The sequence below is a fragment of the Periplaneta americana genome, chromosome 2 (assembly GCF_040183065.1).
Source record: "Periplaneta americana isolate PAMFEO1 chromosome 2, P.americana_PAMFEO1_priV1, whole genome shotgun sequence".
Taxonomy (NCBI): Eukaryota; Metazoa; Arthropoda; class Insecta; order Blattodea; family Blattidae; genus Periplaneta; species Periplaneta americana.
Window position 1 is genome coordinate 185,320,281 of NC_091118.1, and position 72,089 is coordinate 185,392,369.

Genomic DNA, 72,089 nt, shown 5'->3' on the forward strand with positions numbered 1-72,089 from the left:
GGTAAAAAGGCACTTTTAATAAACCTTCTATTACACAGTCATTTTCAACACAAACCTCTCCAGAAACTTGTTCTGCCATATTTTTCACAATATCACTTAATTGGGAAATTAAAAACTTAATAATTCACAATTAATATAACTCTTAGACACTCGAACAAATCACAAATTTAAAATACTGCACTGCAAGAACACAATTACATTCATGAGCTAGCATGCTAAGCATATTGTTGCTTCGCGCCTGCGAAGAAACCGATCATGAGAGCGGCAACTCACCTGGCCTTACACTGCACGATGGAAACAGAAGAGAGCGGGGGGATGGACAGTTGTGCGACCGGACAGCGTGAGCGGTACGGTCACAGGCTACCTCACGTAGCAAGTGGTTTCTCCAGTGATGCCGCCTTGACAACTTGTTCCTTTTCGAGAGCAGAGAGCGCATATAAATCTAACAATTACTTTAATTTTAATTACTGTGGTAAAACTAATAATACAAAATTATTACATTATGTTATATTATAAACTTTTTCTTTTGTAATTTCCTTGGGCTACCGCCGGTAGCCCCGGTAGTCCGCAAAATACGCCCCTGGATCGATGTCGCGCTGTCCTTGGTGATATCTACGATGTCAGCCGTCATTATGTCTAACAGCTTCTAAGCGTGATGTTTCCACCAGTGTTCTGTTGTTTCTTCCAAACATGTGGAACATTTCTACATTTTAATATGTTTTTCTTCCTGCATAATTTATAGCTATTACTTCAAAGTTTTTTACTGCGGAAATACCAGTATGACTCCGAAGTTTTTCACTTGCTCAGAATCACATAGCCACCTATATTTAGAATACCAAGTACTTTCAAATTTTCTAGTCACATTTCTGTCTTCTGGGACAAATTTAATTGAGGACTTTTATTTATTTTTGACTTAACTTCAACTTCTGCTCAAATGTTAAAGACAACAAAGAATTGCTTTTAAGAAAACTAAACAGAATCAAAATTAGTCACATTTTTTTTATGCCGATCGTCACCTGATCTCTTTTCATGCTTGATAGAGATAGTTAAAAACTGTAGCACAAGAAACAACATTCACAGGAAGGAAACACTGTCGTATCATTGTGCTGTATCAACCAGGGTAGACTCGTCTAGCCAAAAGTGAGCAGGCTGTATCATATTCTGTGTGTGAGCGAAGAAGGTGGTCCTGGGCGTGCACGTTTTTAAAGTGCAGCCACACCGAGTACTCTGGTGCAGATACGAGAGACTGAAGCAGACGGGAGAGACAAATTGTGTTCTGTCTACCCCACATGCAGTATCCATCATGGTTGCAGGAAACATTTCTAACGTGTCTAAAATAGATTATGCGAAACTTTATTAACTTTATCAGAAGTTAAAAGAAATCTGTCTAAAAATTCAAAACGAATATATAAGAGAATTATAATATTTATAGATACCTATAGTATGAATTATTTCGCGACATTTGGGCAGACGGTGTCTACCTTGTCTTCCCTGATGCTACGCCACTGATGAAGACGATGATGAAAGTTAAATTATAGGAGATATTGACAATTTATAGAGTGAAATTTCTATTAATTATGTTTTGATGTATTTATTGATTAATTTTGATGTATTTATTGATTAATCCTGTGATTGTGTGACGCAATTTCTTGGAGCGGGTAGCCTTAATCCGCCATCTGAGTACTAGAGTTTCCAGGACGAACTCCAAACCCAAGACCAAGATGGCCATCACAATGGCGAGAGATAAGGCGAGGAGCACTGGGTACACGTCATCAAATTCCACTTGCGGGAGTTGAATTTTTGTGGTTTTTGTTGCAGTCACTGACCCTCCTACTAGTCGATAAAGGATTCCAGAAGAGCGAAGTTGGTTGATGCTGGAACATAATATATTTTAATCAGTGCCAACAGTGAAAATACTTTTCATATTTCGAAGTTTGTACGAGGGTCATACTGAAAGTCATGAGCAACCCACTGTTCAGACAAACCAGGTACATCATCTTAATCTACAGACTTTGATGTCACTTTTCAACATAGACTCCATTTCTTTGCACACATTTTTCCTGCCGTTCTATAAGTTTGAAAATTCACTTGAGCACTGTAGAAGTCCGTTTCATCTTCCCGAAGACACTGACGCACTGCTTTCCGGATGTCCTCCAGCGTCTCATAGCATTGACCTCACAGCTGCTCCTTTACAGAACTGAAAATATTGTAGCCGGAGGTTGCCAAGTCGGAACTGTAGGGAGATAGTGGAAGAGTTTCCCACCCAAATGTTCTGATTTTCTCCATGGTGACACGATCAGAGGCCACGCATTATATGTTGCAGGATGGTCTTCTTTCCAGGGCGTTTCTCGCGCAATGCATGACGGAGTTTCAAAACTGTCTGAATATAGCGGACAGCATTTATGGTCTGTCCAGATTCAAGAAATTCAACCAAAATGCATCCCAGAACTCATGAACTCTTTCCTTGTTGCATTCCATGGAGGCAGTTTGAGGGCGACCGCTATGAGACTCATCTTGGATGCTCGTGTTCCTATCTTCGAAATGTTTTATCCATCTCCTAACACTGCTGGCGCCCATGCACACAACTTCGTATACACGCTGAAATATGAGGTGAATTTCAGCAGCAGATTTTTTTTTTTCTTTAACAAGGAATTTAATGACAGCACACTGTCGAAACGAACTATCGTTGTCGATCTTTTGCAAACATTGCCTGTGGTCACATGATAGAAGTTAATGACGTCACAGTATGTCAATACATAGTGTAAAGTCTGTAGATTATGATGTTATAATCGGTTTTGTTACATTGTTGAAATTGAAATTATAGCAATGTGTTGCTCATGCCTTTCAGTACGCCCCTCTGTAGCTTTGTAACATGTTTCATTGCACAGACACTCTTATACATAAATGATATTTATTACTCGTATATTAAATGCACTGAAAAAAAGGTAACATTTTGTTTTCTACACTGAACACAAAAGTACGTTACCATCAGTTTAAGTTTGTATGAACGATTGGATATTGCGTGACCGTCCAGCCATCCTAACTCAATGGTTCACTAATAAAAACTGTACAACATGTTAAAAATGCCTTTGTAAGTTTCATTGCAAATATAAGGAATCTCGCACTCTGTGTAGGCTAGAACCTACGCACAAAGATTTTCACGGTAGAGAGATTATCTGAAAAAGAGTGACTGTGGAAAGGTAGAAAGACGATTTGCAAAAAAATTTCCTAATGTTATCATTCCACATAGTAACAGCAGCAAAAGATTGTTCTTAAATCTAAATCTAAACATTTCACTGACACAATCAGAAGAATAACACACAATTCTAATGTCAACACAACTGTTCCTACAAAGAGACTAAATTGGACTCCCAAGTGTGAGGGGAGATGATTTGCCGCATGTTGCATGGCCTTGATGCTGGTCGCCTAAATATATATTAGTCAAAGCCCGAAAACTAGTTGGAACCTCATAAGTGATATGAATAAGGCATACTCATGAGGCAACTAAGCCAGGAGATAATGAGGTAGGTGGCCAGTTCCTTTCCCTCCTCAATTGCAAACATTGGTGACTAGTTACATACCACACTAATCAGACTTAAGATGTAAGCAACAATTTATTGTTCTTCCTCTGATACATATCGTCAATTATGATGTCTATTGCCTGGTAAAAGATGTATCAGCCAGAACCTAAATGAGAGGTATACGAGTCACAGATATGTTTAATATCGATATTTAAGTATTTGATTTTAAATTTTGAATTTGAAGTATAATTTTCTAAAATATTATTTTGATTAAAAAGTGTTTTTTCTCTATTTTCGTAATGATTAGATTGCGTTAGTTTTATACAATACCCTATAGATAGCTTATCTTTAAATCTTAAACTTTTGTTCTGATATGACGTACATATAATTATGCAAAAAAGTAATTATTTCCTTGATGCAAATTTCTGGGTACGTATAGCATGTAACATTTCATTTATACTTCATAGTATGCAAGAAAAAGTGCGAAAGACTGATTAATATAGATTTTAATATAAGCGTTTTTTTATTTCCATACAAGGCAATTTTGTTTCTAAGTATCTAGGCCTACTGCTTGATATTTAATAAAAATTATTATATTTCATGTGCATCACTTTTATATGAATTAACTTCAAATACCAGATATAAACAAAATTCATCCAAAAGTTTAGAAAGAATCTATGTACACAGGTGGACTGATAGAAGGACGGACAGACAGTTCTAAAAACTGTCTTTGATATCATGGATGCTAAAACGTTTATTTGAAATCTACGAGTATGATTTTGCAGCTTTACGATTCTTTTCCTCTACACTTCATGACAAATTAAAATCGTTATATTTCATTGAGAAATGAATGAATTAAACCACAGACAAATAAAATAATAAACCAAAGAATATGTAGATGTATTGAAATAAACCAATAAATTGATTGTATATAATTATTGAGACTGATAAGATAAAAATAAAAGATGATCCTTTGTTAGTATATTTTATTCCAAGTAGTGTTTCGAATTGTACTGAATGAATAAATGAGTGAGTGAGTGAACGAATGAATGAATGAAATAATTAAATAAATAAGTTAAATAATAAAATAAAATAAAATAAATAAATAAATAAATAAATAAATAAAATAATTAAATAAATTAAATAATTAAATAAATTAAATAATTAGATAATTAAATAAATTAAATAATTACATAAATAAAATAAATAAATAAATAAATAATTTAATTACATAAATAAATAAATAAAATAAATAAAAACAAAAATAAAATAAAGAAAATAAAGAAATAATTAAATAAATAAATTAATTAATAATTAAATAAATAAATTGAATAAATAAATAAAATACATAAATAAAATAAAATAATAATTCAATTAAATAAATTAATAATTAAAGAAATTAATTAATAATTAAAGAATTAATACATTAATAATTATTTAAATTAATTGAATAAACAAATTAAATACACAAATAAATAAAATAAACAAAATAAATAAATAAATTGAATAAATAAATAAATAAAATAATGAAATAAATAAAATAATTATATAAATTAAATAATGAAATAAATAAATAAAATAATTAAATAATTAAATAAATTAATTAAATAATTAAATATAAAAAATTATATAATTATATATATTATATAATTAAATATAACTAAATAAATAAATTAAATAATTAAATAAATAAATAATTAAATAAATAAATTAAATAATTTAATTAAATAAATAAATAAAATAAATAAAATAAATTGAGCAAATTAAATAATCAAATAAGTAAATTAAATAGTTAAATAAATAAATAAATTAATAATTAAATAAAGAAATAAATAATTAAATAAAGAAATAAATAATTAAATAAATACATAAATTAATTAATAAGTAAATAAATAAATTAATCAATAATTAAATAAATAAATTGATTAATAATTAAATAAATAAATAAAATAAACAAATAAATTAAATAGACAAATAAATTAAATAAACAAATAAAATAAATAAATAAATAAAATAAATAAATACACAAACAGGGGATAATAGAAATATGACAAAATATAAACTGAATCGTTTACTATAGCCTTCAAGCTTTGGTAGCTATACTATAATAAAGCAATGGGGTCTGTAGTGAGCCAATTACTCTGTAAAATAATTAATCTTTCCCTTTGTCACTTACTAGTAGTTGGCGATCCCTCTGTAAGGGCTGTTCTTCACAAACCCGAAAGCTGCAGTAGCTTTGAACATATCTGCTGGAATAGCCACAAGACTGCAGTTCACTTGCTGCAAGAAAGGCCATGCGGTAATGCCAGAGCAGAGGTAGGTCCTAGTTTTTAAGGCGCACACTCTGAGAAGCCCTTGCTCTGCGCTGGAAGGCAGGAATGTCTCATGCTGCTCCAGCTTTCTATGGTACACTTCCTGAATTAGAGGGCTTTTCGAGTTCTATAACAGACAATTGGTTTACCATTTCTAAGAAAATATTTAAATTGGAATTTTTCTATTGTTGTTGAAATATATTTAAAAATAAGTCTCAAAGGTTGATCCGAACTTTCAACTGAAGACGTACGTAGCTTCAACAGCGTCTGCTTTATATTTTATTAGCAACAGATAAAGTTAAATCCAGACTTCTCAAGATAGCCTATCTTTGGAATAAATACTGCATTACACTTATTCCATTCTGGACTACGTAATCATAACAATTATTTATTTTGCTCCAACTGGAGTTCAATTTTAACTGTTGTTTTAGATCTGTTATAGTGTTCCATACAATAGATTGCGACGTCTGCTAGCTATATTTTCATAGTTCACAGTTGTTGTGTAAAACAAGCTAAAAAATTTACATTTTTTTCTGCATGATTTTCAATGTAGATATCGTTCACACAAACATACCATATTTGTGCGATTATAATACGCACTTTTTTTTTGACAAAATCGCCTGAAAACTGGGATGCGTATTATGTTCGATGGCGTATTATACTCGTATTTGCACGCAAACGCTCAGACTCGAACAAATTTAACTTAACGCCCAATTTATGCCATGAGATGTAGTAGTAGGGAGCTGCTGACGGAAACAGTCATTACGTTCTCGTCTTTTGCGCACTTTTCATTCGTAATTTCATGTCCATTTTGTACAATAATAATTATTAATACGAATATTATTTTTAACCACGGTAATGAGTATTGGCTTATTCACTTCTTTCTTTCATTCTGAGATTTTATGTATAACACTTTTTACAATTGCATGTCTTTAAATAAACCAAAAGAATTTATCAATAATGAAGTTACTGAAGAAAGAGTGGCATGACGTTAGTCATTGTCATGCCACTCAATATTCTGACACCAGTTCCAGACCTGTTCTGTTACTGTAAGTGAGAATGAATGCTATGTATAGCTAGAGGTAACCTGTCTTGATAATACCGTTTAATCTTGAGCGGTTTTTAGCACAGGCGTGTATTATATTCGCCAGTAATTTTTTGTTCTGGATTTTTAGGATAAAAATAATGTCCGTATTATATTCGAGTAAATACGGTATATGGGTGCGGGTACTTCTTCATGGACATAAATTCCGTGAGAATGTCTATATAATCAATTTCGTGAGAAGGTCTATTATACTCATATTATCATCTTCTGATTTCTGATTATAAGGCCCTATGTAAGATACAGTGATTATAAGTTGCATAAGCGACATTAGTATTGTACAAACCGTAAAAAAATTGTATTCTCCAGACTTTTCCAACACATCCAATTCGTAATTTGACTTCAAGAGCCCCTGGAAATCAGCAAAAGGCAGTTTGAGCTTCTGGATGGTAAGAAAAGAAGTGAGAGTAGCCGAATATGCGCCCACAAGCACTACGGAGGTGAGACATGACGTCACCAGTATCATTCGTCTTGGAGTCGAAAATGGAGTCGTCTCCAGGCCTGCGAAAGAATTGGTTGATTGGAAACAAGAATAAAAAAAGATCGGGATTTAATGTTAGTTTATGACTACTTCTCATAATAATCGTTTTAGTGATAAAAAATTAAACAATAAAGTGTAATATACAACAGACAGTTACCACGGTATCTAGCCTTAGAATCTGCAAGCATCTTGTCTAATAACAGCAGAATATTATTATTCGCCACAGGGAAACGGTAGTGTTATTATTATCATAGTAGTTAGACCATGAACTAATGTAACTTGTGACCACGCCCAACAACGCCACTCCCCCTCGCTATGGGCATGAGGGCGCCGAAGTTGCGTATAAAATTAGTTGCGCCGCGCGGCCTGGCTTAGTAATATCTCGGCATCGCAAGCAGCTACAGATCTTCACCTGTGTGAACACTCGTTTCATTTTCAATCGCGTATAACGAGTGAAAGGTTAACTTGCAAGTAATATGTTTATCAACAGTAATCTCACTAGAGGTTTTGATTTTATCGATAAATCTGCGAATGGAACACGAGCAGATTTATCTAGAGAAAATCAAAACTCGAGTGGGATTTAATTGACTATTACACGATTAGAAGAAAGTATATAAAGATTATAAGTAACAAAGTACTCCAATACAATAAAATATTAATTGACTTACGAAAATAAACCTGTCTTCAAATGTATTATTGCACCATTACGCTAGATGGCAGTTGTGCCAACTATGGAATCTTCATTGAACTCTGTAGACGGTTACTAGTCAAGAAAGCTTTGTTGATTCAGTTTCATTTTTATTAAGACAGTTGCATTCCACTTCAATTATTCGAATCCCAGTAATCAATGTCACTTGACAGATGATTTTCAATAAATCTTAATATTAAACAATCTCTGATACGTGACTATCCATAATATCATATAGCAAAAGCTATAACATAACCTAACTAATTAATATACACAAGTGTTAGAAAAGTTTTAATTAACGACGACGACATAAAAAAATAAACATGAATAATTTTAAAAGGAATAATTATTGAATGTACAATTTTCAAATTTGAATATGGTTGGTGGTTCAATTGATATTATATTGGACGTGTGCGTAATAGAAGTGGAACTCGTTGATTTAGGCCTACGTGGTGTATTCAACTTATTCAGGATTTCAGAATGAATAATTTTAAAAGGAATAATTATTAAATGTACAATTTTCAAATTTGAATGTGGTTGGTGGTTCAATTGATGTTATATTGGACGTGTGCGTAATAGAAGTGGAACTCGTTGATTTAGGCCTACATGGTGTATTCAACCTATTCAGGATTTCCGAATGGTGCTCTTCATTTATTTGTAAATCGGATTTCAGAAGATGCATAGGTATGATCAGTGATTTTTATTAATTCTTGTTCTTGAATGCCAATGCGAGTGATATTTGAAACTGCTGTGCATCGACTGGAGTGGTTTGTAATTTTATATATATATATATATATTTTTTTGACGTCCAAACCAGCGCAGTTTCAAATGTTGGCAAACAAAGAAACAAATGCTAGGGACGCGATAAAATTAAACAAATGCTAGGGACGCGATAAAATTAAACAAATGCTAGGGACGCGATAAAATTATGCGATAAGCAGCCATGATTGGTTGAAATACGTCCTTTCGTACCGTTTTATTGGTCAAAAGTAGTATGACGTAGTAAGAGTGTAATAGTCAATTTAAAAATAATTAATTTCCTGGTTTGAAACCGCGAACTAAGGATAAAGTTGCAAGTAAGTAACCACTAGACCACCGAGGACAACAATCTGATTGCATTCCATACGAGAATGTTTTAGGCAAAAGAAGTACCTACCCTGCTGGGTTATGATTGCTATGACGCAAAAGAAGGCGTCATACAGTGTGTAGGTGGACTCCCAGGGGGTGCGAGAGACGCTGAGACTCACGGCCATGAGGACCATCATGACGAGCACTGCTCCCCAGAGCTTCCCTGTGAAAGGACGGATATGTCCCCGCCAGTCACTCTGCACCGCTCGAGGTTCCTGCACAAACATGAAGAATCTGCGCACAGTCATGGAGTAGAGTAGCCATTACGGAATAAGTGGGCATTGATAGATTTTGTAGGTGTAGAACATGGTTGTCTACTTATATCGTCAGCAGAAAATGCCTTTTTCTACAAGGGTTCGAAAGTTTTATCATATCTTTAAGAAACCTTTTGTAAACATTAAGCTAATTTGTACAAATAAACAAACATATACAGAGCGGTCTATGAAATTATCTACGGCATTCGGCGGCAAAGGGCCCCAATATTTCATTTAAAAAATATAATTTTTCCAATAGAAACACTTATCATTTTTGAAGCAATACATTACCATAATTATGTTTTTCTGTGTTCTCTGTGCTGAATTTCTTTCGGTTGTCCCTGAGTAGCCGCTTGTACATAAAGAAACTTCTTTCTACGTCGCAGGAAGTTTTTGGTGCAACTTAATGCTTACAACACTAAGCAAGTTCGTAGTGTTCTCTCCTCGATTAACAGCCAGCAACGATTAATTGGTTTTGTAGCCAGGATTCCGTCCCAAAACTGCCTGCATCTTTGTCTTGTAGGCTATGCCTTGGAAGTGTAATGTTAAACAACGGAGAACACCTTAATAAGTGGCACTCCACATTTCTCAAATTTTGTGATGCAGGCGGGAAAATGGCTGAAATTTGCGCAGAGAAAGGCCAAAACGCTGACACCCCTTCATGATGAATTGATTTTTTTTACGTTCTAATTTATTGCACCTGCGGTTCGTCCAATCTTTTAAGTACGTATAAATAAAAAATAAAAACTGATAAAAATGTAAAAAACTGTACGTAATTGCAAAGCCGCAATTATAGCAATAATGGACACATACGTTTTCACAACGTTGAGGTCTGATATAACCTCTGCAGTTGCGAGCGTCATTAAATAAACCATAATTTAAAAATGTTTACATACATACATACATAAAGTGCTAGGAAACTTACTGTGTTTATACAGGCGGCCGTTGGTCGCGCAGGTCTCCCGTTTTGTATGTCCTTTTTCTGGCTGCTCTCACCATGAATAACGAGATCGGTAAAGTAGGATCGCTCTTTGGATCCCCAGACAAAGACAAAGACAGAGGCTACCGCACGCTGAGCGGTTGTCTTTTGAAGTAAGACGGTCCCCCCAACCTTTTCTGTCCACTCGGGGGATGGGGTAATCTCTGTTTCCGCTTTCTGAGGCAAACATAAATGTTGCCAATTCTCCCCTGAATGCTAACACTAACTGCAGTCTTTTTTAATATGTTCAAACAATTCACAAGTGTTTTTGTTCGCTGTTTGAAAGTCTTCTGTAATTTTATTATTATTCTTATTCTTATTATTATTATTATTATTATTATTATTATTATTATTATTATTATCAGCTGGCTACAGACTGAAAGGTCCGGGGTTCGATCCCAGGTGGTGACAGGATTTTTTCTCGTTGCCAAACTTTCAGAACGGCCCCGAGGTTCACTCAGCCTCCTATAAAATTGAGTACCGGGTCTTTCCCGGGGGTAAAAGGCGGTCAGAGCGTGGTGCCGACCACACCACCTCATTCTAGTGCCGAGGTCATGGAAAGCATGGGGCTCTACCTCCATGCCCCCACAAGTGCGTTCATGGCATGTTACGGGGATACCTTTACCTTTATTATTATTATTATTATTATTATTATTATTATTATTATTATTATTATTATTATTATTTATTTATTTTTTTCGTGGAGTATATTGTAAATTACTTAGTTTTTTACAACCCCAAGATAGCAATGATAGATGAACAGCAATTTTAAAGACATAATTAACTTTATTAGGACAATAATATAACCCTGCCCAACCCCATACCCATCAAGGGAGTTATGTTGCAGGATATCAAATCAGCCATGCAGTAAGAAACATGCAGTGGAGTTGCTCGCAGCCTCATATGGACACGTTGTGTTACGATTTCCTCCGTACCACTGTGTTCTAAATCCTTTGGGAATGTTAAATGTTATGTTTTATTTAACGACGCTCGCAACTGCCGATGTTATATCAGCGTCGCCGATGTGCCGGAATTTTATCCCGCAGGAGTTCTTTTACATGCCAGTAAATCTACTAACATGAGCCTGTCGCATTTAAGCACACAAACGCCACCGAACTAGCCCGGGATCGAACCCTCAACCTCGGGCATAGAAGGTCAGCGCTATACCAACTGCGCCAACCAGGTCGACCTTTGGAAATGATCTGGCATCAACTGAAGTCTTATGTTAGGAAAAACAATATTATCCCGACTTGAGTCTAGTGTGTTAACTTCTGCGTGATGGAGCTGCAACAATTGGTCCTCATAATTGGTCCTCCTGTGTTCAACATACAATTAAAACGGAAGGGAATTATATGAAGCACGACAGGGACAGTAACCAAGAGAGATTTGTGATTCATTTAGGACAGAGTGACGACGAATAGAGGTAAGAGAAGAAAAATGTCATATTTTATTACATAACATTTCAGATTTCGCTGCGAATTTAGACACGAAACACAAATTGACAATATTCTTTCGGTGTTAGTAGATTATTATTATTATTATTATTATTATTATTATTATTATTGATATAGTATAAGTATGAAAATATATTAGTTTGAAGAAGTTGACCGTACAATGATTATATAACGGATCTTTATACACACAGTAACTCAAAATTAACCATTCATTAATTCGTGATTGATTGAATGAAAGTACAATTTGTTGTATAGAAATAAATATACGATTGTTTCATACCCACGTGGCGAAGTCAATGTAAAATGTGACAACTGCGCGCCTAGAAATTTACGCACGCGTCCCTTAATGACCGGGCTGGACCGTGTAGCTAAGTTCTTCTAGCAACAAAAGAGACCGACTGGGGATCCTTTGAAACATCCTACAAGTTCCTAGCTCTGGTGATAACGAAATGGTTTTTGCGAGATGAGGCCAAGAATTTGCCACAGATTACCTGATATTCGTCTTATGGTTGGGGAAAATCTCGGGACAAATCCAACCATCGGCCCGAGCAGGAATCGAACCCACGTCCGAGCGCAGCGCCTGATCAGTAGGCAAACGAGCAGCCGCTGAGCTACGCCGGTGGCACACATATGTAGGATTAGTTTACAATAAAAGCAAAGAATGACATTGTGTCACTTCTAACCTTGAATGTTGTACAGTTATCTGTGTTGCAACTTTAGAAATGGAAGTAAATTGTACTAAATTGCAGAACTATCTTTATGCGATGTCACATGTATTTATGCATGTCGGGAAATTATCAACAGTTGTTGATACAACCGCGTGACATTATTTACAGCCTTCCTGTGACACATTAATTTCTTCAGCGACAAAGCACAGGCGTCAGGTAACGAAACTTCCAAGGGAAGGTCTCAAAGTGGAAATGTGACAATTTGATGAAAGGCATACCACGTTGTAATGTTTTAAGAGTATGTTCGAATACACCCAGGTTAAAGTGCCCATACACGTACGAGTCTGGCCTGCAAACCTGGCTCGGCGAGCGTGACTCGGGAGCTGGGCTCGGATATATTTCACCACAGACGCTTGAGCGAACTCCTGGATTTTGCTCGTACATTTCAGCATCCAGAATGGGTTCTCGAAGCAAGTTGCAGCAGCTGTGATAATACTAGATGAATTCGATGTGTTATTATAAAGGTCTAATTTTTCATGGGTTTGTAGAACAGTCATTGAACGTTGCGGCTTACAACAGATTAGACATGCTTTTCCCTTGTCAAGACAAATTCCTACAGCATCTCAACACTGAGTAAAAAGTAGTGCTGTCGATCGATCAAAATATTAAATCGATTAACGATTTGAATTTAACCGATTAATCGAGCTTTGATCGATTTGAAACAGTTTTAATATACTGTAAAGGTAAGCGTTCACTACATCGTATCGCACTCCTCGTAGAAAACGCACGCAACGGATATTTTAAATGCAGTGCGTTCACTGTAACGGCTCCACCTCATCGCCTCATCGGATTCCCCTATCAGCTGTTTAAAACATGACGTCGTACGATATTGATATTACTGAAAACAGAGGAGTTGAGGTTAGGTCTATTAATTACGTCTGTTAGCGAATAAGAATTTGTAATTGCTTCATGCGTCTTAATTGAAGAGGAAGAAACGAAAGAAATATTGGTTACATAATATATTTGCAAGAAACGACTTGATTACTGTAATGGGAACGCCTCAAATTATATAATTCTTCGCAATTTTCTACACGCGAAATAAGTTTTCCGTCTGCCATTTTGGCGCGACACTGAACATGGCACAACATAATAGTAACAGTTAACCAATTAAAATTGATTTATTAAAGAAGGCCATGATCGCACGCATCGGAAAAGTTGCCCATCCGAGAAACGTGGACGGATTTGCCTCGAGGCGATGCTTCCGATACGATGTAGTGAACGCGGTTACATAACAATTACAGCAAAGATTGTCTTTTTCCGATCCGTGCGATTCGTCCGATGCCTGCGATACGATGTAGTGAACGCTTACCTTAAGACACAATTATAGTTAAATTTAATTTGTGTTTGGTAATAAGCATAAGTATAAAATGTAGTATAGACTACAGTATTATACAGTATGTATGCATACTGTATCGTTGTATTACAAAACAATACTATTTTAGTTATTTACTAACATATTTATTATGTAGGCTTATAATTTATTGTGTCAATCTCCGGGGATTTTTGAGACAAGCACAAATAAAAAAGTATGAAGACTTACCTAGTTAATACTGCTTCATCAATGATTTTAAATATGTGAGTGCATTCACATACTCCGAATTAAGTGCTACTCTACAGTACGTTTAGTAACAATGTTTCCTGCATCCCTAAATACGAATTTTTTTTTCTGTCAAGCACTTCTCCACGATCGTTCAATTTAAATCCAAACGTTTCACCGAGTTTACGTCTCAAATTCTTATAGGCCTATAACACAACGGATTGTCACTTTTTTTCACAGACCACAGAAATCTGATTTTTTCTTTAGCAAACTAAACACACAAGCTTCAACTAGAAACTCAGTAAAGAATCTGCAACAAAACAGCAGACTGGCCCCTACTGTAATCGGGTTACAAAAGTTTAGAAAGAGAAAATAGTTACTCCCTCACTTGCACACAGTGTAGTCATGAGGGGGGCGGATTTCAGAAAAGTATGTATTTCATATGCTAGGAAGACGAGTTGAGAAACTGTGTTTCAACTTTCAATAGGAGTAGACCAGGTCACTGTCCTCACATCTTAATCTCTTTCTGAAGTGTTTGTGCAAAGATTTGCCTTATGCTACCTATTACCTGCTTTGCAGTTACAAAATAACGGCATTATCGTGTTTGAAGTAAGCAATTTCTGAGAGACGAATATTGTCGGAATTTTTACTCTGAGTTTGCATTAACACAATACTAATTAATATCAAGTACAACCAATTAATTGTAATCGACTTAATTATTCGATTAAATATTTTTTATCGATTAATCTTACAATAGAAATTAATCGATTAAATCCTACAACCACTAGTAACAAGGAGTTTCAAAACTTGACCCTTATGCTCTAAAATGCAATTCAAGGAAAAAATATTTAAACAATACTGATTTGAGAGGTCCGTTATGTAAAAGAATTTATGATCTTTACCAAACTAAATAGCTATGAAGGGTTTACTAGAACGCTTTTGTATACATTTTATTATTATTGAAGGATGCTTTTTTGGATCGAAATTAAAAGAAAGAAGAAATATGTACTTTCACAGAAAGATATTTTGAAAGGAATATAAGTAAACACATCCATTATAAAAGTTCTAATTTTTTTTGTTAAAAAGGAGTTTTAAACTTGACCCTTATACCCTAAAATACAACTCAAAGAGGAATTGTGTTTATAACAACATTACTGATTTAGGAGACCTGCCCTGTAAAAGAATTGTGTTCCTTTTTACCAAACTAAATCGCTGTGAAGGATTTAGGCCTACTATAACGCTTTTCTATACATTTTATTGCTGAAGGATACTTTGGATCGAAAGTAAAAGGATGAAAAAATATATACTTTCAAAGAAAGGTATTTTGAAAGGAGTACAAATAAACACACCTATTATAAAAGTTCTGGACTCATTTCGCTGGAATTATCACCTTCATCTTACTCAGACGCTAGATAACCATAGCAGTTGATAAAGCGTCGTAAAATAACCAATTAAAAATAGAAATGATTTGATGGAGATCACTGGCCAAAAACAACAGTTTCTTATGTAACTTGCTTACTTTGAAAGATGTATAGGTGTTGTGAAGTCCATAACATCAGACCTCTCTGACGTCATCATGAAGGCGTTGATAGCAACATCGACTTGATGTTTCTGCAGCAAGGCCACCATTCCATTCCAATCGCCGTTGTTGTTGATCGAGCCCCACGCCATGTCGACGGGGGGCGTGATGTTAGTCCTGTGAACGTGATAATACTTAGGCCTACGTTGTAATTATACTTCAAGAAAAGAGACATCGAAGTGAGCGAAATATTCTGGGTAAAACTATTTCATAAATTACTCTTTTTAATTACAAATGCTATTATAGTGGATAAGAAACAACTGACCTGTAATTCTCTCCATCAGGAAGAAGGTTCTTTACTTGCCATAAATCTACGACACGTAATCACCCTTTTTTACTTTTCTAAAGAATCCCATTCCTGTCTACACCTCTGGAGTAACGGTCAGCGCGTCTGGCCGCCAAACCAGCTGGCCCGGATTCGAATCCCGGTCGGGGCAAGTTACCTGGTTGAGGTTTTTCCGGGGTTTTCCCGCAACCCAATACGAGCAAATGCTGGGTAACTTTCGGTGCTGGACCCCGGACTCATTTCACCGGCATTGTCACCTTCATATCATTCAGACGCTAAATAATCTAAATGTTGATACAGGTCGTAAAATAACCCATAAAAATAAAATAAAAACCCCATTCCTAAGTTTCTCCTCGTTCTTGTAAGTCCGTTGTTCTTGTTAAGTTTTGGGTCTACGAATTTCGAATCTAATAAGTATGGTAACCATAAGGCCAACGATGACCACTATAGTGGTGAAAGTTATGATGATAACGCTCATAGTAATGATGAAGTTGATGATGATGATGATGATGATGATGATGAAGAAGATCAGACGTCTCCAAAAGCCTACTCGCGAGTAAGCCCCTTAACGGAACCGAAGGCAGTATACCTTATTTTATTTCAAGGAGTGCAGTTCGGTGATTCCTTTGAACACCCATTTACAGATTTATGACTTTCTACACAACAGCTCTGACAATTCCATCCTGTCCCCTAATCCCAACATTGCACAGTTGTCACAATCCTGATGACCTTCGAAATTATGCAGTGAAACTGACGGGATTCTTGGAATTCGGAAACGATGCGGCAACTCTGCCTCCACGTGGATTTGACGGGCTCCTGTCAATTCTTCTGAACGAGGGTTGTGATTGGTTACTAACAAGAGAAGACAAGATTTCCGTCATAGTAAGGAAGACATTTATTTATGACAACCAATTAGTAGGGGGCAGTAGAAGGTCTGTCGGCAAAGTCCTTTCTATGAAACTGCACTCCATGAAAAAAAATAAAGTATACGTAAAGAGCGCGCTCCGCCTCACCCATCCCCACCTGTACTGTACTCAATGTTTATGCGTAAACGAAGAGCAGTGGCGGACTGCCATCATCATTGTGTTGGTCGGAGTGTTCCACCGTTTCACAATATCTTCTAATCATGGACATAGTGCATTCAAGGATGAATAGGAAGAGAAATTTTTTGTGTTAGTGGGGAGAATGTGAAATGCGTAATTTGTTCGAAAATTCTTAAGCGTGTGTTAAAATTCAACATGAAACGACAATACTCGACTCTTCACAAAGAATATCATACAATTACAGGCATGTTGGACATGTGAAAATAATTTATTTTGGGACTATCTGTATAACTGTTGCTTATACATAATAATCAGTATATAACAATACCTTTACACTTAGTTCCGCATGACAGACATGTTTTTCGTTTCATTTTGGGTGAAATGCGTAGGCCCACAAATATTTTGATAAATATAAAACAAGAAAATACAAACACAAATCACACACGTGTCCTCAGTCTTAAACAGAAAAAGCTTCTTGCTAGCTATGTTCTAGCTTGGGATATTGGAAAATCAATGAAGTCCTTTACAGAAGCATCATTTGTAAAATAGTGCATACAGAACGTTACTAAAATACTGTGTCCAGAACAAAGTCAAAGTTTAAGAAAATTAAATTGTTTCCAACTACAGTTCAGAGAAGGAATTTCAAGATTGTAAATGTAATTAAATCTGAAGTCGAAACCACAGTTAACCAGTTTGTAGCTGACTCACATGCATTGGACGAAAGCACAGATAGAAATGACAAAGCTCACCTAGCCATTTTCATCCGAAGAGCTAATGAACATTTTAGTGTGTCTGAATGTCTTCTAGATGTAATTACAAAATACAACTGGAGAAGATATTTTCCAGGCACTGAAAGGCACCATAGAACAGAAGAGATTGAATTTGCAATGGCTTGTGTCAATAGCAACAGACGGGGCTCCAGCTTCATAGTATGTCAAAATAATATACAAACGTATGATATTTCTTATTCTTTTGATGTTATTATTTGTAAACATAAGCAGACCGTTGCCGCGATCCCCCACTGATCGCTACCATCTGTTGAGGTATACCTTATTTTATTTCAAGGAGTGCAGTTCGGTGGCTCCTTTGAACACCCACTTACAGATTCATGACTTCCTACACAAACAACTCTGACAATTCCGTCCTGTCCCCTCGTCCCAACATTGCACAGTTGCCACAATCCTGGTGACCCTCGAAATTATGCAGTGAAACTGGCGGGATTCTTGGAATTCGGAGAAGATGCGACAACTCTGCCTCCACGTGGATTTGACGGGGATCTGTCAATTCTTCTGAACGAGGGTTGTGATTGGTTACTAACAGGAGAAGACAAGATTTCCGTCACAGTAAGGAAGACATTTATTTATGACACTCAATTAGTAGGGGGCAGTAGAAGGTCTGTCGGCAAAGTATTTTCTATGAAACTGTACTCCATGAAATAAAATAAGGTATACGAGTCTTTCCCCTCTTTTCTAGCTTAAAACACACTGTGTTCGGCGGGCAGCATCGAGAGCACAAATGACGACACGCTTTTTGGAGACCTCTGATGAAGATGATGATGATGATGATGACGACGACGATGTTATGTAAGAATAACGATCTATTTCATTCAAGAATTAAGTTTGAAAGTACAAGTACCTACTTACTTGAAGTCCATAAGCTCTTCAAGCAGTTGCCACATGTCTCCAATATAACCAGATATTCGGCAGCTTCCATCTTTCTCTTTGTTATATGGCTGCGAAGGAAAAAAATCATTAAAATGATTTATTCCGAGTTTTTTTTCTATCTCATATTCCACTATTTTTATATTACATTGGTTACTTCAAAAGCATTATTTTGTAAATTACAACAATATGAGCAATTAGCTTAGCTCAGGCGGTAGTGCGTTCGTCTGCTGATCAGGAGTTGTGCTCGGGCGTGGGTTCGATTCCCGCTTGGGCTGATTACCCGGTTGGCTTTTTTTTTTTTTTTCGAGGTTTTCCCCAACCGTAAGACGAATGTCAGATAATCTATGGCGAATCCTCAGAGCTCATTTCGCCAAATATCATCTCGCTATTCCATCTACGCTAAATAATCTAGTAGTTGATATAGCGCCGTTAAAATAACCAACTAAAAAAATAGGATGTTTAAATGTCGGAAAAATTATTTTGATATCTTTACGAGGTCATATTAAGTATGCGATTTTTCATCAATTGATCTTAAATTGTGCATATTTCCTCACTTGTAAAGATCATTATCGGCCTTTAACCAGTTGCTTGTAGTAGGTATAATACATTTAATGCGAGTTTTTTAAAGGTTTATTATTTTAGTTATAAATAATTTATATTTCAGGAAGGATTTCTGTCCGTCCCATCCGTACAGATATAGTATCAGCTTACTTAATACCCTAAGAGTGAAACCTAACCATTTTTCCCCTATTACTATGGATAACAGTGATTTTCTGGATGTCAGGTTTTGCCAGACAAAATACATTTTAATATTAGATTACATTAATCTAATAATAATTAACAATGTAATGTGCTAGAGGTCCAGGAAGAAAATATAGAACTACTTTATCACAAATTATTAAGCCATTTAGAAAATATCTCCCAACATAAAGATGAGATGTGGTAGAGTCTGTGTGATGTATCTTGTCTCACTGTGAAAAGAAAGAGAAAGGAGATATGTCTTACTTCGTCTGTGTTGTTATGGCGATGGGGGAATGGAGCGATGCCGTCCATCCATCCAGTGGCAGAAGGGACTAGTTGATACATTCTGAAGTGCAAAATAAAATAACAAAATATTTCTCTTCGTACTGTGTAGTTCCGTCACTGAGCTTGTCTTTCAAGAAACTGAGTTCCGGAAGCCTGTACAATAACAAGATTTTGAAAGGAATCCTGAAAATTTACAATCCTTCTATAATCTCCACACTCATTTGAAGGGACTTGGTTTTATTGCTACTGAGACAAGATAAACCTTACCAGGTATAAATAAGTAAATAAGCAAGACATTGTTATTGTTAATACTTTATTATTATTATTATTATTATTATTATTATTATTATTATTATTATTATTATCATCATCATCATCATCATCAGTGGCGGCTCGTGAACTTGTGGATTGGGAGAGCTGCAGTAGATTTCGGTACATACAAATTTCACTTCTTGATACCATTACTAATAAGTATAGGACAAAAATAAATGCACTACATATCGAAAAACCAAAACTTCCTGACTTAGTTGGGAGATGTCTGTGGGACCATTTGCTAATCCCTAAGAAAAATTAATACCATCGATTTCAGTCTGAATTTCAGATCGGCAGACACTCAACTTACAATCTACCAGTTCATTTTGAATTGTCTTAGAATAACCTTAAACAGTGGCATGTTCCAAATGATTTTTGAGAGGCTCGTTTAGACTACTCACGAACTGTAGCAACCCACGAAACACATCAGGGTTCTTCGAATCGTTTTTTCATTATGTCCCCTAAGGGGAAGTTCATATTGGCCACAAAATTTGATACAATCAATATTTTTCTTTAAAATAATTTCACGATTTTTTCTCACTTCTTGATTATGTTTGAGAATGTTTGTTCTGTTCGTTTCACTTAATTGCACTGCAATATTAGTTTTGCCTAACACAGCCAATGAAACAACATTTTTCAGGTGAGACTGCGAAGATTCGTGCATTTTGCTTTTTAGGGGCAAATGTCCTAAATCTGTCACACCACTCCTAGTCCATGCAGCATCACCACCGAAGAGGAGGCAAGGAAAACAAAATACAGATTTTTTTTGTTCACATCCACGTAACCACAAATGCTTAGCGTAAATTTCATTGTTATACTTCCTTACATATATGCACTATTTCGGCTGGATGAAGCTTAAGTAAGATTTAAGTCAGGTAACGGACGACCCTTTAATTTCACTTCATTACATCAATATTCTCCGCAAGGGAAAGTTGAGAAAAATAAAATAATTATTCTGTGATTCACACACACTCATGCTTGCAAATTTGTACTGGTTAAGTTACGGTATTAAGACGTCACACCAAAGCAACACTCAGATATAGTGATGGTCAACAATTTTCTAAAACTGGAAAAGAAGTCTCTTCGTATTTAACGTGCTATATCAAAAGGATTCTACTCGTGCAATCATTTTGAGTTAAGGCAAATATTAGGTTCTGCTGGAGGCTGGATATATATATACGTAATAATAAGGCAAAAGAGAATATTAATTTCGTTATATTAACTCGATAAGATTCTACAACAATAAGTAGGTGAAAAGAAAATAAAAATTTTGTCATTAAGTTTCAAGGGAATAGAGAATACATTTGACGTAGCATTACAATAGCGGTGTGGGAGGAGAGGAAAGATCCCTTGTGGTCTGGCTCTGCAAGTCACTGCAGCGAGATATGGGATTTAAACAGCGGCAGTTTCCCTCTGCTTCCCTTCACCTTTCTACCCCCTGACCATGCAAGACACACTCTCTATGAGCTGACCACCCTGCAGATCTCAGGACGACTTTGAATGCAGTGTCAATTCCAATACAGTCGACGCGCAAAAAGATTATGCATAAGATAATAAAACATATTCCCGGCCAGATGAAATATAAAGCAATTTACCAATAAAAGCTGTAACAATTCTTCTAAAAATTAAAATAAATATTATTTTCATTTTCCTGTCAAAGCAGGGAGTGCTGCAGCTCCGCAGCTCTTATGGACGAGCCGCCCCTGATTATTATACTATTTCAGTACATGACGTTGTGATTTTACCGTGGTGGGAATATACTCCTAGCACGATTTTACCCTCTTTGGTGATATCTGGTATTAGTTGGCAACACTGAAGAGACTGCCAAATTCATAGACTTACTAAATAACCGCTAGACCGGTCACTGGCGCTAGTGTTATGTTCCCAAATTGAACAGTCGACGAGCGGCCATTTGTTTGGTAGAGCTGAATAAGTATGGTTCTTTCGTGTGCTGCTTTTTATTGCAGCAATGCACACGAATGTAAAGATAAAGAAGGAAGGAATGTTATATTTCACTGGTTAGTTAATCCTTAATTTCTACGACGATTATTTCTCCATATTATGTTATACTGTAGAAGACAAACTATTATACTTGCCATGTGACTCTTTATGCTTCAAGTTTCCTCTGAGTAAAGATTCCCTTAACCGAAAGTGCAATCCGCAGAGAGAATTTCTACCCTACATTGAATCATTCAGTGTGTTCAACTCATTTCGAAGATAGTAATTACCTTTCAAACTACGTTATTATACACTGTTGTTGTCCTTCAGTCACTCTATATCATTCATTTTCTTCAAATAGCATACATGAATAATAAAATTATTCACCGAACTTAAACATACAGAAACTGCATAAATTATAAAAAATATATATTTTTATTATAACTGATTGAAAGTAATTCCTGTCTTAGTTACGGATTAATGAAACATTTTCTTATGCAATTGCTGCTGCTACTGCTATTATTACTACTACTATTCCTGCTACTGCTGCTACTACTTTTTTGACTTCATACAGCAGTTTAACCTACAGGTTGAATTAAAAGTTGACATATTAATTCATATATTAACCGTGGTTATGAATGTTCACATTCAGAGTTCCTATGAAAATGATGAAAGTCTGAACACAGTAGCTACCTATGTCTGACACCCAGGGTTGTCGGGTATCCCGATTTAGGCGGGGTTCTCCCAATTTCCTGGTTGAGTCCCGATTAAAGGGAGTCGGGATTGACAAAAATCCCGATTTTACAGATATTAGCCTTGATCATATTTAAACAAATTAGTCTGTATTTCCTATTATCCGATATTTTCATTTATATATTGACTCAAATGGTAACATTGTAAACATAGATAATCCGCGGATATTTAGTAAGTATATGAGGTAGCCCAGCTGATTGCTGTAAGGTAACTAAACTCGCAAAATAATACTTCTTCCAGTTCTACCGCATTGTTGATTATTTAGTTCCGGTCCCTAGTCGCTGTTCTCGCAATTAGTAAACATTGTGTGTTTTAAGTGCGTTGAGTGGCAAGAAAGATAGCGTTTGATATCGTACTTTACACTAATAACAGAGACATACAATTGCTGCGTTTTATAGTTTAGTGAACTATGTTTAAACATGGATTCATCGTCAGATAGTGAAACTGTTGCAGTACCGGTTCCAAAATTAATTTATTAGCAAATTGTTAAAACATAGGCTATTCGCGGTTAGTAAAAGAAAAAATTATTGTAATGTTCACTATACTGTGTGTCCTTCGTATTTTAGTGTTTCTCACGGAGGCGAATAGGCCTATTACATTAAAAAGCACGTGAACACTGTACAGAAAACTGCTATAAATCTTATGATAGGCTAAATTGTTGACAAGTCTAATGTCTTAGGTTAGCTTCTGATATCCCGACTTCCCTCGGAGAAAACCTAGCAACTCTGCTGACAGCAGAAACACGGTATTAAAGGTATCGCAAAAGAAGTATTGTTTCTTTAAACAAAAACATTTAGCTTTCGGATATGCAATACAACACGTATTCAAATAGCGGTTTCGAAATCCCGCGCGTTTTCTACCTAACAAATGGCGGCTTTCTGCTGCTTCAATTTGGGAACATATTTCTCACTTCTCCGCTACGGCGTGGTAGGGGCTCGGCCAAATTAGTCTTTTAGGAACTACTCTTACGTGATCCTCACTATAGACTAACAATTACTTACCTGAATAGAGGTGCCGTGCAAAAGAATTCCGTCAAGCCCGGAGCGTCGTTTCCAGAGCTCCAGGTCCGGCCAGCCAGTTGATCCTGAGCTTGGACTCCAACTTCCGTAGTCGAATCTATGTAACAGCCCTCCCTGCCACACTCGGTACACCTCCGTTATTTGAAACTGCGACCCTTCTTCGCTCCAGACCACCAGGAACTCACAGTCGAGTGGTATATTCACTCCGGATAGAAGATCGACCCCTGGACTTAATCCTGGGGGCAGCACTAGCAACCAGACGGGGCCTGACAGCTCTTGCTGCAGCTGAAAGCAATAACAATGGAGTTGAGTCATATGCTGGAACAGAATCACACGGTCTCGGAAAAACAATGACAAGAATGAGAAACATATGGTTTAAGTTTGACTAAAATTTAAAATATCTTATACCGCAATCTTGACAGAGGCACTCTCAGTGGGGGCAGTTGAGGCAAGAGCCTCTACTGATAGGCCTAAGTTCAGACTTTTTTATTTTATAATATATTACTCCGAGGCTTATTTGAAGGATTCGTAACAAGCTGTTTTTTACGGTGATGGGTTGTTAGCCCTTTGCCCAACCCCCAAGCTGGAGGACCACCCCTCATCGGCTGTCCGCGACTGCTTATTCAATATATTCATATTTGGAGGCCGTCTCCTCGATCCGCAATCTGAGGACGCGCCATGCCGTGGTGATAGGGACCCACAATACATGGCGATTAATTAAAATGTGTCTCAGTGAAACATACAGCAGAGTTCGTATAAGTCAGTTTCTGTCAGATGCGTTTCCAATTCACTGTGGGCTAAAGCAAGGAGATGCACTATCACCTTTACTTATTAACTTTGCTCTAGAGTATGCCATTAGGAAAGTCCAGGATAACAGAGAGGGTTTGGAATTGAACGGGTTACATCAGCTGCTTGTATATGCCGATGACGTGAATATGTTTGGAGAAAATCCACAAATGATTAGCGAAAACGCGGGAATTTTACTGGAAGCAAGTAAAGAGATAGATTTGGAAGTAAATCCCGAAAAGACAAAGTATATGATTATGTCTTGTGACGAGAATATTGTACGAAATGGAAATATAAAAATTGGAAATTTATCTTTTGAAGAGGTGGAGAAGTTCAAATATCTGGAAGCAACAGTAACAAATATAAATGATACTGGGGAGGAAATTAAACACAGAATAAATATGGGAAATGCCTGTTATTATTCGGTTGAGAAACTTTTATCATCCAGTCTGCTGTCGAAAAATCTGAAAGTTAGAATTTACAAAACCGTTATATTACTGGTTGTTCTGTATGGTTGTGAAACTTGGACTCTCACTTTGAGAGAGGAACATAGGTTAAGGGTGTTTGAGAATGAGGTTCTTAGGAAAATATTTGGGGCTAAGAGGGATGAAGTTACAGGAGAATGGAGAAAGTTACACAACACAGAACTGCACGCATTGTATTCTTCACCTGACATAATTAGGAACATTAAATCCAGACGTTTGAGATGGGCAGGGCATGTAGCACGTATTGGCGAGTTGGGAGTGTTAGTTGGGAGGCCGGAGGGAAAAAGACCTTTGGGGAGACCGAGACGTAGATGGGAAGATAATATTAAAATGGATTTGAGGGAGGTGGGATATGATGGTAGAGACTGGATTAATCTTGCTCAGGATAGGGACCTATGGCGGGCTAATGTGAGGGCGGCAATGAACCTCCGGGTTCCTTAAAAGCCAGTAAGTAAGTATAAATATATTACTCCTCGATATGGGGAACTATTAATAATGGAATTCCACAAGGATCAATATTAGGTCCCCTACTTTTTCTAGTGTTCATAAATGAACTTACCCCTCTAATAAAAGATGTAGGTGATCTCATATTATTTGCAGATGACACAAGTATAGTAGGCCTAATTACAGTCAATAACTTCAACACATTTCAATCTTCAACACAGGCAATTCTCCTCAAAACATGTGATTAGTTCTCAGCCAATAAATTAGTACTAAATTGTAATAAAACTAACATAATCCTATTTACGTAAATCCTGTCCAAATTCAACCTCGCACATTTCAAGCGCAATGGCTAATAATAGGTCCCTAATAAAAGCAACGACAACAAAACTTCTTGGTTTACAAATCGATAATTTATTAAACAGGAAAAATCATATTAAAGAAATTGCCGCCAAACTAAATTCAGCATGTTTTGCTGCAAGAGATAATAAATATCAATACCTTAAAAACAAAATACTTAGCACACTTTCACTCGGTAATGAGTTTTGGAATAATATTCTGGGGAAATTCTACAGACAGTAACAGTATATATGCCTACTACAAAAAAAGAGAAATTAGAATAATAGTAGGTGTCAAACCTACGGAATCGTGTAGGTCCATTTAAAAAAAAAAACTACAAATAATGCACATGGCTTGTCAGTATGTTTTTTTATTATAAGATTCCTCGTATTAATCGTGAAAACTTTGTAACTAATGAAACAGTTCATAGCATAAATGCTCGTCAAAAATGACTTTCATACTTTATCGACAAGTTTATCGTGATATCAAAAAGGAATGTGTTATATGGCAGTAAAAGTTTTTAATAGCCTCCCTATGGATATAAAAAATCAAACTCAAATATAAGATTTAAGGCCAAATTAAAGAAGTACCTAATGTTTCACGCCTTCTATTCTGTAGGTGAATTTATGACATTCAGCAACGTTGTATGAATATTTGTCTTGTAATATAGGTTTCGATACTAATTGCGTGAGTTGTAATGGTATATTGTAAAACTCTTCTGTATACATTTCAACTAGACTGTGACTATAAATAAGATCTCATAGTACTTACTTACTTACTGGCTTTTAAGGAACCCGGAGGTTCATTGCCGCCCTCACATAAGCCCGCCATTGGTCCCTTTCCTGAGCAAGATTAATCCAGTCTCTACCATCATATCCCACCTCCCTCAAATCCATTTTAATATTATCTTCCCATCTACGTCTCGGCCTCCCCAAAGATCTTTCCTTATAGTACTATTAAGGTTTTTGTTTTTTGACATGTTCCATATTCCAGCTGTGAAGTGATGTAAGAATACCATGGAATTTGCCGTAGCTCATATGAACCGCGCTTTAGGACTTAATAATTTCAATGCGGGCAATCTGTTTGTCCAACATGGTACGAGTAAAATCCACATACAAGTTCCTTATCTGGACTTCCTTACCTGTGTAAGGAAGGGTCCAGATGTGACGTCATCAGAAAGAATAATGTACACAGGGCTGTTGCTGTTACACTGCAACCTGGAGACTTCTCTAGGGAAATCTGTTAGAGAAATGGCTGTAGTATGAATGGATCTTTGGCTCATTATCTTCTGAAGTTTCACTATCTCTTGCACCTTGAAAGCTGCCGTCCCTGAAAAAAAGATAGAGTATGCACCTACAATCTGAGGAAATGTTTTATCTCATATACTTTCAAAGGAAACACCTTTCAGACCTATCACTCCTTGACTTTTGTAAGAATTATACATATTCTCAAGTAACGGGACTTCAAGGTAAAATGGATTAGGTTATGCAAGACAAAAGTTTAAAATAACATAGAAAAAAGAAAGAACATCCAGACACTATAAGAGGGTTGCAATGCATTACCCTACTGGAATATCAAACCACGACCAATCACAAATAGGACTTACTATTAGTTGAAATACATCTCCGATGAGCTACTAAAAATAGTAGAATTTTGAAAAAATTTACAATTTTTTTTATTTTCGCGCTAAAAAACGTACGATTTTGTAAACATTTTACCTCAATATCTTAATTATAAGTATATTTTTATATAATGGATAGAAGTTGTGTTAATGTACGAGTTATGTGCAACTAAAACTTTAAATTATTTAATTATCTCAAAAAAATGTCTATGTTTTCAACCGCAAGTCGTCGCTTTTCCGGAATACTGTTGCAACGCAAAAAAAAAAAACTGTTTTGTACAGGAGAGCGTGTTTTAATTTTTCCACTTCATCATTTGCTTCTCATTAATAGCGATGCATCTGCCACCTAGCGGCAATTGGTATAATTTCGGAGATACAGCATAGGAGGTCCTGATACAGCACTATTCCACATAAAAATTGGTCCTCTTTGGACCAATTCATATGAAAATATCTCTTCGCTTTTTTGACTTACAACAGTATTCCGGAAAAGTGGCGAAGTATGCATTTTATTTCTCACAACTAAAGTTATTAAACGCAGAATAAATATGGGAATTGCCTGTTATTATTTGATTGAGAAGCTTTTGTCATTCAGTCTTCTCTCAAAAAAGCTGAAAGTTAGAATTTATAAAACAGTTATATTACCGGTTGTTCTGTATGGTTGTGAGACTTGGACTCTCACTTTGGAGAGGAACAGAGGTTAAGGGTGTTTGAGAATAAGGTGCTTAGGAAAATATTTAAGGCTAAGAGGGATGAAGTTCCAGGAGAATGGAGAAAGTTACACAACGCAGAACTGCACGCATTGTATTCTTCATCTGACATAATTAGGACATTAAATCCAGACATTTGAGATGGGCAGGGCATGTAGCACGTATGGGTGAATCCAGAAATGCATGTAATGTGTTAGTTGGGAGACCGGAGGGAAAAAGACCTTTAGGGAGGCTGAGACGTAGCTGGGTGGATAATATTAAAATGGATTTGAGGGGAGTGGGTTATGATGGTAGAGACTGGATGAATCTTGCTCAGGATAGGGACCGATGGCGGGCTTATGTGAAGGCGGCAATGAACCTCTGGGTTCCTTAAAAGCCATAAGTAAGTAAGGTTAGCGATCAATTCTCTTGGAGATTGTTTGGTGGACTTAGAATATTCGCAATGAAAAGTAGAAGTAAATCTGCATATTAGAATTATTAATTGCTCAGAAATAAAGTGGATTGGAGTCACACTGAGGTGCACTGTATGTGCTCTTATATCTTAACCTTATTCAAAGAAAAGGAAGAGGGGAGAAAAGTACAAAAAGTTTTAACTAATATCGCCCTCATGATCATTCTGCATATTTGATTTTAAATATTTACTACTTTTTACTAAAATTATATTATATTCCATGGGAAAAATTCGGTAAATCGTCTCGTAGTTACTGAATGTGAACAAAATCCGTCCAATAGTTAAAGAGAAATTGTTGTACACAGACACAAGTGTCATGCCCAAACCACTTTTTTCAATATTAGTAATGATGAAAACGTGTATTTCAGTGAAAATATTGAAATAAATTTTTTTTGCACCATTTTTTTCCTCTGATTGAGGTTCTGGCTGGTATGTACATCTATTATATCAGGCAGTACATCTCACTTGACGGTATGTGTCAGAGGAAGAACAATTTACTGTTTGTATGCATCTGAAGTCTGACTAGTGTAATACGAGTATGTAGTTAGTCGGCGATGTACGCAATGGAGTGGAAAGGAACTGGACACCCTACCTCATTATCTCCTGGCCTAGTTGTCTCATAAGTGGTGCCTTCTTGGTATCAGTTATGAGATTCAGACCTGTATTCGGACAGTTGACTACATAACAACAGGCCTTACATTTACAAATGGTTTTTAAAGAACGCCTACCACCTACGTCCAGCGGGGCTGGGATCTTATGGTGAAGCACACATCTACATTTCGGTAACAGTGTTGCCAAACATTAATTACTTTCAACTGATTTATTAATAATCAATATATTAACATACTCTTAAACCGTAGACTAACAGAAGTATTATGTCAAATACATGTTGGAACTAAGGACTTTTATTAAAGAGTAAAGACGTGTATAAGCTATGGATTTATGTGTTAACAGATAATGAGATAAAAATTATCGTGTAAAATAATTATTTCTGGGAAATCTAAGCGTAAAGGAACAAAATGGTGGCGGACTTTTCCATTCATACTATGCTAAGAATTCGGCCCCTAAAAGAACTGTCATAGTATACATTCTATGCTGTACATATACTGTAGGTCTAGGGCAGCCGTGGCGAAAATGTGATCGTGCGTCGAGCCACTGTGTAACCTGCAAAGTGCACAGCACCTATGGAGGGAGGCGGACACCCGAAGGGGAAGTGAAGCAACTGTCTGACTTATTTAGGGATTTTCATTTTCCTAACGTCAATAATTTTATACAGTATAAGATTACGAACTAATGTTTAGTACGTACAACGAAGAAAGAAATGAACAAGAAAACATAGGACACATTATCACAATCTAAAATTAATTATCTTCAGAATGTCTTTGGGACAGAGTTTCAAAATCAGGAATTATGTCACTTACTGCCAGTCGTAGTTGATCACGAAGGTGTTTGTCTGTCACTCGTGATCTAAATTTGGGTTTTACTATTTTCATTGTTGAAAATAATTGTTGTAGCGAACATGGCTTCAACAGAGCAAGCGAAAGAACGAAGCTTCGGATATTTATTTTTTGGCAAAGATTTGAAAAGTTCAACATTTGTCAAGTTCTTACGTCTAGCTTTCATTTAACATCAAATTCTAAATGTGTGAGTTAAATTGAAGATCTAACTGTATTATTCTTACATCTGCTGAAAAAGGATCGACGTACAGAGATAATAATAATAATAATAATAATAATAATAATAATAGTAATAATAATAGTAATAATAATAATAGTAATAATAATAATAATAACAACCTTTTAATGTTTCATGAGTAACATGTAGTATAATGCCGTTTTATGTTATACAACCGTTTTCCTCGTAATACTTGTGAACAAATCATACATTTAATATTCTCATCATATTGGCAGCAAAAACTGCGTCCTCCCATCCTACTTGAAACTTTCGTTTTTGTAGAGGTACATGGTTTCGAAAGAGACATTGCGACGACGCCACTCGCAGGTCTGAGACAAATACAAATGGAACGGAGTTTGACTCCAGTGAGTGAGAGGGTGGGGGATGGGTGAGATAGGGAGCTAGAGAAATGCATAGCTATCATTGCGAGCCACAATGTGCTCGCGAGTTACATTTTCGCCACGGCTGGTCTAGGGTGTCCATTTCACTTTCTTACAGCTGAGAGACACTTTCACTGTTCGGAGCTGCGCTACTCATTTCGATTCAATAACTAGTCGCATAGAATCTCTTGGATATTCACTCTTATTGCAAAATAAAATTTAATTAAAAGATTTAAATGCGTCAACCTCTTGTTCGCCACCTTCCGCCATGCAAATGTTCCCAAAAACTTTTCACTAAATGAAGACTATTATAGTATTTTAGAAAAACAACTCACCTTGTTCTGGGAAGTAACATAAGTAAACGCATCCAGAGTAAAAATGCTGAATGACATCGGTGAAGAGCATGGCGAGCTGCTCTTGCAGGTATCCCTGGGCAATCCCACACACCAGCAGAACGATTGTGATGGCATGGATCATCATTACTGTGGACGAGAAAGGTCGAGGGCTAACAGTTGTATGAGAGGAGTCGTAGAACGTTCAGAAAAGTGAAATAAACGCAACAGACATGCCATTATTTTTATTACGAATTGAGCGACTTTTCAAGTGACATGCACAATAACACAATCTTTTAGACAAGGATTGGCGTTGTTTTGGAAGAAAACATGCTTGAAATATGACAGAGGGCTCAAACTTAATAATGCACACTGTATGTATAAATCACAAAATGGTCAAATGGACTGAGCGAGTTTTGGGATTACACTCGGCAGTTATACAACAGACAGACAGACAGATAGACAGATAGATAGATAAACGAGTAAATAAATAAATAAATAAGTAGATAAATAAGTAAATAAATAAAGAATAAAAAAATAAATGAATAAATAAGTAACTAAATAAATAAATAAATAAATAAATAAGTAAATAAATAAGTAGATAAATAAGTAAATAAATTAAATATAAACAATAAATAAGTAAATAAGTAAACAACCAAATAAACAAATAAATAAATAAGTAAGTAATAAATAAATAGATAAATAAGTAAATATATAAGTAAATACGTAAATAAATAAATGAATAAATAGCTAAATAAATAAATAGATAAATAGGTAAATAAATAAATAAAAATAAATAAAAATAAACAAATAAAAATAAAATAAATAAACAAACAAATAAATAAGTAATTACATAACCAAATAAATAAATACATACATAAATAAGTAAAAGTAAATAAATATAAACAAAAATAAATAAGAGAAATAAATAAGTAAGTAAATAAGTAAACAAATAAGTAATAAGTAAATGACCAAATAAATAAATAAATAAATATATATATATATACATAAATAAATAAAAATAAATAAATGAATAAGTAAATAAGTAAGTAAAAATAAATAAATAAATAAATAACTAAATAAATAAGTAAATAGGTAAATAAATAAATAAATATGTAAATAAGTAAATAATTAAACAAATAAATAAACATATAACAAATAAATAACTAATTAAACAGATAAATAAATAAATAAATAAATAAATAAATAAATAAATGTGTATATATATATATATACAGAATAAACAATAAGTAATCACATTAATTTCAAGACGTTATTCTTTGAGATATGTGTGTATCTATTGCCTACCCAATGTGCAGAAATTTGATCTGAACAAATGTAACTTTTCGTTGTGCAAATGAATTTTTCAATGTTACATTTTGTTCGGATCAAATTTCTGCACAAATGAACAATAAAAATAAAATTCTTTCAATAATTTATTATCATAATACACTCTCTCTTAAATTAACTGAGAATATTGGGAATTCACTCAATGGCTTTCCCAAAACACTCTATAAAATGTTTGTTATAAAACAATTGTATTAAACTTTTTGGTTTGAAATATCTCAAAGAGTAACCCCCTGAAATTAATGACATTATTTACTGTTCATCTTGTATATTGTCTGTCTTTGATATTTCGTATTTTGTTTCACAGCAATAAATTATTGTGTGTCACCAAGAGAAAATCTGATGACACTTATACAAAAGATAAGTCATGTATGCACACATATAGTTGAACATAATAATATTCAAATTACATACTATTATGTACTCTTAATAAACGCTATATATCAATTGTGAAAGTTTATTTCCTCAATCACAAATGTTTTAATTATCTGAAATAATATGTTTATTTCAATCCCAAATAAAGCCTATTAATTGCTGAGAGAGTGAATATGATTCCTATTATATTCATACGCAATAAATCTCTGTAATTTTGTAATCCGCCTCTGCACAGCTGTTTTGCACTGGAGAACTGGCGGTAGTATTTCGTGAGCAAGAGTCCCTCTCCGCTGCTACACGGAGCGTTCAGTTGCCCGGCCCTGTGTTAGACAGAGAAACGGTGCGACTCTCGTAACGTGGGGACAGCATTATATAACACAGCATAACACAATGCAAAAAACCGTTTCTAGGAGAGATGCAAGCCCAAGATCGAGAAGAGAATTATGAAATTAGATGAAAATACGTTAAAATATGCTTCGTACCAATATGCAAACAGACAAATGCTTGTGTATAGCTCTCAGCCGTAGGAACGAGATATAATCTGATTTATGTGAGTCTCAAGACGTCTCTATCAGCATTATGCCTACTTGAGCATGAGAAATTCTGCCAACCTGTCAGTAGCGCCTCCGCGCACGATAGCATCAGTTTTACGAGAGCCTTCATCTACGCTTCGATTCTGACAGTGAGCTTTTCTCTACAAGAGCAGGTGGATCTGGTTCTCTTAGAGCTGAATTATGACGCAACGGTAGTGGAATGTCTGAAATATTGGTTCAAATTATGGTAATTACAGATGAAATTTGTTGTCTAAAAATGGGGTTTCAAGTATTTTAGGAAAGTTCCCGTTTCCATGAATGAATGAGAGGAGAACCATTTAAAAGGTACGCGGAAATGAGTCTTTGCAAGGAAATTGGGGCATAGAGGAAGTGTCTATGTGAGCTCCAACCGTGTTGGCCACTTGTCTCACTTTGATTTTCTCATTTCCATATGAAAGAACATTAGAGATTATGGAAGGGGAAAGTCGAAAATGGACGTAACCTATACCAGAAGAGGGACGTTACACTAACCCTGTATAGAAAATAATTGTTCTCAGGTCATGATTCTATAACGAGAGCAATGGGTCCCGCCTAGGGATTCGCCATATCAGAATTGGAATTATCCACGCTGTAAGATTAGCACAGCTCAGGAAGTATTTAGTATTTATTTATTTAACCTGGTAGAGATAAGGCCGTCAGGCCTTCTCTGCCCCTCTACCAGGGGATTACAACTATAACATGAACAATAAAATTACAATTAATATTAAATTTACAATTACAATAAAAATTAAAGTACGACAAGAATACCTGATAAATGCAAGCTAGACATTTTATCATGGAAGTTAAGAACAAAGAATATTTTTGTATTTACTGAATTACAAATTAAACCTACAATAACAAAATTCTATAGTGATGAAATTACCGGATATTCAAATATTTTGTGATAGATTAAGAGAACTATTTACAAGAAACCATGTCTGAACGAGTCTCAATTACTGACCAAGTGCCTAGTAAGTTTGCGTTTGAATTGAATTTTATTTCGACAGTCCCTGATGCTAGCAGGTAACGAATTCCAGAGTCTTGGCAGGGCTATTGGAAGTTCCAATTCGTTCATATCTGAACGTTCAGACAACCAACCAAACAGCAATTTATTCTTCAGGCAGAAGTACAGTCTTAGAAAAAAAGTTTTATCGCACAGATACTTTATAAATCCCAGAAATTTTTTATTTTATTGGGTTATTTTACGACGCCGTATCAACATCTAGGTTATTTAGAGTCTGAATGAGATGAAGGTGATAATGCCGGTGAAATGAGTCCGGGGTCCAGCACCGAAAGTTACCCAGCATTTGCTCGTATTGGGTTGAGGGAAAACCCCGGAAAAAACCTCAACCAGGTAACTTGCCCCGACCGGGATTCGAATCCGGGCCACCTGGTTTCGCAGCCAGACGCGCTGACCGTTACTCCACAGGTGTGGACTAAATCCCAGAAAAGAGGCAGTGCTCATGATCAGATAAAAACGGAATAAAACTGATTTTATTACCTCAACTACACCTTTTCCAGTTGTATTTCAGAAATTACCAAATGTATTTCAGATTAGTCAACTTCATTTCAGAAATTATAAACTGTATTTCAGATTTGCCAATTCAATTTCAGAGAGTATCAATTATATTTCAGATTTGTCAATTGTATTTCAGATGGTATCAAAATGTATTTCAGAAAGTAAGCAATACATTTAAGATTACATAGTCACTTATATTTCACAAAATAACAAATGTAGGCCTACTTGAGATTTTACATATATTTAAAACAATGGAAAATGGATTTAAAAAATCCTCAACTTTATCGCAGTTTAGCGTCCGCCAGGCATATCCACCATAGCTAAAGCTGCAGCTTGATGAATTGTACTGTGTTGTACTGCACGAGTACAATCACCACCAACAATATTGTGTGTGTTGCTTCATCAGTTTTACTCTCTACCATAGGTAAATTAGCCTACAACACCAGGAGCCATGACCTCAGGAATTCCAAGATGAACTTTTACGTACGTCTTCACTTTACACCAAATGATCTCGATTGGATTTAACATTGGAGAATAAGGTGCCAACCGTAACTTCTGAAATACAAATGATAGTTTCTGAAATACAATTGACAAATCTGAAATACAATTGATATTTTCTGAAATACAATTGATACTATCTGAAATTGAACTGACTAATCTGAAATACAAATGATACTATCTAAAATTAAATTGACAAATCTGAAATACAATTGATATTTTCTGAAATACAATTGATACTATCTGAAATTGAACTGACTAATATGAAATACAAATGATACTATCTGAAATTAAATTGACAAATCTGAAATACAATTGATATTTTCTGAAATACAATTGATACTATCTGAAATTGAATTGACTAATCTGAAATACAAATGATACTACCTAAAATTAAATTGACAAATCTGAAATACAATTGCTATTTTCTGAAATACAATTGATACTATCTGAAATTAAACTGACTAATATGAAATACAAATGATACTATCTGAAATTAAATTGACAAATCTGAAATACAATTGATGTGTTCTGAAATACAATTGATACTATCTGAAATTGAATTGACTAATCTGAAATACAAATGATACTATCTGAAATTGAATTCACTAATCTGAAATACAATTGATATTTTCTGAACTACAACTAGAAAAGGTGTAGTCCTTCTCTTGTGACCCAGGTTGCACGTGCTTTGATCATGCGCACCGCTTCCCTTCTGGAACTTATAAAGTAGGCCTATCTGTGCGATAAAACTTTTCTCTAAGACTGTACATAATATAAAAAATGGGATTTGTCATTTAAATGTAATATAATGTAGAGCCATAAGTCACGTAACCCCTGTAATATTTTAATATTCTGCAATTAATCAATTGGAATTTTGCTTTGTCAAAAGCATTCAGGAATATAACAGAAGATTTTCTTTGCAAAACCTCTCGTTGAACATGGCGTCGTATTCAGTTATCCCATGATAACGACGGTGCACACAAAGATCATCTGGTTAAATAAGATATGTGTATGTATATGAGTTGTTAGTTGTGAAATAAACAAATTGGGGGAGGGGGTAACGTGACTTATGGCCTTACGTGTACTTTGACTATAAATATACAGAGTATACATGATGAACCTTCGGTATCTTGAAATGATGACAAATAAAAACGAACGTTTGTATATACGTTTGTATTATGTGTACTTTTATTGCAAAGAACTGAAAAAGTTTCTTACAATAATTTTTAAATTTGCATTCGTAAGTCGAGCACCGTTAGTGACACGAATGATATCGAGTCAGTATTCCACTTGGCGATGAAGCATGTCGCTAATAATGAAGATCTAAATCTACTGTACAGTAGTGGCAAAAAAAAAAAAAACCCGGACCGACCATTGTAGGTGATTTCAGAGCCTTGTTCACAGTGACAGCAGGATAGACTGGTAACTAAGACTTTCGTGGTTCGAATCCTGCCTGGGAAGGAAACTTTTATTTTTTCCCTATTCAAATTTATTCCCAAAACTTTTCAATTCGTGTTCTGGGACTAATAAGTTAATTAAATAGTAAAATATCGCTGCAATCGAAAAGTATTGGGAATAAATTTGAATAAGGCAGGATTCGAACCACGAAAATCTTAGTTACCAGTCTATCGTGCTCTGGAGTGAACAAGACTCTGAAATCAGCTACAAGGGTCGATCCGGTTTTTTTGCCACTACTGTACATAGAAGACTAGATAACATAATACAGCAATTTGATGATTTTTCAGTAGAGAAAAGCCTCCGTGTTTTCTTAAGTTAGTAGTTGTAGTAGTAGTAGCGGAGTAGTAATAATAACGGTTGGGGGATCATCGTGGTAACCACACGATACCTCCATTTTGGTTGGATGATCGTCCACCTCTGCTTCGGCATGTGAACGAGAGGCTAGCAGCCACTAGTCGGTCATGGTCCTTCATGGGCTGTCGTGCCTCATAATAATAATAATAATAATAATAATAATAATAATAATAATAATAATAATAATAATAATCTACTTACTTAGGCTTTTAAGGAACCCGGAGATTCATTGTCGCCCCCACATATACCGCCATCGGTCCCTATCCTGAGCAACATTAATCCAGTCTCTACAATCATATCCCACCTCCCTCAAATCCATTTTAATATTATCCTCCCCAAAGGTCTTTTTTCTCCGGGCTCCCAGCTAACACTCTACATGCATTTTTTGATTAGCCCATACGTGCTACATGTCCTGACTCATCTCAAACGTTTGGATTTAATGTTCCCAGTTATGTCAGAATAATAATAATAATAATAATAATAATAATAATAATAATAATAATAATAATAATAATAATAATAATAATAATAATCTACTTACTTAGGCTTTTAAGGAACCCGGAGGTTCATTGCCGCCATCGGTCCCTATCCTGAGCAACATTAATCCAGTCTCTACAATCATATCCCACCTCCCTCAAATCCATTTTAATATTATCCTCCCCAAAGGTCTTTTTTCTCCGGGCTCCCAACTAACACTCTATATGCATTTTTGGATTCGCCCATACGTGCTACATGTCCTGCTCATCTCAAACGTTTGGATTTAATGTTCCTAGTTATGTCAGAATAATAATAATAATAATAATAATAATAATAATAATAATAATAATAATAATAATAATAATAAAATATCATTTATGTTATAAAACAATGAAGCGAATTTACTATAGCAAGCCACCACAAAGCATCACATAATATGCTGTCGGCACTTTCTGACAAATAATCGAGACCAGATGATTGACGGTGTTCGTGCTCTATTGTATGAATTCACTCACCTCCGTGTCTTGTGTTATCGACCAATTGAATCTGACAGCGTCCGCCTTATAACATGATGTGATAGCACGTTGAGTGCTAATGCATGCAGTGAATAACGCATACATATGTTAGAACAACACAACTCCAAAATATCATTAACATTAATTACATTAACTAAGCGGTTTAGTATTCAGTAGTGCGTTCCGTTTCAATTTTTTTTTTTTTTTTTGGTAAGTCCAAAATTTGTGGGCATTCACTGCTGTGTTTACTTTTAGGTCGGTATTATGAAGTTTATTATGAAATACATATATAGAATGTTAAAAACATTCAGTATGTTGGAGGCGGTAGCATTCATAAAAACAAGAGAAAAATATTCGACTGCCTCCGTGGTCTGTTGGTCAGCGTGCTGGTTTACAGATCTGGAGGTCCTGGGTTCGGCTGTCGGTGAATTTTTATTGAAGAAGAAAAATTACCTGGGTGTCTATCGAGTCTGGGAATTTGTATGAATGTGGGTGTACCGGGATAATCTTAAATAACCAATCATAAAAAAAATACATCAGGACTGTCGCTGGGCAGTAACCTAAACACACGTTTCAGCGTCACATTGTTGACAAATAACTCCATCTGTTAGCATAACCATAAAGCATCTAATAGATGCTATAGAGTTACCAACAACGAGAAAACAAAAAGATAAAAATACCTAATGAACATGGGTCCTAAAATTAATATCTTTCGAGATATGAGTAGCCTACTTGTACATCAATATCATAGGAGAAGCTAAATGTGATTTCCATTAAAGAAAGAGCATTTTGACCGATGATGATAATCATGAACACAAGAAAATGGGTCTAATAGACATTAATATCTTGCGAGATATGAATAGTCTACTTGTTCATCAACATCATAGGAAATTCGCAATGTGACTTCCATTAAAGAAAGAGCATTCCGTATTCTGAGAGATGATGGTATTAATGAACACAAGAAAATGGATCTAATAAATATGAGTTCTAAAATTAATATCTTCCAAGATATGAATACTTGTTAATCAACATCATAGGAAATTCCCAATGTGACTTCCATTAAAGAAAGAGCATTCCGTATTCTGAGAGATGGTGGTATTCATGAACACAAGAAAATGGGTCTAATAAACATGAGTTCTAAAATTAATATCTTCAAAGATACGAATACTTGTTCATCAACATCATAGGAAATTCCCAATGTGACTTCCATTAAAGAAAGAGCATTCCGTATTCTGAGAGATGGTGGTATTCATGAACACAAGAAAATGGGTCTAATAAACATGAGTTCTAAAATTAATATCTTCTAAGATATGAATACTTGTTCATCAACATCATAGGAAATTCCCAATGTGACTTCCATTAAAGAAAGAGCATTCTGTATTCTGAGAGATGATGGTATTCATGAACACAAGAAAATGGGTCTAATAAACATGAGTTCTAAAATTAATATTTTCCAAGATATGAATACTTGTTCATCAACATCATAGGAAATTCCCAATGTGACTTCCATTAAAGAAAGAGCATTCCGTATTCTGAGAGATGGTGGTATTCATGAACACAAGAAAATGGGTCTACTAAACATGAGTTCTAAAATTAATATCTTCCAAGATATGAATACTTGTTCATCAACATCATAGGAAATTCGCAATGTGACTTCCATTAAAGAAAGAGCATTCCGTATTCTGAGAGATGGTGGTATTCATGAACACAAGAAAATGGGTCTAATAAACATGAGTTCTAAAATTAATATCTTCCAAGATATGAATACTTGTTCATCAAAATCATAGGAAATTCCCAATGTGACTTCCATTAAAGAAAGAGCATTCCGTATTCTGAGAGATGGTGGTATTCATGAACACAAGAAAATGGGTCTAATAAACATGAGTTCTAAAATTAATATCTTCCAAAATATGAATACTTGTTCATCAACATCATACGAAATTCGCAATGTGACTTCCATTAAAGAAAGAGCATTCCGTATTCTGAGAGATGGTGGTATTCATGAACACAAGAAAATGGGTCTAATAAACATGAGTTCTAAAATTAATATCTTCCAAGATATGAATACTTGTTCATCAACATCATAGGAAATTCCCAATGTGACTTCCATTAAAGAAAGAGCATTCCGTATTCTGAGAGATGGTGGTATTCATGAACACAAGAAAATGGGTCTAATAAACATGAGTTCTAAAATTAATATCTTCCAAAATATGAATACTTGTTCATCAACATCATAGGAAATTCCCAATGTGACTTCCATTAAAGAAAGAGCATTCCGTATTCTGAGAGATGGTGGTATTCATGAACACAAGAAAATGGGTCTAATAAACATGAGTTCTAAAATTAATATCTTCCAAGATATGAATACTTGTTCATCAACATCATAGGAAATTCCCAATGTGACTTCCATTAAAGAAAGAGCATTCCGTATTCTGAGAGATGGTGGTATTCATGAACACAAGAAAATGGGTCTAATAAACATGAGTTCTAAAATTAATATCTTCCAAAATATGAATACTTGTTCATCAACATCATAGGAAATTCCCAATGTGACTTTCATTAAATAAAGAGCATTCCGTATTCTGAGAGATAGTAGTATTCATGAACACAAGAAGTTCTAAAATTAATATCTTCCAAGATATGAATACTTGTTCATCAACATCATAGGAAATTCACAATGTGATTTCCATTAAAGAAAGAGCATTCCGTATTCTGAGAGATAGTGGTATTCATGAACACAAGAAGTTCTAAAATTAATATCTTCCAAGATATGAATACTTGTTCATAAACATCATAGGAAATTCCCAATGTGACTTCCATTAAAGAAAGATCATTCCGTATTCTGAGAGATGGTGGTATTCATGAACACAAGAAGTTCTAAAATTAATATCTTCCAAGATATGGATATTTGTTCAACAACATCATAGGAAATTCCCAATGAGACTTCCATTAAAGAAAGAGCATTCCGTATTGTGAGAGATGGTGTATTTATGAACACAAGAAGTTCTAAAATTAATATCTTCCAAGATATGAATACTTGTTCATCAACATCATAGGAAATTCCCAAAGTGATTTCCATTAAAGAAAGAGCATTCCGTATTCTGAGAGATAGTGGTATTCATGAACACAAGAAGTTCTAAAATTAATATCTTCCAAGATATGAATATTTGTTCATCAACATCATAGGAAATTCCCAATGTGATTTCCATTAAATAAAGAGCATTCCGTATTGTGAGAGATGGCGGTATTCATGAACACAAGAAGTTCTAAAATTAATATCTTCCAAGATATGAATACTTGTTCATCAACATCATAGGAAATTCCCAAAGTGATTTCCATTAAAGAAAGAGCATTCCGTATTCTGAGAGATAGTGGTATTCATGAACGCAAGAAGTTCTAAAATTAATATCTTCCAAGATATGAATACTTGTTCATCAACATCATAGGAAATTCCCAATGTGATTTCCATTAAAGAAAGAGCATTCCGTATTCTGAGTTATGGTGGTATTCATGAACACAAGAAAATGGGTCTAATAAAATGAGTTCAAAAATTAATATCTTCCAAGATATGAGTACTTGTTCCTCAACATCATAGGAGACGTTAAATGTGGGTTTCATTGGCGAAAAAGCATTGAATAGTACTCATACCTCGGAAAATAATAATTTTTGGACCCATGTTTGTTAGACGTTTTTAATTGTTTTGTTCAATAGTGCCACCTCTCAGAATATTGAATGTTTTTTTAAATATAATATTCATTCATTCATAGTGTTCTGCCCAAGGGCAGGTCTTTCACTGCAAACCCAGAATTCTCCAGTCTTTCTTATTTTCTGTCTTCCTCTTTGTCCCCGCATATTATCCATATATCTTAATGTTATCTATCATCTGATATCTTCTTCTGCTCCGAATTCTTCTCCCGTTCACCATTCTTCTCAGTGCATCCTTCAGTATGCAGTTTCTTCTCAACAAATTCATTTTCCTCTTTCTGATCACTTTCAGGACCATCATTTTTTCATCTACTCTTTCCAACACAGTTTCGCTTCTTACTCTGTCCATTTCACATGCTCCATCCTTCTCCGTATCATAATATAATATAATATAATATAATATAATATAATATAATATAATATAATATAATATAATATAATATAATATAATATAATATAATATAATATAATATAATATAATATAATATATCGCCTATTACGTATGTCTGTCTGAATTCATTCACACTGCAAATGGGTAAATATCCGGTGGCAGTGGTAACTAATTACACTCAATAATGACAATAATGTACAGGGACATCATTTTATTTTTACTTCAATTTTTATTGTACCGAGTTTTTGAATGTACTTCACTCCCACCCCTTCGACTAATGAAGTTCAACCGTCCTTCACACAGATCCAAGACCGCATATACAGTCATAGTAGCCTTACGGTCATAGTAAACAGTACGTACCAAAAATATGTTCGCGTTTTCCAATGACGAAAGAGCTTTCAATATTGAATCATTTTCGCACAGGTACTGTCGTCCATTTGCCTACGTCGTATCCCGGTTTCCCCACCAGCTTTTATTCGCCAGCTAGTGGCTGGGCTGCCTTAGCTCCTTTCTGAGAACATTAATTTATGTTAGGAATTGGCCGTCTACGTAATATTATACAACAGTTTAAAATAACTTAAATAAAAGGGCCTCATCAAGTAATTAACTGTCACGTGATTTTCCCCTTTTCTATGACCCTACGACATAACCACTTGGACGGACAGTAGATAGTATGTCTGAGTAATTTTATCTTTTCGGATCGGGCGGAACTGAAGATTGAATTTACAGTACGTAATGTACTCTTTTATAGAGTAGATACAGAATTATTTCAACATGAGTTACTAGTCGGTAGGACGAAACTGGTAATTGGGATTAGGTACAATAGTCTATAGTGCGATAATATGCACATTAGAACCGAAGTCTGTATCGAAATGAACGGCCACCATGTTAAAAAATGTGTTTAAATATCCATATTATGATTATTTTTCAATTTAACTTCATTCTCTATACTGTACGCTAATGTGCTGTAGACAGTATAATATGCACTGCATAATGAATACGTCCACATGGACAGCTCAGTTCGTCAGTAAAAACACTCATTGTTAATACTGTACTGTATTTTGATTAAATAAAAACCTAATGAAAATTATCAAACTCAAAATCGCGATATTTCCTAGCTTACGTAAATGGATGAACTACTTTTCTTTCCTCCTATACCTAGTAAAGTGATTTGTTTGTACATTACGCCAGTATCATCGAACTCCAGTCGTGGAAGGGGGTAGCAAACGGCGTTGATCCAAAGGTATAGTCAGGTTAATATTAAAAATGTTAGTAAAAATAAAATGATGTCCCTGTATAAGATATAATAATAATAATAATAATAATAATAATAATAATACTGATAATATTAATATTATGTTTTTTCTTTTATGGTAACACAATATCAGCTCAACAACATTTCAAAACATACGTGTTTGTTAACCTTGACCGCCATAAAAATAAATTCCACTTGAGGTACCGATACCCCATATTTTCTTCACGTGCTTATAACAGTCCACCTCCATAGCTCGTTTTTACTTCTGACGTTTCGTTAAGATAAAGGTGGTGATAGAAACATAATTAAGCAATCACTTGTCGCCATTTTGTGAAAAAAGTGTCTGCGCATTATCTGTGTCAATTAAGTGCTGGAGAAGCGATACAAAAGTGCCAGTTTTGATATTGCTCAAATTTCTGCGTGATGTAACTTTTTAACGGCACTAGTTTAAAAATACATTAAAATAAAAGCCTTTGTAGAGTGATCTCTTACGGCTTATTGAGATGTGACGCAGGACATAATATTGTAGGAGGATAATAATAATAATAATGATAATAATAATAATAATAATAATAATAATAATAATAATAATAAATGTTGCTAAAAGATGATGTCAGATGCATTTCCAATTCACTGTGGGCTTAAGCAAGGAGATGCACTACCACCTTTACTTTTTAACTTTGCTCTAGAGTATGCCATTAGGAAAGTCCAGGATAACAGAGAGGGTTTGGAATTGAACGGGATACATCAGCTGCTTGTCTATGCGGATGACGTAAATATGTTAGGAGAAAATCCACAAACGATTAGGGAAAACATGGGAATTTTACTGGAAGCAAGTAAAGAGATAGCTTTGGAAGTAAATCCTGAAAAGACAAAGTATATGATTATTTCTCGTGACGGAAATATTGTGCGAAATGGAAATATAAAAATTGGAAATTTATCTTTCGAAGAAGTGGAAAAGTTCAAATATGTTGGAGCAACAGTAACAAATATGAATGATACTCGGGAAGAAATTAAACACAGAATAAATATGGGAAATGCCTGTTATTATTCGGTTGAGAAGCTTTTATCATCCAGTCTGCTGTCAAAAAATCTGAAAGTTAGAATTTATAAAACAATTATATTACCGGTTGTTCTTTATGGTTGTGAAACTTGGACTCTCACGTTGAGAGAGGAACATAGGTTAAGGGTGTTTGAGAATAAGGTTCTCAGAAAAATATTTGGGGCTAAGAGGGATGAAGTTACAGGAGAATGGAGAAAGTTACACAACACAGAACTGCACGCATTGTATTCTTCACCTGACATAATTAGGAACATTAAATCCAGACGTTTGAGATGGGCAGGGCATGTAGCACGTATGGGCGAATCCAGAAATGCACATAGAGTGTTAGTTGGGAGGCCGGAGGGAAAAAGACCTCTAGGGACGCCGAGACGTAGATGGGAAGATAATATAAAAATGGATTTGAGGAAGGTGGGATATGATGATAGAGAATGGATTAATCTTGCTCAGGATAGGGACCGATGGCGGGCTTATGTGAGGGCGGCAATGAATCTCCGGGTTCCTTGTAAGTAAGTAAGTAAGTAAAAGATTAAATTAAAGTGATATAGAAGGTAAAGCTAATTTTTTATTGCATTTGCCAGATTCCTATAACACTGCAATTATTGGGTTGGTGCATAAGTTCGTAGCGTTTTGTTTCGCGTTTGGTACTCCGGTTGCTATGGGTTTATTTATCTATTGTCATTTTTTATTTGAAATTCGATTGTGCTTGAGTTTACATAGACCTATTCAAGTTTTTATTTTTACAGTTAGTGAGTGGAGCCGTGGACGCTAGAAAATGGAGTGTCAAGTTGAGAAAGTGGAACATTTCCGACACATTCTTCTTTTTGAATTCAACAGAGGGCGAAAGCGGCCAAAAATATTTGCGCCGTGTATGGCAACAATGCTATCGGAGAGATCACGACAAGGAAATGGTTTTCTCGTTTTAAGCAGGGTCGTTTTTACATTAGTGACCCTCCACGTTCAGGAAGACCTTCGGGGTTTGATGAAGACTGTTTAAACACATTAATTCACAATGATCTACGTTAATGTACCCGAGAACTGGCAAATGTGATGAACTGTGGCCATTCCACCATCGCGCGACATTTATTGCCACCAACTGAGACGTCTTGCACACACAGTGCGGCGGTCGTCGGTCGTCGTCGTCGTCGCCCACGACGCCTTTCCTTGCCCTCGGCTGCCAGCTCCGTCGTGTATGGAAAGTATCTCAAGGAGGCACGTTGATGTCAATAATTAAAGATGTACACTAATTAATTTGGGCGCCAGCCTCCTCGAGATTACTCCGGTAGAGCTGAGATTTCCCAGGTCAGCTGCAAAACGGTTGGGACATGGGGTTTGGGAGACGTGCTCGTAGGTTGAAATGATGTAGGCGCACACCAGAAGTTGTTGGTAAGAACTATGAGAACATTTATTATTATTAAGTGTTCGTTTCAGATTAGCAGAAATGCGCGTCCAAGTGTATAATATGCTGCTCTCTTAATGACAAGTTGGTCGACTAACTTCTGGATTCACGTAATTATATGTTTTGTACTATAAAACACCGGTAATATAACGGAGAGTTGATAACTTGACAATTTGTTCCGAATGTAATAATAATGACGAGAAAAGAATTCAGACTTATAAGTATAATACCACACGACTTCTTCCTACACCCACTAAAAATTCTAAGTCCGTAAATTGTTATCCTTCCGAGTTAGGTTCGCCGAGAATATGTGGAGTACGTCCTCTCTGCATGCTTTCTATATGCCCTCTCCGCTCGCTTTCTCTATGCCTTCTGTCTATCTGCCAAATCTACCCTCTACTTGCAACCACCAAAGATACAATTTCGCCCTCCTATCTATAAATCACGTCTATATTACGAATCCTGATTGGCCATGATTACTCTTACGTCACTTAAGACGCGCTCTTCAAAAATTGCTCGTTAACTAGATCCTCCCCTACTTCCGGTGTTTCCTGACAATTCTCTGACATATACCAGATCACCTCTTTTTCGAACCTGGCTTGGCGTCATCTTGCTGACCACCCGCAGGCAAAGTCCACACATTCCCTCATCGGTCAACTCCACGCCTGGACACATGTTTCCTGTCCGCGTAGCGTCGCTTCGGCCTTCCTGCCCACCTGTTACTTCCGCCTCACATTCTGGACCTTTCTTACACGTCCACGCTTCCTATCCATATAAGAATATTAACACGAAATACTAATCTGATGAAAAACCTCCTTATCCTATACGAGGAACCGTCTCAACAGACACACAATCCAAGAAAAGCGATCAACAAGACTGCGTGAAGTGATGCTACTCCACGATAACGCCCGTCCTCACGCTACTAACCTGACACAAAACACTATCCAGGAGTTGGGTTGGGAAGTCATTCCGCACCCACCTTATTCACCTTTTTTCTTTCGGAGTGTTATCATGGAATAACATCTCCACTCATGTCATATTCTTTTATAATATTTACTTATTGTCTATTCTACAGGCGTGGAATCGAAAAACTACTCCAGCGTTGGTAGACTGTTGTAAATAGTGAAGAAGAATATATTGTTGATGATTAACTTCTCTCTTAAGTGTATCTGATGTGTTTAATAAACGTATGAAAAATCGCTACGGAATTATGTACCAACCTAATACTAGGCCTATGACCAGAAAAAACCTAAAAGCAGCCAATATTATTTAACAAGACTTCTAAGCCAGAAATTTAACTTACTTTTTATGTCAATTGTTTAATTTATTTTAGTTGCCTAGTTAGCTCTGTGGTAGCGCGTCTGCCTCCAGACTAGCCGGCCCGGGTTCGATTTCCGGCGGTGTCAGAGATTTTCGTGTAAAATTTCTACCTCGGGTCTAGGAGAGGTGGCGATGCAGAACTTTCAATCATTAGATTGTGCACCAATATGCCTGTGTTAAATCCCAAATCTCTCCGCAGTGCATATAAAGAGAAGGCATATGTCACTGTTGATAATGATTCGTCCGTTGGATGGGGACGTTAAGCCTGGCGGCCCCCTTGGTGCTATTCGACAGGAGGCTACGTGCCGGCATCGGGTTTCCCCATATTCCTTGCTCATCTTCATTAGTAATAAAGTCGAAATGTTAAGCTACAAGACATTGTTTTTCAAAAGTGTAAATAAAGAAAGAGTACAAACAAGACTGTTACATAGAAATTGAACATGTTTTTGTTTATTTTGTTTTGTTTAATGTATTGAAAAGTTTATATTTTATTTTTTGATTTTAATATATTCCAAAGTCCATGTGTAATAGTTCTCTCATTTGAAAAGAAATTAGAGTATATATTTTCATACTAGCCGTACCCGTGCGCACTGCTGCACCCGTTAGAAATAAATATAAAGTAATTACATAATTAAAATAGGACGTTTGATTCAGGAAACATTCGTGTTTGATAGAAGGATAAATCGTTTAATATGTTACTTAATTTAAATTACATCCAAATAATTAAAATGCGATCATTTTGGTCCAGACACACTCATTTGGTGCAATGACAATTCCTTTAACCTGTTTCTTAATTTTTATTACATGCAACCATAGTTTAATGAAGATTGAAATCATTTAGATTTAATGTGTATATTTTATTTTACTTGTTATAGGTTTCCATTGAATTATGGTAATAACTTAATTTTAACCCCTGTTTTCTACGTATTCAGTAAATGGCGCTTGGCCCACTATGTTTGTGAACCCTTCAAATAACTTAAATTATATTATATAATATTACATATTATATTATATTATATCAGAAGTTACTGTAATAACATTATAGCTTTATGTCCATATAGAGAAACTACACTTTCCAATGATGAAATAATAATTAATTATACAAATCGGTTAATTTAGCTTCCGATATTACTTCATACAAACACAGAAACATTCTCTGTAGGCTATCTTTCATAGCTTTCGACTGTTGCTGTCCAAGGCCCCTTATAGACGAAGTCATTTGTTTTTTAATTCATTACACGACCTTAGATGGCAGTTATTTTAATTTTAAAACTCATTTATCTCATTAAATATCAGTCCTATCAAAATTTTTCAAGGAATAAAACTTATCGGAAATTATTTTTAAAGAAACCTTTGTTATGTAACATTTTTCACAAAAATCAATAATAAGCGAGATATTACGATTTATTTAATTCAGACCCCTTTATAACCCCCCTTTTAAATAATGTATTTTGAATTCCATATAGTCTAAAATCTAAGTTACAACGAACTTAATTTATATTACAATTTTCATCGAAATCCATTCAGCCATTATCGCGTGAAAAGGTAACAAACATACAGACAGACAGACAGACAGACATACAAACAAAAATTTCAGAAAAGCGATTTTCGGTTTTAGGGTGGTTAATTATATATGTTAGGGCCAATTATTTTTGGAAAATCGAAAATTACCAGAAAAATTTCGGCTACAGATTTATTATTGATATAGATGATATATTAGCGTTTATTTGGAAAATAGAACTGTACGAACAACATTTATACACTACATAGTTATTTCAAGATCTATTCCGCGATCGTACAACTGGGCCTTAATAGATTTATTTATTTATTTATTTATCGTCTGAGGATAGTTACTCTGTATTTAAACACTGGGAAGACTGAAAAAAATATTTGTGCGAGATCGTGCGTATTTGCTTGGTTTCCGCACAAAACCAATCTGCGGAAAGTCTAAAATTCCACATTCAGTATTCCCAACCGAACACACATAACAATTTCCCTCTTCTTACCGCTTAAGTGACATATTGATTTTACTGCTTTAGGCTTTTAACATATTATTTTTAGAGACGTTCAATATAGTAATAATTATAAATTGGAAACTTACCACTGAAATTTCAACTAAATTGCACTGTTAATTATTGTTTTTAAATATTTGCAAAAATTAAGTAAACTCTACAACTCCACTAAAGTTACTGCATTCTTGATGCAAGTAACATTAAGGAAGCCGTGAAAAAATCAACAAGATTCCAGACTCATCATAGACTGGGGGGAAAAAATACAGACGTATATCACGGCCTGCTGGAGTATAGTAAACACAGAAAACATTGTAAAGCAACAATGTTGAAGATAGATATTTTTGTTTTGCAAATTCGCCGTCATTGAACAGAAACCAAGATGGAGATTTCATTGCAACCAATTAGAAATTCCCTTTTCAGGTATGTAATAAACGATCTTTGCACAAAATAATGTACGATACACGAGCGGTATGTTTTCTTTCAATTCTCGGAAATTAAAAAAGCTCAACTACGTTTCGCTTTTTCAAACTTTTCCTCGAGCATGAAAACTTCAACATACCGCTCTTGTAACGCATATTACTATTTCAGTTCAAGGTTTTTTTATTTTTCAATAGGTTCATTTTAACTTCTTATGTTTCTCTCCTCTCCGGAGGAAAACGTCTGGTTATGGCTTACCTGAAGATCGGTGGGACACGTTCGGTGTCGGCGGCACACAACGTACTCCGCGGACGGCATAGCGTGATGCCGTCAGTGATAAAATAATCAATTCTCACCCATAAATGGTTGTAATAATGCAGCCATTGCGCAACATATAAAAAGGAGATGAGCCAGGGATCACCAAAGTAACAGAACCAGTTACTGAAGCTATCGCCGCCACCATTTTGGTCATGATCAACACCACTAAGGGCCGATTGTATAAACCATTTAATCTTAGATCAGAGGTTAAATTGATCCTCGTTCTAGCTGAATTTGGAATTTTGTGTTGTATAAAGTCTAATCTGAGATTAATTTGCCTTAAACTAAAGTCAACCTTGACTGCAGAAATTTCTCCGATTAAGTTAGATGATCCAAGTTCAGTTATTCTTTTCTGTTTGAAATATACGAGTGGCAGATTGTGCAAAAAGAATAACCATTATTATTAATATTAATAGATATGGTATATGTGTGTATATATATAAATGCGAATATATATTTTTTATTGGGTTATTTTACGACGCTTTATCAACATCTAGGTTATTTAGCGTCTGAATGAAATGAAGGTGATAATGCCGGTGAAATGAGTCCGGGGTCCAGCACCGAAAGTTACCCAGCATTTGCTCGTATTAGGTTGAGGGAAAACCCAGGAAAAAACCTCAACCAAGTAACTTGCCCCGACAGGGATTCGAACCCGGGCCACCTGGTTTCGCGGCCACACACGCTGACCGTTATTCCATAGGTGTGGACTATATATATATATATATATACACATACATACATACATACATACATACATACATACATACATACATACATGTTTTCAATTTCTTGCCTTAATACACAAACATTCTTATATTTTATAAGGCTTTATCGTGTTCAGCAGTATCAAATAACATAAGCTATAATTATATTACGTTTATAAACATTAATTTATGATAGGTACATCCATAAATTTTCAACTAACTGTATTACTAAACGAAAATTGTCGTGTTATAAAGCTTTATTATGTTTAGCAGTATCAAGCACCATAACATGATAACAATTTGGAAAACGGTCAATCTTCTTATTGTTCGCCATTATTTACAATGCACAAAACAAACCACTGTCTCCAACAGAGTGTACGGAAAGTCGCCGAAAAATAGTTGGAAAGTCGCTAGATTTCTCATTATCAACAAAGAAAGATTAAATTTCGTCACTATGGGGTGTTAAAAAGGTCGCTAAATCTCTGTTTAAGCAATATAAAAGTTAAAAGAAATTGTCGTTGAAAAAGAGTTAAAGTCGCTAAAATGGCGACACTGAACAAACCTGTACAACATGGCTCGCACATCACATACTTCAGCTGTTTATGCGATGTTGCCAAATCTTTTTCACGTGAACTTAGATTGCATTTGAACCAAGGAAAAGTTGTATACAATAGAAGAAGTGTCTGAACTCGGTTCCCTTTTCCGATTTTCGATCAATGTTGATCTTTGGTCAGAGAGCTTTATACAATTGGGCCTAAAGATGGTAGATTATTGTAATCACGATAAATGCGAAGTGTGATCAAATGCTGTTAAAATAAGTAATTTTATGTTTAAAGCATGTTAAGTATATTACTGTAGTTTTTAAATCCTCGATTAAAATTCAAAATAAAATGCGGAATAAGAGCAAGGTTACTTTAGAGCCATTTTTGTTTCTCTAAAAAAATCGGAATCTATCTAAAGGTCCCGTCACATTCAGGTTCTCACATTTTTTTCAGAGTTTGGTCATACCTCCATGTTAGCTTATGCAATATGAATAGTACAGGAATGCGACTTACATGTTTTTTTTACTTGGTTATTTAACGACACTGTATCAACTACTGGATTATCTAGAATCGATGAATTGGTGATAGTGAGATGGTATTTGGCGAGAGAGACCGAGGATTCGCCATACATTTTCTGAAATTCGCCTTATGGTTGGGAAAAACCTCGGGAAAAATTTAACCAGGTAATCAGCCCAAGCGCCCGAGCGCAATTCCGGATCAGCAGGCAAACGCGCTACCGGACACACCTGTTTTTAATTTTACAATATATACTTTTTTTTTTTTTTTTACAATTATGCCACAATAGACAATAAGTACATATTATAAAAGAATATGACATGAGTGGAAATGCTATCCCATGACAACAATCCAAAAGAAAAATAACAATGTTTTAAATAGCTGTAGTAAAAATGAATGGAAGGTCAAGAGCATTGGTCCTTTTAAGTCTTCTTATTGTTTGACTATTATCCAGCAAATTTAATGCATGATGATTCGGATGTTGATTTAATCGGTGCAGGTATTTTTTGCTGAACTTCGAGATATATGCCATATGAAGAACTGTTTTCATAACATAGGAGGAGTGATAGCAGGAGGAAGAAAAATAAAGTGGGTAAGATTTTCTGATGATATGACTTTGTTAGCAGAAGAAGAGACGATACTAAGGGATATGCTACTGGAGCTAAATGACAGCTGTGAGCAGTATGGGATGAAGATAAATGCAAATAAGACGAAGACCATGGTTGTCGCAAGAAAAGTAAAGAAAGTAAACTCGCAAATTATAAATGAGACAGTAGAGAAAGTGAACAGCTTCAAATACTTGAAGCAGTAACATGAGCTGCTATCAGGACGTCAAAAGGAGGATAGCAATGACAAAGGAAGTTTTTAATAGAAAAAGGAGCATCTTGTGTGGATCTCTGGAGATAGAACTAAGGAAGAGTATAGTGAAGTGCTTTGTGTGAAGTGTAGCATTGTATGGGGCAGAAACATGGATATTGCTACGAAATGAAGAGAAGCACTAGAAGCATTTGAAATGTGGATATGGAGAAGGATGGAGTGTGTGAAATGGACAGACAGAATAAGAAAAGAAGCTGTGTTGGAAACAGTGGGTGAAGAAAGAATAATGCTGAAACTGATCAGGAAGAGAAAAAGGATTTGGCTGGGTCACTGGTTGAGAAGAAACTGCCTTCTGAAGGATGCACTGGAAGGAATGGTGAAAGGGGGAAGAGTTCGGGGCAAAAGAATATATCAGATGATAGACGACATTAAGATATATGGATCATATGTGAAGACTAAGAGGAAGGCAGAAAATAGGAAAGACTGGAAAATGCTGGGTTTTCAATGAAAAACCTGCCCTTGGGCAGAACTCTATGAATGAATATACAGTAACATCAAAAACTTTTTCCTTACATTTTTATTGTACCTTGTTTTTTGACTATACAATGCAGGATTTGCTTAATGGTACGTTTTAGTTGCCATGGTAATATTTTACACTGCATAGGTACAATCAGGACGTAGTTAACAATGCAAGGAAAAAGTTTTTGATGTCACTTTATATACTGTAAAGCAAATCAGTCAGCAACTGTGAAAAATACAATAGACTGTTTTCGTGATAGACTGGTACATTGTTTAGTAGTGACGGTTCTTATTTTGAGCATCCGTTGTCAAGTTTGGTTAGTCATAGTGTTTTGTTTACTTGTATGACCTACTCAACCTGGTTTTACATACTTATTTGTCTGAAGTTTGAGGTTCACGAAACAAGTTTAATAAATAACATTTGAGTGCACACTAACTCTGTGTGACTTTAAATTGTGGTTTTCTGTTACGTACAGTGACGTGTATTATGCAAATTAAGCTTTCAGGAATAACTCCCTGTAAAGTTAATTTGAATACTTTCCCCTCGAAATTATTCAAATTAACTTTACAGGGAGTTATTCCTGAAAGCTTAATTTGCATAATACACGTCACTGTACGTAACAGAAAACCACAATTTAAAGTCACACAGAGTTAGTGTGCACTCAAATATTGGTTGCTTGACGGTTGTCAGCCCACTTTGAGGTCTGTGGATATAGAGGAAAAATTGGATCGGTGTCGGGTAGAGTTCCCGGGTAGCTCAGTGGGAGAGCGTTGGTACGTTTAACCAAAGGTCCCGGGTTCGATACCCGGCCCCGGAACAATTTTTCCCCTCGAAATTATTCAAATTATCTTTACAGGGAGTTATTCCTGAAAGCTTAATTTGCAAGTTTAATAAATAGTTAAAAGATATTAAACGGGTCAATGGGTAACATTTCTACACATCCAACGTAACATTTAATGGAGATTCGGATTATATAAATGTTAATACAGGGTGCCATTTAACAAAATAAAGTTTAGTCACAACCTGTATGCTTGAATAACTTTTTTTTCCAACACTGGTATCATATTGTACGGTCTATTTCCAACAGATTTTGTATAAAACTTTTATTTTTTTGTAAAAATAAAACTTAAGAAGTTATTAGCAATATTTAATAGTTATTGTTCAGCCTGTATTTTTCCCCTGAATGAAGTGACTATGGTCTGTGATTTCCGTCTGAGTATATGAAGGGTTCAGAACCATAGTGGACCAAGCACCATTTACTAAACACGTAGAAAACAAGGGTTAAAATGAAATTATTACCATAATTCAATGGAAACATAATAATAATAATAATAATAATAATAATAATAATAATAATAATAATAATAATAATAATTTATTTAACCTGGCAGAGTTAAGGCCATACGGCCTTCTCTAACACTCAACCAGGAGCAAAACTGCGTTACAAAAAACACTACAAATTTACAAAGTACACTACAATTTTACACACAAAACTGAATAAGATAATAATAATAAAATGTAAACAACAAGTAAGTAGAAATCAGACATAATATATAACATACAGAAAGAAAGAAACAAGCATAATAGAATGTGAACAGCAGGTCAAAATAAATGAGACATACGAAGTATAAAGTATAAAAAAATAAGACAATTAATAATAATAATAATAATAATAATAATAATAATAAATAATAGTAATAATAATAATAATGATAATAATACTAATATTAATAATAAAATAGTGCAGTACAAAGCATACAATGAATACAATATTTTTAAGTACACACAGTAAGGAAAATTATGATTATATATAGCTCAACTTATCACATTATAGATATATCATTATCGGAAAATATGAAAACAAAAATATAAAATAAGTTAATTATCACTGGAACATAAAAAAACTGTGAATACGTGGTAACATGCAATACAACACTTGTCATAATAGTAAGCTAGTTTGGCAACTCGTCATAAGATAATTTTCTAACTTGGATTTGAAAGATTTCAATATTCGGCAGCCCTTGACTTCAGGCGGCAGAGCAAGTAATGTAAAGTATACACATTAAAACCAAATGATATATCAATCTTCATTAAACTATGGTATTCACTTAACTTTAACCCTTGCTTTCTCCGTTTTTAATAAATGGCACTTGGCCCACTATGGCTCTGAAATGATAATGGGATGAGAATTTCCAAAGAGATATATCTGAAACTTTTAAGTATATATTAATTAATTTGTTGGCCCATATAAATACACTACTCCATGGTAACACTGATCATTAAAATTCTGTCGTTGTCTTTATCAACAGCACTGTGTCCACGAAAGCAACAGCGTTCCAGTTCGTGAAAACATCCGTTCAGATAGATGATAGAGCAATGCTGACCTACTCCGGTGCTCATAGAAGCGGTAAGTGCGCCCGCGAGCGAGCGAGCAAGCAAGCCGTGAGCAGAAATTCAAAGATATATTTGAAGGATAAAAGGAGACACTTGTCATGAGATAACTTGAAGCCTGTTTGAAGAAAGGACGTAGCAATATTATAGATTTATATTACACATATTGTCAAGCAGGCTGCAGAAATGAGAGTATTTGAGTTTGAATGATCAGTCGCTTGATTTTGATCCATTTTCAATTCACTGCAGTAGCTTTCGTGTACCATACAATTAGGACAAAGCACAAAGTGAATGAATGTAACCTTTATTATAAGTATTACTAAAACCGATTGAACACTGTAAAATTATATTTATTTATTACCTATGTAAAGATTAATTTTTTGGTCCTACGGAATTATCTGTGATGGTTACCATTTGTAATTAATGGAGAAACATTTATTATGCCAAACAACAGGAATAAATCCCACTTAAGTTGGCACAATTATGCCCAAACGCTCACTAAACCTGAGAATAGAGAACAGTATTGGACCTATATAAAATCACAAATTTAATATACATTTTAACCAAATGACGTGTACAAAAGTTCATAAAGTAATTTTATGTACTTAGACTATGTTCTAATGATAAAACCAAAATCTGTAAGATTATTTTTAAGAGAATTACAAATATATTACATACGCGTACTTGAATTAAAGAATATAAGAATAAATGTTGTATCACCACTTTTCTACCCGTGGCTAACGAGAAACACGCTTCTACCAATATTGAAGTTAGACCTACGTAATCAAATTCCTTTAACAATGCATTATAAGAATTGTTATTAATTGTTGTTGCTGGTAAAATTCATGTTCTGGGAATAATAAGTTAACTAAGTAGTCAAATATCGCTGCAATCGAAAAGTATTGGAAATAAATTTGAATAAGGAACGAAAAAGTTTCCTTCCCAGACAGGATTTGAATCACGAAATGTTACCAGCCTATCGTGCTATGGAATGAACAAGGCTCTGAAATCAGCTACAAGGGTCGATCCGGTTTTTTTGCCACTGCTGTACATTTTTACACCAATTAATCTGAAACGTTTACCATATATTTCTTACAATAAGGACATGCAATACACAAATTTTCATTCTTATATTCCAATTAGTTTACTTATAATTACTTTTTGTACTTTTTCAATACTGAATTATAACTGTCCCAATTTTCAAAGTTTACATTATTTTAAAATGTATATTTAATTTATTCCTGAGATATGTATGTAAAATATGACACATGTTTTTCATATATTTGCAATTACTTTTTGAGAAAAAAATATTTACCCTGTTAGTTGTTAATTTTTCGATTTTTAAAAACTTATCACATCTTCAAGACATGATTTCAATACTTTCAATAGCAGAAGAAAGCACATGTCTCACTTTACTTCACATGCTTTTGTGGAGTTCTATGCAAAATTTCACTGAGATTTGAGAAAAACTGCATTCATTAGAGCATTTTGAATGTCACAAAATGTTGAAAATTGGAAAATCGAGAAAATGAGTGTCAAAGTACAACATGTATATGATATATACTATCGATATCCTTCCTTCCTATGCAGGTCTACCATATAAATTTTGAATTACTGTACCCCAACCAAGAGAAAGTCCCAGGGGAATGAGACACAGCGGAGTAATGCTGTGAATGAATGTTGATGTCATAAGATGATACGCAAGTCACACACGTGGGTACACGCATCTCCATTGGCTAACTCTCAAAGCACAAACGATAACATTGTTACACACATACTTATACTACACTAGTTACAAAATTAGATCACAGTTAATCTCCTGGTCTTTTAATCCATTCATACAGGAAATAACATATGCAGGAGAGCGCATGTTTTTTTTTTAAACTGACGTTATAACGGTAATATTATCTATCTACTTCACCCCAATAGATGACGCAATAGTAAGCACATTCCTTTCACGGTTAATCTCTTGGTTGGAGAACAGTAGTTAGAATGAAGAAGAAAGTCTGTCAGAATGATAGCTGTGTCAGTTTAAAGGGCTGCAGGCCATGCACGCCCTGGTCTCTTTAAATTCGTCCTGAGGAGCTTTAAATTGTCATAGGGCCAAAATAAGCACAGATTTATAAAACTGAAACATTATTTTATTTTTTAAAGTTAAAAACAAAATTTCCATTTTTTATTATTTTTTTTTGTTATTTTCACCGATCCATAGCCTTAAAATAATTAAAAAAATGGCCCCATAAAGTAAGTACTAAACTGCCACGGGACTTCCTCCGTTTCTTCGACTCTGCGACACAACTACTCGGTCGAACAGTACACCCCTAGATGTGTAGTAAGGCGCATTTAGCAAAATAGAATGAGACCCAATCTGCGTGTTGTGGCTTTAATGGTATTCCGTAATTAATACTCGTAACAAGCGAATTATGTCATGAACAGACCTAATGTACTTCCGCGGATTCATTTACTGACAATCACTAACCTAATTACTAAAGCCCGGATTTCTAAGCAAAATGAAACGTAAAATAAGCAAGCAAATAAGCACGAAAAATGGTGAAAATAAGCAGCAAAATAAGCAAAAACGAATACACGGAAACAGTAAAATAAGCACGAAAAAATGATGAAAATAAGCACCAAAACAAGCAAAAACGAATACACGGAAATATGATGATAAATTATTCGTTTCGTAGAATTCTTACTTTATTGGAGGCTGTTGCAGTATACAAGGAAGGTCATCCTGAGATTTTTCTGTGTGAAGCTCCTGCGTCTGTCAGTGAATTTTGTTTTTATTTTATTGGATTATTTTACGACGCTGTATCAACATCTAGGTTACTTAGCGTCTGAATGATATGAAGATGATAATGCCGGTGAAATGAGTTCGGGGTCCAACACCGAAAGTTACCCAGCATTTGCTCGTATTGGGTTGAGGGAAAACCCCGGAAAAAAACCTCAACCATATAACTTGCTCCCATCGGGATTCGAACCCGAGCCACCTGGTTTCGCGGCCAGACGCGCTGACTGTTACTCCACAGGTGTGGAACCGTCAGTGAAGATTGATATGTGAAGTAAAAATGTTCTTTCGACGTGGCATGACGTCACAGGCACATGTGAAAAGCACCACAGTTCTTCTTCGATGATTTCCTCTTCAATATCTGTTTCTTCACCAGAAATCTTTTTAGAAATTTGACACAGTGTTTTGGCGGGGAATCCCAAAGTTCTGTCCTCATTAGAGCTACGCAGTATTATTTCACAACATCCTGGGTCATACCCTAGCATTGCTTTCTTACGGATTCGACTGAAGTTAATTGTTTATTAAGCAATAAAAAAAGGGAATCAGTGATGAAAAATGACGGCTCGAGTGAAATAAGCATTTTTTTAAATTACAGTTTTGGGTAAAATATGCTGTTTTAATTAAAAATCGTAAAATAAGTAAGCAAAAACGTTTTTCTGCGAAATAAGCATTTATAAACACTAACATAGTTAAAACTGCTTATCTAGGTGTGTCTTACGAAGTTTAACCTTTCTGCTTATCTTTAAAAGAATATGCATTTTGCTTAGAAATCCGGCTTTACTAATTACCGTTCTGCTTACAAACTCTAAGGATATATTATAGACATAATGTGCAGAATTAGGGTAACTGTCTCCCCAGCTTTTTCAGGTGTTTGGTGATTTCTACAAACTGTACAGGGTTCGCCACCTTAATTCTCTGGGCAGCGTGCGTGCTTCCCATCCAAGCAGTCCATGGTTCGATACCCGAAGTGCAATGGAGGAAATTTATCTCCCGTCAACGAGACTTTGTGTTCGTTCCTTGTCATTCACTATCCTGTGGTCTTGTGCCGTACTGACTACACCAACAAGGAGTTCTGCAAACGTGTCTGTCTGTATGGGCTATTCCATTTATGAAATCGATCAGTAAAAAACCTCATATTTTTTATACTCTAATTTTTTTCCTATTTATACAAAGAGATGAGGAGAGTGCATTTGCAAAAATATACTATCGAAAGTCAAATGGTTTTCGTATTGTTGAGCGACAAATTTAGCGTATTTTAGAAAAACAAGCCTCTTTCAGCGCTCACACTCTGGAACCATTTACTGCAGAACATTGAACGAGAGCTCATTTTGAAGCTGATATTTGGTAGGTTATGATAAGAAGTAATCCTTATTTTTATTATATAAAGAGAGACAGATAATCTGATTTTACTTACTTTTAGGCTTTTGCCCGTTTGTAAAAATGTAAAAAAAAATATTTAGAAAAAAACTTGCATTCTTAAGAGGGATTCGGCATTGTTTGCTTAGTGTCAAGGAAATAAGTTTCGGGGGTATTAAATAAATTATTTTCACACGCCTGGACTTGAACGGCGCAGTACCGAACGCACTGGCCGAAAGATGAAGATAAGCGAGCATTGGGCGTCATTTTATTCCTGTGTTTATGAAAACCTGTGATAAAGCTAGCCCAGCTATGCGCTACTAGACGACACGTCACGTTTTTATGTCTCCTGGCCTTGCTTGTCTCGGCTAGCTCCCGCCTCACAGTCAGCTAGTTTGTTCACGCGCGTACTATTTATTTTCTTTATTTGATTTTAAATACCTTCTTATCAACGTTGCACCAGTAAAAATATGTGTTTATTTGTACTTTTTTCGTGGGCAAAGGCGTCTTAATGAAGAAAAATCTTAATTTCTCCATTTCCATAAAAAGTAAGAAAATCTGTTTACATGTCAATATAAACTTTAACTTCTCAGCATCAAAATAAACAATGACTTTGATCATTGGGTGAAAGGGTTCCGGAGCCACAACAGTTAAAGTTGCTAATTTTTTGAAAATACGATAAATTAAAATATTTTTAATGTAAACACTATGAAGTTCTGATGCCTCAAACGTTGCATAAAGCATTGTATCACAGTTGTCTACGGACAGAAAAAGTTTCATTGTATTTAAAAATTGCAAGGTCACTCAATATTTCGGTCGATTTGAGATGGAATAGCCCATATGTACCATTCCTTACATTGCCTTAGATTCTAAATCGATATCGAACGCAGTAAAATATGATGAAAAAAATAAGAACGTGGAAGATAATATTAAAGCGGCGTTTCCACCCTAAAGCAGTAGTACTCACTAGAAACTAGAGGAGAACCTAAAAGTGAAAAATAGTAATTTGCCAAGTACCACAATGCACTTCACAGTATTGAAGCTTAAAAAGCGGGCGGATTTTTAATTATTAAATTATTTGGCTTATTATTATTATTATTATTATTATTATTATTATTATTATTATTATTATTATTACTACTAATTCATTTTCATTTAGTGTTCTGCCCAAGGGCAGGTCTTTTACTGAAAACCCAGCTTTCTCCAGTCTTTCCTATTTTCTGCCTTCCTCTTTGTTTCCTCATATGATCCATATATCTTAATGTCGTCAATCATCTGATATCTTCTTCTACTTCGAACTCTTCTCCCGTTCACCATTCCTTCCATTGCATCCTTCAGTTGGCAGTTTCTTCTCAGCCAGTGACCCAACCAATTCCTTTTCCTTTTCCTGATCAGTTTCAGCATCATTCTTTTTATTCACCCACTCTTTCCAATAACGCTTCATTTCTTTTTCTGTCTGTCTACTTCACAGATTCCATTCTTCTCCATATCCACATTTCAAGTGCTTCTATTCGCTTCTCTTCACTTCGTCGTAATGTCCATGTTTCTGCCCCATACAATGTCACACTCCATACAAAGCACTTCACTAGTCTCGTCCTTAGTTTTTTTCAGAGGTCTGCAGAAGAAGATCCTTTATTATTATTATTATTATTATTATTATTATTATTATTATTATTACTGCTTCATATAAATAAAGAATGTGTGTGGAATAACTATATACTCGTATGTATAATGTATATTTTACTTCATGTAGTACAAAAAACCGAAGGTAAAAATAGAGAGTAAGGAATTAACCAGAGGAAGGGAGGCAAAAATGTTAATTGGTTTGGATCGCCAATTGAGTGTAATTAAGGAAGCGTTATGTGTATACAAACTCACATGCAATAGCTGCAACAACTTCTACATCGGACTGACACGCAGACCATTTCAAACACGTTACAAAGAACACATCACAGCCATAAACAAATCACACAACACTTCCACATACGCAGAAAACATCACAAACACCAACCACACCTACAACAACATAAACACAGACATATCCAACCGAAAAACCAAAAACTAAACACACTAGAACAATACGAAATATACAGATGAACAAAAACACACCCACAACAAATCAAAACACAACTTAATTTCAGAACACACACACTATATGACTCCACATTATACAAAACAAATACACACCCACCGGAGGCGAATAAACCGGAAGACGCAAGGATCGCGCAGTTCTGAAGATGACTCCCAAGCCGAAACTAGTCAACTAAGGTATTTTTAAACTTAGTTCAATTTAAATATATATATATATATGTATATATACATATATATGTATATATATACATATATATTTCATTCCTAATTGATATAGCCTAGTGTTAAAAGTCGTGTAATCAAAATGTATGAGAATTTCTTTTGAGTGCATATACAGGGTGTTTAAAAAATACGGGGCATAATTTCAGGTATGTATTTCCCACATGTAGACAATCAAAATAGTTCATTACAACATGTGTCCGGAAATGCTTCATTTCCGAGTTATGGCCTTCACAACATTGAAATTCACCGGAACGTTTTTCTTTCCGCAGGTCGTTGTCATTACAGAAGATGTTCAAAATGTCCACCTCCTGCTTGAATACAGACCTCACATCAATGTCTCATTGACCTGCGAACACGATCCCAAACACCAGGAGTATTGCGTATGTCCTCAGAACATGCCACAATTCGATTCCGAAGGGATTCCAAATCAGGCACCGGAGACGAATAAACCAATGATTTTAAATGGCCCCACAAGTAGAAATCGAGAGGGTTCAGATCAGGTGAGCGTGGAGGCCGAGCAATTGGGCCACCTCTACCTATCCATCGATCAGGAAACCTTCGATCCAAGTACCGGCGAGCCGTACGACTGAAGTGTGCAGGAGCGCCATCATGCAAGAAGTGAATGTGTTGACGATTGATCAGTGGAGTGTCTTCTAAAACATGAGGTATGGTGTTTTCCAGGAAGTTTGTGTACGCCTGCCCCGTAAGTCTGTTTACAAGTACATGGGGTCCAACTAATCGATCACCAATGATACCGGCCCACATGTTGAGGGAGAACCGCACCTGGTGATGAGATGGAACAGTTGCACGTGGGTTTTCATACGCCCATACATGCTGGTTGTGGAATTTTATTATGCCATCTCGTGTGAACTGTGCTTCATCTGTAAATAATACTAAGGCAGGAAAGTTCAGATTTACACCACACTGCTGCAAGAACCACTGACAGAACCTAACTCGTGCAGGGTAATCTGCTGGTGACAGGGCCTGTACACGTTGCAAATGATAAGGATACAATTGATACTCTTTCAACAGTCTCCAGACAGTCGTATGAGGAACATTGACTTGCAACGCTACCCTTCGTGTGCTGATAGAAGGAGTCATGTTCACAGCCTCCAGAGTCTCCTCCTGTACTTCTGGAGTTGTAGATCTTGGTCGTCCCCTTCCCAAACCAGGAGAGTTAAATTTTCCATACTCGCACAGACGGTAATGGAGACGTACAAATGTCTTCCGATCTGGACATTGTCGCTGTGGGTACCTCTCCTGGTACAAACGACGAGCCAGCGCAGCATTGCCGTCCGCCTTAGCGTACATGAAGTGTATCTCTGCCAGCTCTTGATTTGAATACATGTCGCACAGTCTAACGCCTACACAACACTGAATGTAACCTTCGCTTCGGAATGAACTGTCAGAGTGCCCTCTTAATGTCTCCTTTGACGGCAACGACCTGCGGAAAGAAAAACGTTCCGGTGAATTTCAATGTTGTGAAGGCTATAACTCGGAAATAAAGCATTTCCGGACACATGTTGTAATGAACTATTTTGATTGTCTACATGTGGGAAATACATACCTGAAATTATGCCCCGTATTTTTGAAACATTCTGTATATTTCATTCCTAATTGATATAGTGTTAAAAGTCGTGTAATCAAAATGTATGAGAATTTCTTTTGAGTGCCAAATTGTAACTATACTGTTGTTAGTTTTACCCTTAATATGTATTTATTATTATTATTATTGTTATCATTATCATCATCATCATAATCATTTCTATTACCGGTACTATTATTTTAACTATCTTCTTTTTTTCTTAAATTAGCGTAATAGGTGTTTCATAGTGTTCTTTGACACTGTTGACCCTATATAGGGCTTTAATTTATTTTGTATTATTTATATCAGTGTTTGTACTTTTTTATATTTATGTGTGCTGTCTGGTAGGATGGAAGAGAAGGCCTTATGGCCTTAATCCTCTCAGAATAAATAAATAAATAAATTGAACGCAGCTGGGAACAGATTCCTTTGGCTTTATTAATGTGGTTCTTCACATATACTTATCAGCGTCTCCGTCCTGACCCACTATAATGCCGAGGTAACAGACTTATCGATCATTTCTTATTTTAATATATTGCCTCTGGAAATTTCTTTCAGACTGAAGAAAAAACTGTCATGTAGTGAAATTCACACCGTTTGGACTTACTATCGCCAACGTTACGAAACAGCTCGTACTTACAGGTTTCATTATCAGGTTAAAATGGAAGAAGATACGAAGGGTCGCCTACTCTGTACAGCAAAAGTTTAAAAATCTATCCAGTAAACATCATCCTCAGACAAGTAATAACTTAATATAGTTAGAAACTTTTAGAACTTAGTAACGTTATAGGACAGGACGGGGCCAACCCTTACGTACATCAGCACAAGTAGGTTTATACCACTTTGGATTGAGTTGCATGCCAGTTATGTCCATATGTTTAATAAACTGATTCCTTCATCAGCCGCATCACGGGTTCCGTAAAGGCTGGGTCCACAAGAAACCGGGAACGGAAACGAGAACGAGAATGGAAACCTTGTTAAAATAAAGGCTGGTTCACAATAAACCGGGAATGGAAACGGCAACGAGAACTAGAACGGAAATATTGTTAAAATAAATGTATTTAAATATGAGCATTCACAATTAACTATTGTGAACGCTCACATTTAAATACACTTATTTTAACATTATTTCCGTTCTCGTTCTCGTTGTCGTTTCAGTTCCCGGTTTATTGTGAAGCAGCATTAAATGTATTTAAATGTAAACATTCACAATTAACTTTCACGTTCCCGTTCCCGGGCTCCAACAAGCTTCTCGTTAATTGTGAATGCTCACATTTAAATACATTTATTTTAACATTATTTCCGTTCTCGTTGTCGTTTCCGTTCCCGATTTATTGTGAACCAGCCTTCAGTGGCAACTATACCAATTTCCATAGCAACCTAAAAGAATGCAGTAGGAATATGGTTCTAAGAATGAGCTGCTGGACTCTCCATTGACTCTTGTTGACCCTGAAATGTAATGTAGCGAGAGATGGTGGAGTAGAAAGCAGGAACTGTAGCTGTGTAGTAAGCTATTCATAATTCTAAAGATCGATTCCGCTAGGCCTACATCACATCATTCTAGTGTCGCGGTTATGAAAGCATGGGGCTCTACTTCCATGCCCCCATGAGACTACATAGCGTCCAAGGAGAATCATACCTTTTCTTACTTTTTATACTTCACTCCAATGGGATTATTTTTTCACTGCACTGCAAACTGTTGCTAATCTTTCATGTGAGTTCGTGGAGAAAATGCAAGGCCGTTAGAAGTTGTCCAGTAAAGCCTGGTTCAGACGGTGCGTGTTTCTGTGCTGGATTCCAAGGTGGCTGCGCGGATGGGAAGCCTGCGTGCTGACTGGCTGGCTCCCGTGTTGCCTACGGTGATGGTAGTTGTTCACACGGAGCTGGCTCTTTTCACAGTTCAAATTGGAAAATCATCTGCTGCTTCATCTGTTGCCAACACTCATGGTCAGAAAGAAACTAAACCGTGAGTGGAAAACAACTAAAGTCCTACATTAACAGTAGTAAATGTCGTAATAAAATAATTAAGCCATAAATGCAAAACAGCTGAAGTCCGATATTTAATTGTTGTTTCTTAGAAACTAAAGAATATAGAAAAAACAGGTTTAGTTGGAAAATAACGAACATGGCGACATGGTTTCAGTGGTGATATTATATGATCATCTTTGGTTTCCAGCCTGCAAACCATCACGAAAAATAGCAAGGAACCTACCCTCGAAATCCAGCAAGCTAGCCATCCACGGAGCCACCAGAGCGCATTACTTCCGGCGAGTGACCACGCAGGCGACCCATCCGCGCAGCCACCTTGGAATCCATCACAGAAACACGCACCGTCTGAACTGGGCTTAAGAGGCGACCCTCTTTTCGATACAAATGAGTAGCTTTCAATGTAATGATCAGTGCTAAGAAGTTGGTACCAGAAACTGTTTAAGTTGTGTGAGCTTGGACTATATCTCTACAAAATGAAAGTACCGCAACTCTCAATGTCAGTGAACCAGAACGGGATACAGGGACAGCCGGTGGTAATCAAACATGTGCTCTAATCGTCCATATCCTTAGAACAAGAAAATAATAAACGAATGATATTAAAAAACAATAATTTGTAATTATAAATTTCGTAACTTCCAATCTGAAATAATTATCAAAAGAAATAGGTTACTCCTTTTACGTCCAGAAAAAAAAAACAATATTTGTACTCTGAAAATATTCGTTCTACGTCACAAGACGTTACTGAAGCAAATCTCAAATATGATACAGCATTTCTATCATCAGGTAAACAACTACTTTGTGAATCTAATAGTGTACCTATAGTCGCGACGCTGTTATTCCCGGCGTGACTCCTCCTCTTTGCTTACGTCTTAGGAAGTGAAGGCTCTATAAAGTCTAGGTAGGTAGTGTCGTTCGCCATTTTTGTTCTTTCGTTGCCGAGCCACCATACGAGGAATCTATTTGCCACACCGTTAAACATTATCATGTCGTTGCTCCTATAATAAATTAAACGCACTGTAATCTAGCAAATAACTGAGCGGCAAATAACGTCTTCGTGTGCTTTCTGCAAACGCCAACGAAAGAGCCAAAATGGCGGACGATTATATTAAGTAGGCCTATTTATCGAGCCTTAAGAAATGAATGGCTGCCGGAAATTAGAGCGACGAGACTATAGTATGTGTCACATAATATTGAACCCATAATTGTTTTCAAGAAAACTTTTCATTTCTATTGTAATGATAGCTAGGAAGTGTGTGTATCCAATGCCGACCAACTTCACTTGCGTGATTCGGGTTCTGCATATATTGCGGATAGATGGCAGGAACTGTGACCCATTTTCTAGTTGTACACGACTTCGGCAGGCCACGCTGTACATGATGTGTATCTGTGGAGAATTATATCGTGTACTAGGGTGAGTGTACGTGTAAATATCCGTTTAAATGTAGTGTCTGGAATGAGTAATGATACGCACTGCGGAAAGATTTGCAATTTAACCCAGGCATATTGGTACACAATATAGTGATTAGAAGTTGAGCACCGCTATCTCTCCTAGTCGCGAGGTAGAAATTTTACATGAAAATTTCTGACCCCGCCGGGAATCGAACCCGGGCAGGCACGCTACCACGGAGCTAACTCGGCGGACTGATAGCTAGGAAGTTCGTATCGTAATTCCGATGTTGAACTTGGACTGTAACGCAACCGAATGCATAGCAGCACGAGACGTCAACATTTAACGAAGAATAATTCGGGGAAAAAAATAAACGTGTTACACACTACTGTTTGCATAATTATTTAATAACAGATGAGTTTACTTTTCTGGAATCATGCATAATATTAACATTACGTAAATAATACAATAATAACAGAATAGTTCACTTTGTTCAAAACCTAAAATATTAATATAAATTAACAATATTCTTCAAACTACTCACGGCTCTACAACAGCTTCACAGAATGATACTATTTGTTGTTTATGTGAACTGTGTATCGTCTGTAGTGAGCGAGAGCAAGGCGAGGCACTGGTGACATCTATACTCCTCGCTGTACTCAACTTAAATCTACTGTTTTGGTACGAACTTCCTACCTATGGTAATGATATTAATGTAAGCCAAATTTCTTACATCAAAGTTTTATTTACACTTGACGTTTTTCGTTTAGAACACGTCTTTCCGCAGAGAGTATGGGCACCCGTTTCGAGATGCGTTGTGAAGCAAAGAATTGCAGAATTCCAAATGCTTAATGTAACAACACTGAGCCATAGACGAATGCTAATGCTATTAATAATTAGGCCATGACTCGATGTAACTTATGTGACCATACCCAATGACGCCACCTCCCTTCGCTATGGACATGACAGCGTCGAAGTTGTGTATAAAATTAGTTGTGCTGCTCGGCCTCTTCCAGTAATCATACTTGGGCATCGTGCCTCATTTGAGGATTTGTGCCTCACTGACCTTCACAGAGCTTATCGCTCTGAGTGACATCTTCAGTCCCCTTTCCTCCCTCACACAGCTCCTAGGCGTGGGCAGGTTCTATATCAGTTTCATAAGCAATATCAGTGGTGGCATAATGGCATTATCAAAGCAGTGTGTACGCGTTAGAATACGATCATTTTATGAGAAATGGGAGGAAGAGTTTTTTGCTGTTTAGAAGGGGAAAACATACGATGTATGTTATGCTCGAAAATCCTATTAGGCACTAATAAATTTAATATACAACGACATTACTCCTTATGTCATAAAGAACATGCTGAATTAGAAGGTAAGACAAATTAAATGTTATTTTTTTCGTACTATTCCGAAGAAAATTTACGATCTTAACACTTGCATAGTATACATTATACCTTAAACACGCTACATTAAAAGGTACGAGGAATTAAATGTTGTTTGTACGTATTATTTCCAAAAGAAATTTATAAAAAAAAAATATATATATTAAATGTGCATAGAAAACGAAATATGATTTTCTTGAAATTATTTTAGGTCGAGAACGTACAAATCTATTAAGTAATCTTGAGAAACACCAGAATATTCAAGAAAATAAACGTAGACAACGTGATGGAATATTATTGGCTAGTTACGCAATTTCTCGTCTATGATTTAAATCAATTCAGCGACGGAGAAACAGTAAAGAGGTTTATGATTAAAGCTGCCGAATTAATTTGCCCAAATTGAATGAAAGTTTTCGAGAGTCTCACGTTAACCAAGCGCTTTCCTAATAATTCGCCACTGACCGCCTTAGCGATTACGATAAGGTGGCGCAGGTCACAGCAGTTTATATTTTCCATCCTACTCTGCAGTCTCCTCTCCTAGTAAACAAACTATTTCAAATCGAGTGCCTCACGTAACCGAAAATTGTGCCCAGGTATGCAGTAATAGGTCTCGCAAGTACGGATTACCGACGGAAGGAATGCGAATCAAACACTGCGATAAGGAAGAGCGGGCGACAGGAAAGGTCACGAGATAACTTGAATGATATTCCAGAGTACAGTCGGAAGAGAAATGACATCGATAGAATCAATCTTGCGTTGTGATAGTTACATTACGACTTTAGTTTGCTCCATTGCATGTGAATACGTGTCTTGTATCGCACAGTATTATTATTTCATTCGTAAACATATGTTGCGCTTTAATTAGCTTCGAATTTTTCTCTTGCTACGTTCTTTATTTCCACAGCGATGTCCTCATTTGTTCATCTTCTTGGAAGAGACAGTACTTCCATCGGCCCGCACCTCTCCCCCCTCGGCGTGCCTACAAACACACGTCAAAACAGACAGCAACGCCACCATTGCTTTTCGATAATCGTTTCTTGCGCGAGCTGTATATCGGGATCGGGAAAAGCTACAGACCTGTGTGTCCACTCGTTTGGAATAACAAATTCTGCAATACTGAAGTGATAGTAGACACATACGATACACTTTGAGTGAATCACAGTGAAAAAATGTGTTGTGAGGTGGGACTAATTTAGGGAATGTCACTTTACATGATAAGAAAATAAGATTATATTGCACACCCTTCATTAATTGCTTGGCTCATCACAGATCCATACTCTCCATTTGTAAACCGAAACAAAAATAAAACATTCAAACCAACACAACTGTAGTTTCATTTCCGAAAAACCCGAGTCACACGGGGATAGTTTACAGGAGTCAAGTACTTGAAGCCTCTAAACTTGATGTTATATTTGTGATCACACGGAGACATTAAACTTGAAACCATGCTTGAAAAAAAGCGCGCGCTGAATGTTGTATTCGTAGTGGTGTTTGAATTCTTGTATTCTGTTACAGTTAATAAAAATCAATAGTGAACTGGCATTTTTAGTTTGTTGAAACTGAAGATGCCACCAGCACATATTCAAGCATGTGTGCAGAAAAACAGGAAAAGAGAACATGGGTTAAGAAATGGATTCGTAGAAGAATTATGTACGGTGCATATAATACCTCGTTGAAAGAATTAGCTGAAGAAGATCCTGCAGAATACAGGAAACATCTCAGAATGAGTCCTGTTTTAAGGGTTTTTAACTTTTTTCGAACCACTCTGTGTTTTCGAAACCTTGTTCCAATGAGTTCACTGACTAGTTTCTGGAATAATAATTCCCGCTTGTTTTTATTGAGGTAGGCCTGTTCTTTGCCACGTATGTTCCATACAAATTCATACTTCTCATACACTTCCAAAAACTTTATTATATCGTTGGAATTCCACTTAGGGGCACTTATTATTAATAATTATTAATTTACTTCGACAATAGGCCTAAAACTACAAACTTTCTACTTGCCAAGTTGCTACAAGTTCGCATTCACACGCGGGAAGTGGTGGAGTCAAGTTGGTCACGTGACGGGAAAGTGGACACAAAAGTTGACGGGTCGTCAACTCAAATTCTGCTTGACCGCCAAGTCACAAGTTGACTGTCTCGACCATATCACACGGGGAAAGTTGACGGAAAGTCGACTTGCTCCAAGCACTTGACTCCTGTAAACTATCCCCGTGTGAATTAGCCTAAACTGAGTAACGTATTCTACGTGCCGGTGTATCCCTGATACAGCATAGATTTTTTTTCTTGTCGTTTCATTTCCAGTTCTTGTGGACGTTCAACAGGGCACTGGAGTGCAAGCAAGTGTAATTTGTCTTCATTAAATATCTATATATATATATATATATATATATATTTTGAACTGGTAATGGAAATTACGGGAAAACGGCTGAACGGATTTTAATGAGTGACCCCTCATTTTCATGCCTGGCATCCAAAGTTTTTCGGAAAAGTAGTAGTTTTCATTGAAATGTCAATTTTCCTACATAATTTTCCTATTTTCCAAAATCCATCTGTTGTCAGTTTTGAGAACTAATTTTAGTGAATCACGGCCGACTTGATGGAATTTCAGAACAAAACACACACTACAATAAACAATAGGCTATTACACGAAGGCCATGACCTGCAGGATTGCCGACATATTTAGAGCTCAATTAAATTTGTTATTAAAAACTGATTCTGCAGTGTTTAATTTTCTGAGTACAGCTGTGTACTGGATATTCAAGTCTACGAAACTTGAGGTGGTTTGATGACATTATTACCATTAGAAATTAAATATTATTATAAGTTAGTTAATATCATGATGCATCTATTTTTTCATTAATTGTACATAATATTGATGCTATATTGATGACATGAAAGTGAAACGTTTTGTGGTTATGTAAGTAAATGTAGAGAATATCTTAATTTAGATCTTCATTTCTATAATTTACTGAGTGGCTGCTATATATAACTACAAAACTTAAGTAAGATAATAATATTGTTATTAAAAATAAAATATTTTTTTACTTATTAACCCAGTGGGGTTGGGTCTTTTTCATATACTTAATGGCGGTGTAGTGTAGATATTGATATGTGTCATTGCCTTCAGTATTGACTCGAGAGAGCGCAAAAATTACAGTTCCTAAGGAAAGATCAAAAGGTATTACTTACTGATAAAATAAGAGGCCTAGAAAATTTTGTAGTCTCCAGATCATTTCAGCAGGATCTCTTAGTAGGATAAAATGATTTTACGCTCTACATTTCAAGTAATACATGCAGCACCTATACAAAAATGCTATTGTTCGAAAGCTTAGCAAACCTGACATTTTTTTTAACTTTTCCCTACAATCCACAATGACCTGAAATAGATACAGCTATCATCGTCCTGACATTGATACTTGCGTTTTCGCATTGAAACTCAAAAACTGAAGTTGGATAGGTTCAAGAAAAAGTATGTGGCCTAAAAAAATCCATTCAGAGGGAGTATGTTTCATTATTATGGAAGCAAATAACTATCAAAAAGACAAGTATTCTTCATTGAAAATAAATCTGAAAAATTTTTATTTTAACGTCTAACGAACTTAGTTTGCAGCAGTATTTGGTGCACAAGCCACTAGTAGTATAGATAAGAGAAAATTACTAGGTGACAAATTCAGCGGACATACTACATAAACAAGACATAGATAAGCTGAAACATTCAAGGTTCCTATTAAGATAGGCTACGATATAGTTAATTGCAATTTTACATAGAAACACTGTCATAT

At 35.7% G+C, this 72,089-nt stretch overlaps 1 protein-coding gene across 1 annotated transcript; it reads right to left on the reverse strand.

Moving 5' to 3' along the window:
* Positions 1–633: 633 nt before the first annotated feature.
* Positions 634–31,166, reverse strand: LOC138694913 (probable glutamate receptor). Its single transcript, XM_069819102.1, has 9 exons — positions 31,024–31,166; positions 26,997–27,184; positions 23,787–24,089; positions 18,736–18,824; positions 15,704–15,880; positions 9,261–9,466; positions 7,222–7,436; positions 5,698–5,960; positions 634–1,874 (listed from the first exon to the last, which is right to left on the reverse strand). The coding sequence occupies exons 1-9, from the start codon at positions 31,163–31,165 to the stop codon at positions 1,592–1,594; spliced, it is 1,866 nt and encodes a 621-aa protein (XP_069675203.1). The 5' UTR covers position 31,166; the 3' UTR covers positions 634–1,591.
* Positions 31,167–72,089: the final 40,923 nt, after the last annotated feature.

Excerpts from the sequence above, each read along its gene's own strand:
- LOC138694913 (XM_069819102.1), bottom strand. The coding sequence starts at position 31,165 with ATGATCCATGCCATCACAATCGTTCTGCTGGTGTGTGGGATTGCCCAG. Across the intron at positions 24,090-26,996 it reads CTGGACCCTTCCTTACACAG|CTGCAGCAAGAGCTGTCAGG; the intron begins GTAAGGAAGTCC and ends TATTGCTTTCAG. Across the intron at positions 18,825-23,786 it reads TGCACGGCACCTCTATTCAG|CCATATAACAAAGAGAAAGA; the intron begins GTAAGTAATTGT and ends TTTCCTTCGCAG.